At 44.9% G+C, this 72,089-nt stretch overlaps 1 protein-coding gene across 1 annotated transcript; it reads right to left on the reverse strand.

The window, feature by feature from the left end:
- Positions 1 to 19,253: 19,253 nt before the first annotated feature.
- On the reverse strand, positions 19,254 to 50,001 carry LOC143941267 (vomeronasal type-2 receptor 26-like). Its single transcript, XM_077463303.1, has 4 exons — positions 49,729 to 50,001; positions 45,335 to 46,102; positions 34,603 to 34,726; positions 19,254 to 20,303 (listed from the first exon to the last, which is right to left on the reverse strand). Exons 1-4 carry the CDS (start codon positions 49,999 to 50,001, stop codon positions 19,396 to 19,398), a joined length of 2,073 nt encoding a protein of 690 aa, XP_077319429.1. The 3' UTR covers positions 19,254 to 19,395.
- Between the last annotated feature and the right edge of the window lie 22,088 nt (positions 50,002 to 72,089).

The following is a 72,089-nucleotide window of genomic DNA, read 5'->3' on the forward strand; positions in this document are numbered from 1 at the left end:
AAAAAAAACGGAGTCGTGAATAAATACCAGCAAAATAAAGCTCTATTTGTGCGAACAAAATGATAAAAATTTTATTTGGGTACAGTGTAGCATCACCGCACAATTGTCATTGAAAGTGCGAGAGCGATGAAAGCTGAAAATTGGGCTGGGAAGGAAGGGGGCGAAAGTAGTAGTAGTGGTTAAATAAGAAAATACATTTTTTTTTTTTTTTTGTGGAATAAAAATGGTAGCTTAAAAGATTAAAGAAAAGCATTGAAAGTTTAAAATGGTAAAGGTAGAAGGTTAAAAGTTTTTAAATGTTAATCTTGAAATGTAAAAATAAAAACATTGAAAGGTTAAAAGTTTTTAAATGTTAAAAAAAAAGCATTGAAAGTTTTAAAGGGTAAAGGTAGAAGGTTTAAATGTTATTCTTAAGTTAAAAAAAAAAAAAAAAAAAAGCATTGAAAGGTTAAAAGTTTAAATGTTCTTAAAGTTAAAAAATAAATAAAATAAAAAGCGTTGAAAGACTTTGAAAGGTTAAAAGGTAAGAGTGTAAAGTTAAAAGTTTAAATGTGATTCTTGAAATGTAAAAATAAAAACATTGAAAGGTTCAAGGTTTAAATGTTCTTAAATAAAAAAAATAAAAAAAAAGAAAAGCATTGAAAGGTTCAAAGTTTAAAGGTTCTTAAAAAAAAAATAAAAAAAAATAAAAAAATAAAAAGCGTTGAAAGTTTAAAACATGAGAGTGGAAGGTTAGACGTTTAAGTGTTTAATCTTGAAATGATAAAAAAAAACATTGATAGGTTAAAAGGTAAGAGTGGAAGGTTTATAATGTAAAAAAAAAAAGCATTGAAAGGTTAAAAGTTTAAATGTTCTTAAATTAAAAAAAAGAAAAAAAAAAAAAGAAAAGCATTGAAAGGTTAAAAGTTTTTAAATGTTCTTAAATAAAAAAAAAAAAAAGAAAAGCGTTGAAAGTTTAAAACGTGAGAGTGGAAGGTTATATGTTTAAGTGTTAATCTTGAAATGGTAAAAAAAAAAAACATTGATAGGTTAAAAGTTTAAATGTTATTCTTAAATGTAAAAAATAAATAAAAAGCGTTGAAAGGTTAAAAGGTAAGAGTGTAAAGTTAAAAGTTTAAATGTGATTCTTGAAATGTAAAAATAAAAACATTGAAAGGTTCAAGGTTTAAATGTTCTTAAATAAAAAAAATAAAAAAAAAGAAAAGCATTGAAAGGTTCAAAGTTTAAAGGTTCTTAAAAAAAAAATAAAAAAAAATAAAAAGCGTTGAAAGTTTAAAACATGAGAGTGGAAGGTTAGACGTTTAAGTGTTTAATCTTGAAATGATAAAAAAAAACATTGATAGGTTAAAAGGTAAGAGTGGAAGGTTTATAATGTAAAAAAAAAAAGCATTGAAAGGTTAAAAGTTTAAATGTTATTCTTAAATGTAAAAAAAAAAAGCGTTGAAAGGTTAAAAGGTAAGAGTGTAAGGTTAAAAGTTTAAATGTGATTCTTGAAATGTAAAAATAAAAACATTGAAAGGTTGAAAGTTTAAATGTTAAAAAAAAAAAAAAGCATTGAAAGTTTAGAAGGCAACAAAATGGCAAGTTAAGATTAAATGAAAGTCTGAAAGATATAAAAAAAACAACAACCAGAAAGCAAAGTGGTGATGTAATGGATTGAAGGATAAATATGTCGTATATTTCAGTTCTGTCTGTATGGCTCTTTCTCTGCCTGTATACACCAGAGACCGCCGACACCTCCGACAAACAGTCTATTCCGGAGTTCCAGCACTGAGACCTCAGGGACCCCAAGGCCATATCTGCGAAAACAAGATAATTGCATATTGCAGCTACTTCTCAGAACCATTAATTTACTGCCTGATTTAAAATACAATATATTGGAAAAAAAAAAAGCTAAGAAAAAAAAACACGTGAGACTAACAAGTCAAAAATGAAAACCGTTAATCAGAAAGCTGTTTTAATCACGGAAGGTGTGTTGTGTTACCTACAGCTCACCCGATGGGAATGACTACAAGTTTAGCTTCAGTGTATTACAAGAGAATCTGTATTCTTTTCATATACAGGCAAAAGGTCAGCTTAGTGCAAAGAGTTCTATCAATGCGTGTTAATGTGTAAAAAAAAAAGAAGATGTTTTGCAACTTTGTAATGTTATGTGGGCTCGGTGGGAGCCATCATGGCATATGGAGACTACGTCTTCTTGCTTAGTAATACTATACAGTTAGTGAATTACTATTCCTTTCATTTTAATGTGCTTAAGGGGAAAAATTATACTTGGGGGTGCAAGTTATTTTTTTTAATTTATTTTTTTTATAAGTAGAAGTTACTTTTTTCTTATTTTTTTTTTTTACATTGTTGTATAGTAATTTTTATGACTTTTATCTACAGGAAAGCCTATAATAAGGCTTACCTGTAGGCAGGGCCGTCTTTAGCGCAGGGCAAACGGGGCACTTGCCCTGGGCCCAATGTTTGTAGGGGGGCCCGCACTGCTACCCGTGAATTGGGGCCCCAATGAAGGTTTTGCAGAGTACGCAGAGGACACGGGACGGGAGGCTGTATTCCTGTGCTAGCCAGCTGAGAGGGGGCGGGGCCGGGAGCTCCACTGAAGCTCTGACCCCGCCCCCGTACAGCCTGTATGCTCAGAACAGAGCGGCTGTAGTGAGAGCCAGTGATCGGAGTGGGAGCGTTAGTGGAGCTCCCGGCCCCGCCCCCGGACCTCTGTATTCCCCAGCCAGTATAGAGGGGGCGGGGCCGAGAGCTCCACTGACGCTCCCAATCCGATCACTGGCTCTCACTACAGCCGCTCTGTTCTGAGCATACAGGCTGCACGGGGGCGGGGTCAGAGCGTCAGTGGAGCTCCAGGCCCCGCCCCCTCTCTGCTGGCTAGCGCGGGAATACATCCTCCCGTGTCCTCTGTGCACTCTGCAAAACCTTCATTTGGGGCCCCAATTCACGGGTAACGGGGGGCCCCCCTACAAAGCATCAGTGGAGCATCAGTGTTGTAGTGAGATCAGAGAATGGAAGCCCTGCCCACATACCTCTAAATGTATGTAGTGAGTTTGGCTGCTCAGGTATGTCCTTGCACCCATAAAATGCCTGACTGCTTAAACCCTGAGCTGTGTTATTCAACTGTCAAGCTGTGCGTTGCTAAAAGTTCTCTGACCGTCACCTGTAGCATGTACGCAGTCTCTGATTGTCTCCTGCAGTATGTCCGCAGTCTCTGATTGTCTCCTGCAGTATGTCCGCAGTCTTTGATTGTCTCCTGCAGTATGTCCGCAGTCTTTGATTGTCTCCTGCAGTATGTCCGCAGTCTCTGATTGTCTCCTGCAGTATGTCCGCAGTCTTTGATTGTATCCTGCAGTATGTCCGCAGTCTCTTATTGTCTCCTGCAGTATGTCCGCAGTCTCTTATTGTCTCCTGCAGTATGTCTGCAGTCTCTGATTGTCTCCTGCAGTATGTCCGCAGTCTCTGATTGTCTCCTGCAGTATGTCCGCAGTCTCTGATTGTCTCCTGCAGTATGTCCGCAGTCTCTGATTGTCTCCTGCAGTATGTCCGCAGTCTCTGATTGTCTCCTGCAGTATGTCCGAAGTCTCTGATTGTCTCCTGCAGTATGTCCGCAGTCTCTGATTGTCTCCTGCAGTATGTTCGCAGTCTCCGATTGTCTCCTGCAGTATGTTCGCAGTCTCCGATTGTCTCCTGCAGTATGTCCGCAGTCTCTGATTGTCTTCTGCAGTATGTCCGCAGTCTCTGACACTCTCCTGTATTATGTGTATTAATGTGCCCCTTTACTTGCTCAATTATTTAGGATTGCTCCACTGCTCAGTGAGAGGTAATGATGTGTATTAGCCTGTAGCAACCAATCAGCGAACAGTAGTGATCTGCTTTAATCTTTAGCAGCCAATCAGTAAGTGGTAATGATGTGCATTAACCTTTAGCCACCAATCGGCAAGCAGAAATTATGTGTTGAAACCTCTAGCAACCACCCAGCGAGCAGTAAGGATAGGCTGTAACCTCTGGCAAACAATTGCTGCAGTAAACTGATTTTGAGTCTACCTGCTATTTTTGTATGTCTCAGAATGGAGGGGGGGGGGCCCAAGAAAATGTTTGCCCAGGGCCCAATCAAAATTAAAGACGGCCCTGCCTGTAGGCAAAAAAAAATTATTCCCAACATATTCCCCTCGCAATGCGGCGCATGCGCACAGAGGTTTCTTGGCTGACGCCGGACCCTGCCAGAAAGAAATCTCCCGTGCCGTTGTGCGGGAGTGACGATATAGCGGCTCTGGCCACTCGCCGCGATGCCCAGAAGAAACGCAGAGGGAACATGTCGGCTCCCTCGGTGTGGATCGGGCGAGATGTCGGGGCCTCGTTCTAAGGTAAGTATTTTCATAATGAGCTAGTATGCGGTGCATACTAGCTCATTATGCCTTTTCCTTTGCAGGTCAGGAAAAAAAAAAAAAAAACTTCAGCGGGTTTACTACCGCTTTAAATGATTTTCATTTAAATATTTAAAATGTAACAAGAATTCCCAGAGCGCTTTGGCCATCTAAAAAGACAGCAAAGCAAAAGTTGTTTTCTTCAGAAGCTGTGCGGTTAATTTACTGGAGAGTGCAAAATCTGGTGCAGCTCTGTACAGAAACCAATCAGCTTCCAGGTTTTTTTTTTCTGCCAAAAGTTAAGACCCCTTTCACATGGGAGCCGTGGCCACGTTAGTGCTAAAGAGCCGCTCGTTTTAGCGTGGTTTAAGCGGCGCTTTTTGGCTGCTGGCGGGGGCGCTTTTAGCCCCAAAGAAGGGGTTAAAAGCGCCCGTGTTGCGGCGCTTCCGAAATGCTTTTTAGGCGCTTTGGAAGCGCTGCCCACTCATTTTAATGGGCAGGGCATTTTGGGAGCTCTAAATACAGTGCTCCCAATCCGCCCCAAAGATGCTGCTTGCAAGGACTTTTCCTAACGTTCTGCAAGGGGTCTAATTAAACAATCTGAAGTCAAAAGCTGATTGGCTACCATGCACAGCTACATCAGAGTTTTAGTAAATCAACTCCTCCAAGTCCTGGTCAATCTAGCCATAAAGAAAAAAAAAAAACTTTAATTCTAATGCGACAGCTTTTTTTTTTTTTTCTTAACCACTTCAGCCCCAGAAGATTTTACCCCCTTCCTGACCGGAGCACTTTTTGCAATTTGGCACTGCGTCGCTTTAACTGACACGTGGCTGCGACGTGGCTCCCAAACAGAATTGATGTCCTTTTTTTCCCCCACAAATGCCGCGTACACACGATCGGAATTCTCGTCGGAAAAAGCTCTGATGGTTTTCCCGACGGAATTCGGCTTAAGCTGCCTTGCCTACACACGGTCACATCAAATTCCGATCGTTTATAACGCGGTGACGTACAACACGTACGACAGGACTATAAAAAGGAAGTTCAATAGCCAGCAGCCAATAGCTTATGTCTCGTAGTTGAATCCGAGCAATGCGTGATTTTTGGCATGTCGGAATTGCATACACACACGATCGGAATTACCGATAGAAAGTTTTTCCGTCGGGAAAATTGAGAACATGCTATCAATTTTTGGCTGGCGGAAATTCAGACAGCTAAATTCCGATGGAGCATACACACGGTCGCATTTTCCGATGAAAAAGCTCTCATCGGTCTTTTTCTGGCCGGAATTCTGATCGTGTGTACGCGGCATTATAGATCTTTCTTTTGGTGGTATTTGATCACCCCTGCAGTTTTTATTTTTTTGCACTATAAACAAAAAAAGAGACAATCTGGAAAAAAAAACACATTATTTTTTCTTTATGCTATAATAAATATCCCCCAAAAATATATAAAATCATTTTTTTCCCCTCAGTTTAGGTCGATATGTATTCTTCTACATATTTTTGGTAAAAAAACAAAAAAAAAACGCAATAAGCAATTATTGGTTTGCGCAAAAGTTATAGCGTTTACAAAATAGTTTTATGCCATTTTTATTAATATATATATATATTTTTTTTTTTAAATGGTGGCGATCTGCGATTTTTTTTATCATGGCTGTGACATTATGGCGGACACATCAGGCACTTTTGACACATTTTTGGGACCATTGTCATTTATACAACAACAAATGCACTGATTCCTGTGTAAATGACACTGGCAGTGAAGGGGCAGTGTAAGGGTTAAGTATGTCCTAGGGGCGTGTTGCTAACTGGGGGGGGGTCGCGTGGCTGTGTTATACAGATTACTGATCTCGGCTCCAATCACAGGGTGTCACTGTTGCTAGGCAGAACAGGGAGATGTTTACTTTAGCATCTCCCCGTTCTTCCTCTCCGTGAGGCGACCGCGACCGGACTCACGGAGCTTCCCGGGGGCGCACCCCGCTGCCTCTTAAAGGGCAAGGTACAGGTAAGTGATTCTGCATGTACATGCCCTTCTGCCGGCGTACATCGGCGAACCCATTTCCACCCAGGCCAATTCTGACATTTCTCTCCTACATGTAAAAATCATAATTTTTTTTTGCTAGCAAATAACATTATATATATATATATATATATATATATATATATATATATATATATATATATATATATATATATATATATATATATATATATATATATATATTTATTTTTTAGCAGAGACCATAGGGAATAAAATGGCAATTGTTGCAAATGTCACACGATAATTGCGCAGCAATTTTAAGGCGATTCTCCCTCCTCTAATTTTTCCTGTTTACCGTTCTCATTGAAAGGAAAAGAAAATTCCATAGTTTTGGCTGTCCCCAGCGAAGTAATAGAGGGGACAATTTTCCAATAAGGACACTAGATCTGGTGACCTGCCCCCCCCCCCCCCCACGGGGGATTCCCTTAATTTGCAGGGATTTCCTCTCACTTCCTGTTTTGGCTATTGGACAAGAAGTGGAGGTAAATCTCCCCAATGGGGCACAGATGGAAGGAAAAAAAAATAACCCTCCCTTAAAGGCCCGTACACACGATACGAAAATCGGATGGAAAAATTTGTACGACGAGCTGTCTGACGATTTTCGGATCGTTAGTACGGCGCTTTCGACAGCCGAAGTTGCTTTTTCATCAGACAAAAGCTGGATGTGCAGACTATATAAAATTTTTGTCGTATGTGAACTCAGCTTCTGACTTTCGTTTCATTAGTTTGGTTTTCGTACCAAAATAAAAAAAAATCGGAAGCGTGAGACTACGCATGCTCACAAATGAAAGAATACATACAAAACTATTCAACACATTACATCACTTCTGAAGTTGTATTCTGTCATACGAAAATGTTCAAATTGTGAGTAACCTCTTCACTTTTCGACATGAGAAAAAACAGACGTCCGGACGTCCGAAAATCTAAGCGGGTGTATGAGGCTTTATGAAAAAAAAAAAAAGTTTTGCCTTATAGTTCTGCTTTCCACATTTACCTTGTAAAAAAATAATAAAAAAAAAATATATATATATATATATATACATACACATACACAGGACTTTTTTTTCTCAGAGAATAGGTGGTGGAACTCATCCCTATCCCCTGGTCACGCCCCCTACCCACCCCCTAGGACCGACCCTTTAGAGAACAGGAATGCAAGTAAAATTCAGGGGGCTATATAAGTAATATGCAGCAGGGAAACATTCCCAGTGCATTAGAGACAGCTACAGTCCAGCAAAGAGACCAACCAAACTCAGCAAAGAGACCGCCCAGTCCAGCAAAGAGACCACCCAGCTTAGTCCAGCAAAGAGACTTCCAGCAAAAAGACCACCTAGCTTAGTCCAGCGAAGAGACTGCCCAGTCCAGCAAAGAGACCGCCAGCAAAAAGACTGCCCAGCTTGGTCCATGGGCACTGATGAGGCTGCATTGATGGGCACTGATGAGGCTGCATTGATGGGCACTGATGATGCTTCATTGATGGGCACTGATGATGCTTCATTGATGGGCACTGATGAGGCTGCATTGATGGGCACTGATGATGCTTCATTGATGGGCACTGATAAGGCTGCATTGATGGGCACGGGTGAGGCTGCATTGATGAGCACCGAGCAGGCTGCAGTTATGGGCACTGATGTTGTTGTTTAATATTTATTTTTATTATGTAATTCTACATAAAACATTTAACAGGGTAATTTAATAATTTGTTTATGAGGGTGTGTTTAGGGGTGAGATTAGGGGCAGAGCAGGGGTTGGGTGGGGCAACTGGTGGCAAGTAACCCTCAAGGCCTGGCTAGTAGCTCAGGACTTGAAATGATGACCCCTGCATACATATATACAGTATTTGGCTTAGCAACAGCTAGGGAGCTAGTGTGTATGATGAGGCCACAATGTAGTGCACTGGGATTAGAGATTCTTGTTACCAGCACTCTCTGTGGGGACAGGATGAGTTCTGAGACCTTCCCCTTATAACGGTGGTCAAGGAGGGTTGCCAACCAGTAATCATCCTTCTCCTTTGTGACACATATTCTTGGGTCCTTTCACAGGCTTTGAAGCATGAGGTTGCCCATGTTCCTCAAAGTTGCAGAGGCTTGAGAAGCAGACTCCTCGGGGTCACTCAGGATGACAGCATCTGGAGCTTACTCCTCCCAGCTCCGTACTACTCCCAAGGATCCTGAGGTTGGAAAGCCATCGCTTACAGATTGACGCATGTGTTCCTCTTCTTCGAAGCCTATTAAAGTGCCATAATCCTCCTCCTCATCCTCCTTCCCTCTCTCCTGTGTGTTCTGCAACATAGGAATGATGGAGTCTGGATAAAGTGGGCCTTAAGAGGAAAGGAACACCTATTCTTCCTGATGCTCTGCCTCCAGTGCCCTGTCCATAATGCCACGCAGAGTCTGCTTCAGCAGGAACACAACAGGGATTGTGTCACTGATACATGCACTGTCACTGCTTACCATCCTTGTGGACTCCTCAAATGGTGCATCCCTAATGATCAGCCATTGGCATGGGGAAAAGAGCAGAGGTCACTCGTTGACAGCCCTCTGCTGCATGTATAGCCACTGCAGCATTCCCAAAGTTGAGTTCCACCTGGTGGGCATGTCACAAATCAGGTGGTTTATGGGCAGATGGAATTCCCGCTGAATTTCAGCCAACCGAGCACTGGCTGTGTATGACCGCCTGAAATTGCTACAGACTCTTCTTGCCTGTTTTAGTACATCTTGCAACAATGGGTACGTACTTAGGAAACGCTGCACCACCAAATTGAGGACATGTGCCAAGCATGGCACATGTGTCAACTTTCCCTGTCTAAGGGTGGACAGGAGGTTTGAGCCATTATCGGACACCACCATTCCTGGCTCCAGCTGACGTGGTGTGAACCGCCTCTGGGCTTGTCCCTGCAGAGCTGCAAGAATCTCTGCTCTGGTGTGGTTCCTGTCCCCTAAACACACCAGCTGAAGCACCACGTATCAGCAGTAAGGTGAATTTTACGGCTGCCTGCCTTGCCCAACGATGCCAGAAAATTCCCTTCCACGTGATGGTACAGAGATGGAACGGCCTTACGTGAAAAGTAGTAGCAACCTGGAACCTGCCATTGTGGTGCAGCATATTGTGCAAATTCACGGAAGGGGGCAGAATCCACCAGGCTGAAAGGCAGAAGTTGGAGAGCCAACAGCTTTGACAAGCTTGCATTCAGCCGCTGGGCATGTGGGTGGCAAGGACTGTATTTTTTTCCCGCTGCAGTCTGCAGCTGGTGGTGTGCTGCTGGCAGATGTGCTGCTAGGACCTTGGACACCCTGTGCTATACCATCAACCCTATCATTGGAGACTGCTGAGAGGTAATGACTTGGGATCACAGGGGCAGACTGAAGTGGGTAAGGAGGAGGAGGAGGGATGGATTTGTGCCCCTTTTGTGTGGCTTTTAGGTGCTCATGCCAATGGGCTGAGTGGTTGGACGTTAAATGCCTGGTTAGGCGTGTGGTACCCAAATGGTTGGTGTTTTTGGCATGTTTGATGTGCCTGAAACACAGTTTACAAATAGCAAAATCTGTGATCTGCTGCAGATGTGCTAAAAAAGGCCCAGACAGCTGAGCTTTGGGGAGTGGGCCAGGAGATAACAGCTGCAGAATGTGATGGAATAGGATGGCTGCTCTCTACTCTTTCTTGATGACGGCCTCCTTGGGGTTGTGCTTCCTCACCTTCAGTTTCCTCCTCTGCTCTATCTGGCACCCATCTCCTCCATCTTCATCATTACCACTGGAGACAACTTGGCAATATGCTGCGGCTTGGGGAACATGAAAGCCTCTCTCTAGGCTCATGTTACTGTCCTCCTCAACTTCAGAACCAACATCTGAATCCAGTAATGGCTGGGCATCATCGAGGCGCAAGTGGCTGACCCTGTGGTCAAATAACTCAGCTGACTCCTCAATGGCTGATGTTGGGGCTATGACAGGAAAAGATGTGGACAAGGAGGCGGGTTTATCCACTCTGGCAGCTGCAGGGCACTGCACATTTGTCTCTGCTTGCGTGACAGAGGATGAGGAAGGTTTAGTAAGCCAGTCCATCACCTCCTCTGCTGTGGCTGGATAGCATGGGCAAACTCTCTAAACAGAGAAAATTATGCCCTGCCTGGGAACTGACCACCACGTCCACCTTTGCCTGTGGAAACATTTGTTGCTGGCCCCCTTACAGTGCCAAGGGAACATCTGCCTCTCCTTGTTGTCCTCCTAGACATTATCGGGAGGGAGGGGGCGGTGCTTATAAGCAAATGTAAAGAAGTTGAAATCTGTACATAGATGCACTTTAATCAATGTGATGTAATGTGTTTGGTGCACTTTAAATTGAGTACTCACACTACACAGACACACTCCACAGATGCACTATAATATATTGCAATATAATGCACCAAACGTACAGTGACATACAGAACTATATGGCGTTAAACTGACAGTAATGCACACACAACTATATGGCGTTAAACTGGCAGTAACGCACACAAAACGATATGGCGTTAAACTGGCAGTAACGCACAGAGAAGTAAATGGCGGTAAACTGGCACTATCGCACACAGAACTATATGGCGTTAAACTGCCAGTAATGCACACAGAACTAGATGAAGTTAAACTGGCAGTAACGCACACAGAACTATATGGTGTTAAACTGGCAGTAAGGCACACAGAACTATATGGTGTTAAACTGGCAGTAATGCAAGCAAAACTATATGGCGTTAAACTGGCAGTAACACATACAAAAGTAAATGGTGTTAAACTTGCAGTAATGCAATCAAATAGATGATGTTCAACCGTCACTACACTGATGCTATCTAAACTGTCCCTACTATAGCTATACACTAATGTAAAGATTACTGACATGGTCTCATTACACTACACTGAAACTATATGAGCTGTCCCTACTCTAGCTGCACACTATGCAAAGCTGAATAATGGTCCTCCTCACTACACTCACACGATCCCTACACTGACACTAAACTAATATTCTACACTGACAACTGAAGCAAAATAGCACAGTATAGCACACTAACTAATATAACTGAACAGAGCCCTGTTCTATCTCTCTCCATGCCAAAATCACACTTAAAATGTCTGCCATTTAAAGAATACTTTTATACTGTGGGGATGGAATGAGCCATGATTGGATAAAGTCATGATGACAGTGTCCAATCATGACTCTGACAGTGCTCTGTGCCCTGATTGTCTGAAGCTTTCACTGCTTCAGCCAATTAGGGCTTGCAATGCACTGTTCCGCGCTGCAATGCATTGTGGTCAGTTCAGGGTCGTTCAGCTGTTTGCCGAACAACGAAAGTTCGACCCGAACTTATGCTTGGGCTGAACCGTTCGACCATCCCTATTAGAGACCGCTGAACAGGCTCAAGCTGCCAGAATCGAAAAGGTCCCCGAGTTAGTTCCTGCTAAGGACCTGTCCCGGACTCGGAAGAAGGTGCCGATCAGTCTTTGGAATATTACAGATCTTCCATCTAGTTTAGGGGCACGTATGCTGGTGGGCAAGTGAGTGCAGCTACCCTTTAGCTACCAGAATAGGCTGCTGGGAAAGAAGATGCAGAAGGAAACCAGCATTGTACTGAAGCTTTACCCCCTGCATGGCAGTGAATAATGAAGTCACAACTAGCTAGATGGGAGAAGATTTTCTCGAAGGATGACTTCGATGTGGGATGTGCCAAGAGCGCTCAGCATCATATCCGGTAGCAAGAAGACAAGCCCTTTTGAGAGCAAGCCCGGAGAATATCTCTCAGCGATTTGGAAGACTTTCGGGAGCAGCTGGCAGAGTTGAAGAGGCCTGGGGTCATTCAAGAGTCCAGAAGCCCATACGCCTCTCCTAGGCAGTGCAGAAGAAGAATGGATCACTGCATATGTGCATTGAGTACCAGACTTTGAATCTCCGTACTGTTCCTGATCAGTACAGGACCCCTCGCATTGAAGATGCCCTCCAGTGTCTTACTGGAGCTAAACGGTTCAGTGTACTCAACTTGAAGAGTGGGTATTAGCAAATCCCCATGCACCCGAAAGACAGAGAAAAGAACACATTAATTTTCCCCTTGGAGTTCTATGAGTTCAGTCAGATGCCTCAAGGATTGTTGGGGCCCCAGCGACCTTCCAGCGGTTGATGGAAAGAACAGTAGTGAAGGAATATTGAACATTGTTCGCATCCATTTTGTATATATCTGTCATCCATTTTATGAATAGTTATGCACACGTATTACCTTCTTCTAGTTGGTTTTGATTTCCTGTAAATCATGTGGTTTCTTGTAAATGATGTAGCACCCGATATTTGCCAAATTTCGTTTTAGTCGCATGACCTGTTATCATTCCCTTGTATTCTGGGAAGTGCCTATATAAATATTCACACAGAAAGATTAAATGTCAGATCACTCTGAGAAACTGTACCTTGTGTGCGTGTCTAAGTTTCTTAAGGGTGGTCTCCAAGAATCCTGCCGGGTTTGAAGGGCACTTTATGCAGAGGTATCGAGGGGCTACCTACCCCTGGACCACCAAATCCTTACAAGTAGGAGACATGAATCTAATTGAAGTACTTGTGTACCTAGACTACATAATTGTGTTCAGGAAGACTTTGGAAGAGAGTGAAGTCCAGTTGAATAAGGTTTTTGCATCGGAAAAGTACCAGTTCTACAGAACTTCTGTTACATACTTGGGTCATTTTGTCTCTGCTGGAGAGGTAGCCATGGACCTGAAGAAGTTGGAGGCTGTCACCACATGGCCAAGGACTGTAACTGAATTGAGATTCTTCCTGGGATTCTGCTCTTACTATTGGAGGTATTGCTCAGCCTCTTAATGAGCTGTTGCAAGTGGCCACGGGAGAAGGAGAGAATGAGTCTAAAGTGAAGAAGTCTGGCTGTCGCAAGAAGGGAGAATCGGTAAAAGATCAAGGGACTTTCCAGTGTGAAGAGGCGATTTGGCATCTGAAGAAGAGTCTCACTGAAGTTCCAGTATTGGCTTATGCTGACCCTGCCAAGCCCTACAAACTTCATGTAGATGCCAGTAGAGATGGACTGGGAGGAATTCTCTACCGAGAACAAGATGGTGGCCTCAGACCAGTGGCTTATGTGAGTCGCACTCTCACTCCATCAGAAAAAATTATCCCATTCACAAGCTGGAGTTTCTTGCTCTAAAATGGGCCTTAGTAGACAAATTGAAGGATTACCTGTATGAGGCTGTGTTTGTGGTGAAAACAGATAATAATACTTTGATCTGTCTTCTGACATCTGCTAAATTGGATGCAACAGGACACAGGTGGTTGTCTGCCCTTGCTGGATTCCAATTCAGTTTAAAGTACTGATCTGGGGCAGGGAATCGAGATCCAGATGCCTTATCTCATAGACCTTATCAACAGGAGGAGGAGCCAGGAGATTGGGCCTATGTTACTGTAGAAGGTGTATGGCCTTATGTCATGACATGGCCAGGAGATTGAAGGGAAGTGTTTGAGCCAAATCCATCCGAGTTCATCCCTCAGGGATACCCAAAGGCTATTGCGGGCTGACGCAAATATGAGGTGAGGGCCTTCCTCCGTTGTCTAAAGAAGATTTGAGAAAGGATCAGGATCTGCAATGCCATCTGGCTATCCAAGCCCTGAGCAAGCAGGAGCCAAGCTTGTTAATGAAGAGCTCTGTGATTGGAGCGAAGATTCTACATCAGGAATGGAATAGATTGCAGCTGAGGGATGGCGTACTGTATGTCCTTCTTAGGACATGGAGGAAAAATGGCAGCTATTCCTTCCTTAGAAACAGTGTGCAACAATCCTGAAAGCTTTCTATGATGACCATGGACATTTAGGAATGGAGATACATTTATGTTTAGTCAGCGATAGGTTCTATTGGCCCAACATGAGAGGAGAGGTAGAGAGTTATTGTCATTGTTATTGTCATGTTATTGTGTTCATTGCCAGTTCGGGTTGCTCCCATGGGACATTTGCAGAGCCAGGAGCCTCTGGAATTGGTTTGCATTGACTTCCTGTGCCTGGAACCCGATACAGGTGAAAGAAGTAATGTCCTGGTGACTGACCATTTCACTCGCTATACGTAGGCCTATCCCACTAAAGATCAACAGGCGACCACAGTGGTCAAAGTCCTTGTTGAAAAGTTTTTCATGCATTACAGGCTGCCTGTCCGAATCCACTCTGACCAAAGATGAGACTTTGAGAGCCGGTTAAGCCATCTGCTGTGCAGTTGGCTAGGCATAAAGAAGACTCGGACGACGCCTTACCACCCGCAAAGGGATCCTCAACCTGAGAAGTTTAACAGAACTTTTCTGAATATGCTGGGGACTCTACCTACAGAGAAGAAGCACACTGGGGAAATCATATTGCAGCTGTTGTCCATGCATACAACAGTACTGTAAGTGATGCTACTGGCCATTCTCCATACCAACTTATGTTTGGAAGAGAACCTCGCCTTCCTATTGATTTAGCTTTTGGAACATCAGTTGACAATACTTCTTTGACTTCTCTCCGGGGGTTATGTTGAAAGGTTACGAAAGAATCTGCAGCAAGCTTACGAGAAAGCCATGGAACATGCCTCGACCAGAAAACTACGGGACAAAAATAATTTTTACTTAAAAGTGAGTGCAGGATTTGCAGCCTGGAGATCGCGTGTTGCTGAAGAACTTGGGGGTACCAGGAAAACATAAACCGTCTGACCAATGGCGATCACAACCTTATGTCATATGTAAACAGCTTCCTGGGCTACCAAATCATACATGAGGGAAAAACAAGGGCCTTTGAAGATGTGGCATTGAAATAATTTTCTTCCATTGTCTGATGCAGTCAGAGTGCCTCAAGTACCCCCTACACCTCCTCAGAAACCAACCCCACCCAGGACTCGCTCAATCAATGAGCTTCTGCTCCCACTGTGTCGAAGAGGAAGAGGAAGAGGAAGAGGAAAAGTTAGTGAGGATGAGGAAATAGTGCCTTATTGGATGTGGCTTACAGAAATGGACACTGATGCAAATACTATGGGAGTGAGCAGAGGAGGAGAGCTGACTAAAACGATATAAAGACTACCTAGTCCAGAAGTTGAAATCCTACCATCATTTATGGAAGCGAACTGGATCAAGGTTGAGAGTACCAGTCCCACCTCTGAGAGAGAAACAGGAAAATTGATCAGTTTTACTGATAAGCCCTTGACATTGCCTGAACCAGATTGCTCTTTAGAGGCTGAAGCTCCCTTTGTGGGTGGGGAAAATGGAGAACATCAAATGCCTATCCCTGAACTCACTGAGGGAGTCAATCTTTCCCCTCCATGACCGAACTCTGAGCCTGTAGCTACGGTTTCTCTTTGGAGCAATGCAGTCCTGTTACGCCGGAAGTCCAGCAGAGAACTCTGTTCAACCTCCAAAGAGATTTACTTATGAAACTTTAGGAGAGAGCTCTGATGAACTGATTCCTACCATTAAAAGGCAAGTTCCCACGCCTAATCTCCTTACTGTTAATTGGGTAGGGGGCGACTCTGCTCTGACACCGATGGGTGGGACACAGCAATTGCCCTGGCCTGTTCAAAAACTGATTTCGAACTGACCAAAGGTGTATATAAATGGTTTCAGCAAAATCCAGATGTGTCTCAATATTTGGTTAATGTCATTGTAGATCTCCTAATAACCTTTTCCTTCCATAATGTTTGAATATTTTAATGTCTCTGCCTCTTTGAGGACCAAAGAATTCAAGTGGGGGGAGAATTTAGCCGGGAGCTGGATATTATGCCTGTAATTCAGAGACAGTGTGCTGTGTTCTTAAAGAGGAGCTGTCTCCCTCTAGTGTTGGCTTGGACTCCATGTGTAATTTCCTTTCAGACAAAACTTAGAGCAGAGCAAAGCATTGTGGGATGTGTAGCTCAGAATGCTAAGGTTTCAATACCAGCAGGACTGGCCTGAACTGCCACTACCAGAATGCTGAGAAAACAGAACAGACTGCTGGGAGAGGATATAAAAGGGCTGGCTGAGGCCTACATCGCTCTCTTGGGACGCCGACTTGGATCTGCCAGTAGGAGTTCTGTGTCAGTGTGAGCTGCTGCTAATTTGTGGCCTGCACAGCAGGAAGTTGTACAGCTGCATCCAGAGGGACCTCTGCAGACAGCATGGATTCTCACATACAGTGAACCGGAGACTGTTACAGATCCTCAAGTGACACCCGCACTTCAGATCTGGGTAGGCCGCGGTGTGGTGTGACGGGGTCAGACACCATTCCCAGAGCCAGGATTCAGAGGGAGTTCCTGAAAGAGTCTTCATCACCAACATTGCTGCCAGCAACTTCTGTAACCAGTATGGTGAGCGGGCATTTGCCCATGTAGATTCTATAAGACACTTCATATAGACATCCTTTATTCACCCCAGCTTTCTGGTAATTGTGGTGCCATTGAAAGTAGTTCACATACTCTAATGAAAACTGTATGCAGACATCTATATCCTGTTCACATATTTATCACCAGCAATGTCATTGGATACAGTAATACTTAAGCAATCTAGGAAGAATGTAAAGTAAGATACACCGCAGACCAGCCGAAATTTACTAAACTCTATCATTAAGGATTACCCTATTCCTAATACTTCAAGGCTAACTGAAGATTTGCCAGATTCCAAGGAGTAACAATTCAACCCCTTTTTATCCTCTCTTTATTTGCTCAAGTGACTAAAGTTGTTTTACACAAAGAGTCTGCTTTCACTTATCTGGAACTCTAGTTAAAGGAGCCAGTGACATTAAACACAATAGTTGAATAGTGTTTGTCATGTTGTATTGATGCTAATGGCCTGTGGGTTGAGTAAAAAGAAGGGAATGACTCTGACATAGGAAGTAGAGTGTCAGTTCTCTACCCGTCTGCTGACCTGTTCACATAGGTCACTGTGATAGAAACAAGATCTAACTGAATTTGGGTCATACTGTATACTTTGCATTTCTCTTTGGTACAGAGAAGTTCAAAACTACCAAGTAGTATTTCACAAGCAGTGCTATATTGTTCAGATAAACTGCCTCTCTGATTTACTGTGTTATGTTATACACTTGCATGTGTCCCTCTTTACTACAGTAAACAAAACTTGAACTGTTTCACTTATATTGTGTAAGTTTCTTATTGGTGACAGTGGGTAAAAATGACTCAACCCAGGCTGTCAGAGGTGATGGAGGACTTGCTGAGTCAGGGAACCAGTGGGGTACAGTTTCTATAAGTGGCCCTTACGAGGGTAGCGCTACATACGACTCCCATATTTAGATTATAAGTCATGGACGCAGAGAGGCTTTTCAACGACACCAGAACCCATGTTAGTTTTGACTGTTTTTTGTCTGGATGAATATTAGACTGTATGAATACATCATATTTGTCCTTTCACTTCACCAAAAGTAGTTCATTATTCTGCCAGCAGGCTTTCACCCACTTTCTTAGCTGGGTGTTAATGAGCCGTTGGAAGAAGCCCCAGCGATTAGGTCAAATGGTACCACAGCAACCAATTTCTTTAATGAACAGTTGTCTAAAAATTGGCATGCTTGCATAAAAGTAATTTTACGTACAAGTGGTACCCCTTACAGAACAAGGGTGACAACAAGTCCCACAAGTCCCACACTATCTTGCCACTGCTCAACATGAAGTCTGGGCATTCGGGAGGCTCCACTTAACTGTTTTTTCCCTCATAAATTCTAGAGCGGTGTATATATAGCCTGTGGCCCTTTCACAGACCTTATATATTTTGACCCCATACTGTATCTGGAATGCTTGCTGGGGGATTATTGCTTTATTGCAAGCCTGCCAGTAAAATGTACAAGGGACTGGTTTATGCAGATGTTTTTTTTTTGGGGGGGGGGGGGGGGGTCAAACACAATTTTGTGGAGCCAATTATAGTCAGGGTCACCCTGGGGAAGACAGAGGGTATTGTCATTAAAATGCATAAAATGTATTATTCTCTCATATCTTCTCATGGCCATTGCAGCAGAGAATACAGGCATAAGATGAATGTGGTCTGTGGACCAACATGACCAAAATTTATTCTTTTTTGTAATGCCCATATTAAGGGGTAGTCCCCAAAAAAGTTTTAAATTCAGAAACCACGATAGGTTTTCACTCAAATTGGCCTGGCAAGGTGTGAATTTGAGTTGGCGGTGATGTACTTTTGGACATGAACATTACTTTTGTCCATCAAATTATAGAGGCCTTTAGTGAAAAACAGCTAAAAAAAAGCCAAGGTGTGTTATTTTTACCATCTGCATGCCATTGGGGAAATTTTAATTTTCTGTCCCATAGCTAAAACTGGAAGTGAGAGGAAATCCTTCTGAAGTGAGAAAATCCCAGATTGTCACCAGGGTCACCAGAGTTAATGTCCCAATTGGAAGATTTTCTCTCTAATCCTGTTGACAAACCAAAATTTGGGATTGTATATTCATTTTCACGCTTGGAGATAATTCACCAGGATAAATAGAGTGAATCTTCATAACTGGAACACAAGCAGCAAACAGCGATTAAGACTTGACAGAAGCATGTATTTAAGCACTAATAGAATTGTCTGTTTTTTCTTAGAAAGCAGATCTGTTTGTGTGTTCAAGCCTGGCCTAAATAGAATAATAAAACATTTTGGGAAAAATATACAGCTTAGAAGTCCAGCACTTGAGGCAAGTATGGCAAATATCTCCACGGCCACCATTGCATTTTCCTTTTGGTGCAGTATAGAAATAAATAAGAACTGGGACAAATATACACATTAGTAAAGAACCCCCATGGGTAGGTGAGGGTGTGTGCTCAAAGGACTAGAATTATGTAAGGGGTATAAGATCTCCAGTGATTACCTTGGAAATTAAGCCTTCTATGTTTCTAGTGATGTAGAAGTTCCTGTGTAACTATTGAAGATCAGTACAAATAGCCCTACAATACTATATCATTATACAGCCCATGCAACAGCATATATTGTTTCACTAAAATACAAATGGATTTTTCTATTTACTGAAAGAACCAATAGAATAATCTTCAAAGTCTATTTTTCTTAGAAAGCAGGCCCATTTGTGTGTTCAAGTCTGGCCTGAACAGAATAATGAAACATTTTGGAAAAAATATACAGCTTAGAAGTCCAGTACTTGAGGCCAATATGGCGAAGACCTCCACAGCCACCATGTATTTTCCTTTAGCGCTTAGATAGGCCGGGATCATGGCAATCCAGACACTGCAGAACACCAGCATGCTGAAGGTGATGTATTTGGCCTCATTAAAACTGTCCGGTAATGTCCTCACCATGAAAGCCAGAACAAAACTCACAGCTGCTAGAAACCCCATATAACCCAACACAGAGTAGAACCCGATAATTGACCCTTCATTACACTGAATAATGATCTTGTCCTGATAAGAATGAGTGTCCATTTCCATAAAAGGTGGTGAAGTAGACAGCCAAATGAGACATATTGTACCCTGAACACATGTAAGCAGTAACGCTACAAAATTTGGAAGTGTGGCTCCAATCCATTTCCTCCAGTAGCTGCCAGGTTTAGTGGCTGTAAAAGCAATATAAACCATGACTGTTTTAGCCAGAAGAGAGGAGACGGCTAAGGAGAAGATGGTACCAAAAGTGGTGACATGCAGTATACAGGTTATATCCTGTGGACGACCAAGGAACAGGAACACACAGAGAAAGCTCAGCAAGATACAGACAAGCAGGACAAAGCTCAAACTCCGATTATTTGCTTTGATAACAGCGGTATCCATATAGGATATAAAAATTCCAATTATGAAGAGTGTCACAAGACAGAGCAAAACAGAAATGGATGCAAATACTGTAGAAATATCATCAGAGTAAGAGAGGAATTCCTCTAGTTTTGGAATACACCGATCCTTCTTCTCATTTGGCCATTCATCTTCTAGACATTGAATACAATTTTTACTGTCTGCCAGAAATGAAAATATTTCCAATTAGAAAAAAACAAACTCAATGGTGCAAAAAAGAATAATAATAAAGTCCCAGGGTAAATAAGTCCAGTTGGGAAGAATCACTTGTATGATGGCTGTAGCTCTTCCAGCAGAGTATTGGATGAGCTCTGTGCACTACAATAAACAAAAAAGCAGAAGGCGCCACCATTTAAGTGTATCAGTTTATTAAAAACTGTTTAAAAATTGTAAAATACACTCATGCCTTGTACACACGACTGGACTTTCCGACAGAAAAGATCAGACGGAATCATTCCGTCAGATATTCCGATCATGTGTGGGCTTCATCTGACTTTTTTCTTCAAAAATTCAGACGGACCTAGAAATAGAACATGTTTCAAATCTTTCAGGCGGAATCAATTTCCGGAATTAGGAAAACCGTTAGTCTGTATGCTGGTCTAACGGACCAAATACGATGCAAGGGCAGCTATTGGCTACTGGCTATTAACCACCTCAATACAGTTTCAGTGCACTTACACCCCCTTCCTGACCAGACCAATTTTCAGCTTTCAGCGCTCTCACAGTTTGAATGACAATTACTCAGTCATGCAACACTGTACCCATATGAAACTTGCGTCCTTTTTTCCACACAAATAGAGCTTTCTTTTAGTGGTATTTAATCATAGTGTTTTTTTTATTTTTTGTGCTATAAATAAAATAAAACAAAAAAATTTTGTGATAAAAATGCCTTTTTCTTTGTTTCTGTCATACATTTTTGCTAATTAGTAATTTTTCTTCATACATTTTGGCCAAAATTTATACTGCTACATATCTTTGGTAAAAATAACCCACATTAGTGTATATTATTTGGTCTTTGTGAAAGTTATAGAGTCTACAAACTATGGTGCCAATCGCTGAAAATTGATCACTTCTGATCAGGCCTTCAGTACATCATGTGTATCTCATTTCTTGAGACACTAACAAGTCAGGAAAGTACAAATACCCCCCAAATGACCCCTTTTTACAAAGTAGACATTCCAAGGTATTAAGTAAGTAGCATGGGGATTTTTTTAAGTTGTAATTTTTTCCCACAATTCTTTGCAAAATGAAGATTTTTTTTATTATTATAATTTTTTTTACAAAATTGTCATATTATCAGGTTATTTCTCACACACAGCATATGCATACAACAAATTACACCCCAAAATACATTCTGCTACTCTTCCCGAGTACGGCGATACCACATGTGTGAGACTTTTACACAGCCTGGCCACATACAGAGCACCAACATTGATGTAGTACCTTCAGACGTTCTACGAGCAAAAATGACGCATCTCATTTCTCAACCACCTATTACACTTTTGAAGGCCCTGGAGTACCAGGACAATGGAATTTCCCATAAAATGACTCCATTTTGGAAAGCAAACACCCCAACGTATAATCTGTGAGGCATAATGAGTCTTTTGAACGGTTTATTTTTTTCCAGAAGTTTTTGGAATATGTGGAAAAAAATGAAAACACATTTTTTTTTTCCCCAAAGTCAATTTATAAGACATTTCTAACACATAGCATGTATATAGCAAAAATTACACCCCAGTACACATTCTGCTACTCCTCCTGAGTATGGCGATACCACATGTGTAGGACTTTTACACAGCCTGGTCACATAGAGAGGCCGAACATTGAAGTAGTACGTTCAGGCGTTCTAGGAGCATAAATGACACTCATGAATCTCATTTCATTCCTACCTATCACACTTTTGAAGGTCCTGGAGCACCAGACAGTAAAATTACCCACAAAATGACCCCATTTTGGAAAGAAAACACTCCAACGTATATTCTATGAGACATGGGCTGCAAATAGGTACTCGGGTACTCTGATGGGCTGGAGATAGGTACTCTGGTACTCTGATGGCCTGGTGACAGGTACTCGGGTACACTGATGGCCTGGTGACAGGTACTCGGGTACTCTGATGGCCTGGTGACAGGTACTCGGGTACTCTGATGGCTTGGTGACTGGTATTTGGGTACTCTGAAGGGCGGTGACAGGTACTCATATGGACTGTGACAGGTACTCGGGTACTAAGATGAACTGTGACAGGTACTCGGGTACTAAGATGAACTGTGACAGGTACTCAAGTACTCAGATGAACTGTGACGGGTACTCAGATGGACTGGGACAGGTACTCAGGTACTCAGATGAACTGTGACAGGTACTTGGGGTACTCAGATGGACTGGGACAGGTGCTTGGGTACTCAGATGGGCTGGTGACAGGTACTCGGGTACTCTGATGGTCTGGTGACAGGTACTCGGGTACTTTGATGGCCTGCTGACAGGTACTCTGATGGCCTGGTGACAGGTACTCGGGTACTCTGATGGCCTGGTGACAGGTACTCTGATGGCTTGGTGACTGGTATTTGGGTACTCTGAAGGGAGGTGACAGGTACTCAGGTACTCAGGTACTCTTATGGACTGTGACAGGTATTCGGGTACTAAGATGAACTATGACAGGTACTCAGGTGAACTGTGACGGGTACTCAGATGGACTGGAACAGGTACTCAGGTACTCAGATGAACTGTGACAGGTGCTCAGGTACTCAGATGGGCTGGTGACAGGTACTCGGGTACTCTGATGGGCTGTGACAGGTACCCGGGTACTCGGATGAACCGTGACAGGTACTCGGGTACTTTGATGGGCTGTGACAGGTACTCGGGTACCTTGATGGGCTGTGACAGGTACTCGGTACTCTGATGGACCGTGACAGGTACTCGGGTACTCCGATGGACCGTGACAGGTACTCGGGTACTCCGATGGACCGTGACAGGTACTCGGGTACTCTGATGGACCGCGACAGGTACTCGGGTACCCTGATGGATCGTGACAGGTACTCAGGTACTCAGATGAACTGTGACAGGTACTCAGGTACTCAGATAATCTGTGATGGGTACTCAGATGGACTGGGACAGGTACTCAGGTACTCAGATGAACTGTGACAGGTACTCGGGTACTCAGATGGACTGGGACAGGTGCTCGGGTACTCAGATGGGCTGGTGACAGGTACTCGGGTACTCTGATGGTCTGGTGACAGGTACTCGGGTACTTTGATGGCCTGGTGACAGGTACTCTGATGGCCTGGTGACAGGTACTCGGGTACTCTGATGGCCTGGTGACAGGTACTCTGATGGCTTGGTGACTGGTATTTGGGTACTCTGAAGGGAGGTGACAGGTACTCAGGTACTCTTATGGACTGTGACAGGTACTCAGGTGAACTGTGACGGGTACTCAGATGGACTGGGACAGGTACTCCGGTACTCAGATGAACTGTGACAGGTGCTTGGGTACTCAGATGGGCTGGTGACAGGTACTCGGGTACTCTGATGGGCTGTGACAGGTACCCGGGTACTCGGATGAACCGTGACAGGTACTCGGGTACTTTGATGGGCTGTGACAGCTACTCGGGTACTCGGATGAACCGTGACAGGTACTCGGGTACCTTGATGGGCTGTGACAGATACTCGGGTACCCTGATGGACCGTGACAGGTACTCGGGTACTCTGATGGACCGTGACAGGTACTCGGGTACTCTGATGGACCGTGACAGGTACTCGGGTACTCTGATGGACCGTGACAGGTACTCGGGTACTCTGATGGACCGCGACAGGTACTCGGGTACCCTGATGGACCGTGACAGGTACTCAGGTACTCTGATGGACCGTGACAGGTACTCAGGTACTCTGATGGGCTGTGACAGGTACTCGGGTACTCTGATGGCCGTGACGGGTACTCTGATGTGCTGTGACAGGTACTCGGGTACTCTGATGGGCTATGACAGGTACTCAGGTCTTCTGATGGACTGTGACAGGTAATCGGGTACTCTGATGGGCTGTGACAGGTACTCTGATGGACTGTGACAGGTACTCAAATACTCTGATGGACTTTGACAGGTACTCTGATGGACTGTGATTAACAGGTACTATGAGGGGTGGTGACAGGTCCTCTTTATTGGGGGGGGGGGCAATCAGTGTGATTGGTGTACACTGTAGGGGGTAACGAGATGTTACCTCAATCTCCTCCTCACACACGATTGGTGGACCGTGAAAGTTTGGCCATGTGTATACAGCATCACAAGAGTAGAAGAAAGACAGACTCATCATCAGTCTTTAGTCACTAGCAGGGCCAAAATGCTGGCAGAAGGAACCAGGAGGCGAAGGTGTTGTGCAAGAGACATCTGGCTTAGGAGGGTTGCAAGGCTTGTATTTCTTAATATTTTACAATGAGCACATTTTTCTTTCCAAATAGTGTCTTTCATCACCATCATCCATTCTTCTACTGTTGGAGGGACCTTTGCCTGCCACTTTTGTGCAATCAACTTCCTTACTTGAAACAGACATCTGATAATTGCAATCCATGTATCTCCTAACCAGCCATTGGCTTCCAAGACCAGAGATATCCCAAATCCAGAATTTATTTTTGCCACTATTTTACTCTAATATCTATGTAACTTGGGACATCTCCAGACCATATGCACCAAGTCACCTGTCTCATCCCCACACCTTGGGCACTTCGCATCTGGCCTTTTTCCAAATTTAAACATTTTCAAAGGGGTAAAATATGCTATATGTAACAGAAATAGATGGGATACAGTCTGTGAGGGGGACAGTGAAACCTCCGGCCCTGATGACAATTTTCTGCTCCATTGTTCCTCAGTTATTCGCCTAATATCCTTCTCCCATTTGGGTCTGATTGGGAATCCCCCATCACCCTCCAATTCAGCCTTATACACCTATACATGTCGGAAACTAACCCCTTACACATCCCTGCATTGACCACCTTTTGGAGAGAGGTTATTTCTCTCCACTCCACTGCCCTCTCCCCAAATTGCGAGTCCAGGGCATGTCTTACCTGCAGGTACCTATAAAAAGACCTATTTGAAACAGCATATTTCTCTGTTATCTCCTGAAATGTTTTCAACCTACCAGCATTATACATTTGTGGATGCCACTTTGTGTCCATTCCTCAATCTTCCCCATTACCATCAGCTCCTTTAAGTTCTTATTATCCCACATGGGGGAGAATTCAGAGAAGCCACCATAGCCCAACATGGTCCGGACGGTTTCCCAGCTTTTTACCATCAATTGAGCTGTAGGGCATGTAGAGCCAAAAGAATCCACCTCAACTAATTCTACTACTGTATCATGGCTAGTATCTGTCAACATCAATTTCCTTCCCACTTCCCTCTCTGCTGGCAGATTGCCCCCTCTCATACGCTGCATCTGGGTGGCTAAAAAATTGTTTCTTGGGTTTGGCAAGGCTAGCCCCCCCTCCTCCCTCGGTAGCTGCAACACACACAAATGGATTATGGCCACTCCGTTCTTCCAGATCAGTTCTCAAAAAACACTGTCCAATTTCTTAAACCAGTGCTTTAGAATCCAAACTGGAGAGTTATGTAACACATACAAAATCTGTGGCATCCAAACCATTTTAATTAAATTGCAACGGTCAGCTACCGAGAGTGGAAGTTGGGACCACACCTGGCATTTCTGTTTTACTTTTGTCATAAGCAGGACTCTGAAAGTGATGGGATCCTCAACCCCTTGAAGAAATCCCACATCTCCCCTTCTACATTTATATGTGATGTGCTATACACACTGTTATAATAATTTTTTTAATTCATTCACAATTTCTGGGACTGCCCTAGTAATTCTCCCTCCCTCGATCCTAATGGCCGGTACAGTGGAAGATGGTGCGCTTGCCCTGACTATCAAAACCAGGATTCTCCCTACTCACTCCCCAGCCCCAAAAAACTCTGTTTTTGGAATAGCCTCCTGTTCTCTGCTTTAGTCAAGACCTGCTTCCTATATTCTTCCTGTCTCTCCAACCACTCCTATCTAGCTGGCGTTGAATCAGCCACGTATTGCCTTTCCACATTTCTAGAATTTTCCCCTGCAATAGTCTCTTTTAATTTTGTTTGTTTCTTAACCTGAGAGATTTGCTGGATTAGTACCCCCCGAAGAAACGCCTTCAGGGTGTCCCAGGTCACTCCCACTGAGGCTGACCATGCGTTTAGTTCTATAAACTCCTCCAGGCTGGCTGTTATTTTCCCTGAATCCTGAATCAATTCCAGCCAAAAGGGGTTTATCCTCCAGTCACTCCTTCTATAGCTATTCCCTATCTTTACTGAACAATCCACGGGTGAGTGATCTGAGAGACTCTTCGACTCGTACCTTACTTCTTCCATCATATTCAAGGCCTCTTCATTACAGAGCACAAGATCTTACATCTGGATACCACCTCCTCCAGACATCCACCAGCCCTATCTCCCCGCAAAACTGACAGAATGGGCTGCTGGATGTACCACCAGAGGGGGCCCGGATGGAAACCTATCCATGTTTTTATCCATAGTCATGTTAAGGTCTCCTGCCACTATCACTGGTATTTCTGGCTTATCTATAATAAACTCCATTAGATCATTCAAAATTTCAATACCTAAGGGTAGGGAAATATAAACATTGGCCAAAACGCACAACCTATCCTCTATTAAGCAAAAAAGAAAAACATATCTGCCCTTCTCATCTATTTCACTCTGCCTACAGGAAAAAAAACACCCCCCCCCCCCCGAGTCCACCAGAATGCTCACTTGCCTTGAATAGGATGTGTAAGTAGAATGGTATTGCACCTGATAATTCCTATGCCTCAAAGTGCTTGTCGTCACCCTCTCCATGTGTGTTTCCTGCAGACAGAGTATTTTAACACCACCTGCCTTGGGCATCAAAAAAAGTGCCCGCTTCTTAGATGAGTTCCTCATCCCCCGCACATTCCAGGAACATATCTTTAAACCCCCCTGGAGTGCACTGGGGATTTGCCTCCTCTTTCCTTAATGACTGTCATTTACCTCTCCCCTCTTCACTGAACTAAACTAAACTCAGCAAAAATACTTATTCAAAAAACTTTGTTGTTCGTGTGTATTCTTTCACACTTGTAACTATGTGTTTCTCTCCCTTCCTGTGTGAATTCTAATAGTGCATAAACTCCTCTCATCTCCCCCCTCATCATACCCTCACTCATACATACAATCCATTCATTCCCCTTCCCACCCAACCCCCCCTCCTCCCTTGCCCTTCTTTGGGCCCATCCCATGGGCTTCTAAAGTAACCATACCCAATGGTTAAGGTGATATGTGCCATTTCTTGTGTGATCCATTTCTCTTGTAAAAAAGATAAATAAGTGTAAAAATAATGAAAAAAAAATTCCCCCCAAAAATACACTTGCAAATCCCTACTCTATTGCAGCCCACGCTCCCTAATATAACATTCTATATAGCACTCAAAATAAAATAAAATAAAATGAAATAAAAAAAGAGAGACAAAAAGAAAAAGAGAAAAACAAGCAAAAGGGAAACCAAATGAAAAATTCCCCCTCTAATCACAGAGCCTTAGGCCGCGTACACACGGGCGGATTGTCTGCCCAACTAAGTTCGTCAGACAATTCCGACAGACAGTCCGTCCAACATTTGAATGAACGGACTTGACCACACACGATGAACAGACAGTCCGCTGAAAGCTTGCGCGATGACGTGTACAGCACGTACGACGGGACTAGAAAAACGACTTCCAATACACTGCAATGCAACCTTCGGCCGTGTAAATCCTTTCTGAGCATGCGCCATACTTAGTCCGTCCAACTTGCCTACACACGAGCGGACTGTCCGCTGAAACCAAGTTTGGACGGACAAAACCAAGTTTGGATGGACAAAATTATGGAAATTCCGAAAGACTTAGGCCGCGTACACACGGGCGGATTGTCTGGCCAACTAAGTTCGTCAGACAATCCGACAGACAGTCCGTTCAAAATTTGCATGAACGGACTTGACCACACACGATGAGCAGACAGTCCGCTGAAAACTTGCGCGATGACGTGTACAGCACGTACGACGGGACTAGAAAAACGACGTCCTATACACTGCAATGCAACCTTCGGCCGTGTAAATCCTTTCTGAGCATGCGCCATACTTAGTCCGTCCAACTTGCCTACACACGAGCGGACTGTCCGCTGAAACCAAGTTTGGACAGACAAAACCAAGTTTGAACGGACAAAATTTCGGAAATTCCGTAAGACTTTGTTCGTCAGACAGTCCGCTGAAAAAGTCCGCTGAAGCCCACACACGAGCGGATTGTCCGCTGAAACACGGTTCAGCGGACTAAGTTGGACAGACAATCCGCCCGTGTGTACGCGGCCTAAGTCCGCCAGACTGTCCGCTGAAAAAGTCCGCTGAAGCCCACACACGAGCGGATTGTCCGCTGAAACATGGTTCAGCGGACTAAGTTGGGCAGACAATCCGCCCGTGTGCACGCGGCCTTAGTTCACTCTCCATTCTTATAATATTTCCTTTTTCTACTGAAATTTCCCTTTGTTAGTATCCAGCCACAGTGTAACTTCTGCAGGTGTGTTAAACAACTTGGTTTCCCCCAGAGCTGTTATCCTCAGCCATGCCCTTGTATAACATTGCATATTTTATATCAAACTTAACTGTCTGCGTTTGGTTTTTGTAAACCTGGACCTTTGTTTCTGCAGCTCCTCTGAGAAGTCTGGGTATATGGAAATCCTTACACCGTTAAACAATATATTTTTCATCTACCTTGCTTTTTGGAGAATTGTAACTTTATCCTTGTAGCATAAAAGTTTAGTAAGAAGGGGCCTCGGCTGGCCTCCTGGAGGCGGTGCCCTAAAAGGGTGTGAGCTTGCTCGATTGAAAAAAAAATTGACAGAAATTCTATACCAAAAATTCCTTTAAACCTGTCCTCTAATTATTCTATGGGGTTAATCCCCTTGCTTTGCTTCGGGAGACCCAAGACCCTTAGATTTTTCCCGCGCAACCTATTTTCCATTTCGTCCATTTTGTGTATACACATATTCAATTGTTCCCTCATTGATTTTATCTCTTGTTTCATTGGGTTCACATCATCTTCCAAGAGGCTAATGCCTCGTACACACGATCAAACAATCCGGTGGAAAAGTCTGGCAGACTCAAGTCCGCTGGACAATCCCGCCGTGTGTAAGCTCCGGCGGAGTTTTTTTACCCAAAAGTCCGGCGGACTAAGAAAGTATTTTTGCACTCCAGTCTGTCCGCCGGACTCGCATTTCGGCGGACAATCCGGCCGTGTGTGTGCCAGTCCGCCGTACTTTTGAAATGAACGGACTTTTCCCACCCGGAGAAAAGTCCGCTCATTTTGAGCGCGTCTCCAGGTCACCTGGTATGGACTTAAAGGGGAATCCCTACACTGAAAAATCAGCGTGGGGGTCTCCCCCCTAGGTCCACATCAGACCCTTATCTGAGCACGCTACCCGGCCGGCCAGGAAAGGGGGTGGGGACGAGCGAGCACCCCCCCTCCTGAGCCGTACCAGGCCGCGTGCTCTCAACATGGGGGGGTGCCTTTCTTCTTCGCTGCCGCGCTCTTCTTCCGACTTCGGGGGTCTTGTCCCCCTCTTCGGTTCTTCTTGCCGGGCCACCGTGCCTTCTTCTAGCTCTTTTACAAGCGGTGGCCCGGTCTATCACCGCTGTCGCCGTCTTCTGTTCTTCTCTTCTTCTCATCAGATGTTGCCTCGTCGCTGCCTCCGCTCACAATGGCAGGGACGCGGCGCGCGGGGACTTATATAGGGACATCACCGGATGATGTCCCCGCCCATTATGATGTCACAGTCCCAGATGCTTGTAAAAGAGCTTGTAAAAGAAATAGAAGAAGGCGCGTGGCCTGGCAAGAAGAACCGAAGTGGGGGACAAGACCCCCGGAGAGGGGGACAAGACCCCCGAAGAGGGGGACAAGACCCCCGAAGTCGGAAGAAGAGGACAGCGGCGAAGAAGAAAGCCAGGGTCCTCCGCTAGCAAAAGAGCTAGCAGAAGATAGCGGAGGAGTCCGGCGAGAAGACCCCCGAAGACGGACAGAAGACCCCCGGAGCTGTGCAATAAACTATTTTAACCCTTGTGTGTTGTGTTTTTTTTTTTTTACTTTTTTTTTACAGGTGAATGGGTAGGGGTACATTGTATCCCATACTCATTCACATAGTGTGGGATGGCCGGTATCCGGGGGCCCCTTATTAACCACTTAACAACCACCCATAGCCGATTAACGGCTTCAGGGCGGTTGTTTAACTCTGAGAGGCCGTTAATTAACGGCCTCCCAGAATTCTGCTCTCGCGCGCCCCCTGGGGCGCGCACACGAGAGCATCCGTGACCGCCGGGTCCAGTGGACCCGGCACATCACGGTAAACGCCCACTCATCGTGGCCGTTTACCACGTGATCGCTCTGTCAAATGACGTAGTGATCACTTGTAAAAAACCGGCGTTATGACGCCGGTTCCTCCCTCCCCCTCTCTGTACCGATCGGTACAGCGGAGGGGAAAGAGATCGGTGTCAGCAGCTCTGTGGGCTGCATCTGCAGTGCCCACATCGCTGCTCACCGAATTTAACCCCTCCATACCCTTGCAATACTCTGTAATACCCACCAATACTCTGCAATACCCCCCAATAATCTGCAATACCCCCCAATACTCTGCAATACTCCCCAATACTCTGCAATACCCCGCCTATACTCTGCAATACCCCCAATACTCTGCAATACCCCCCAATACTCTGCAATACCCACCAATACTCTCCAATACCCGCCAATACTCTCCAATACCCGCCAATACTCTGCAATACTAGCCAATACTCTGCAATACCCCCCAATACTCTGCAAAACCCGCCAATACTCTCCAATACCCGCCAATACTCTTCAATATCCGCCAATACTCTGCAATACCCCCCAATACTCTGCAATACCCGCCAATACTCTCCAATACCTGCCAATACTCTCCAATACCCGCCAATACTCTGCAATACCAGCCAATACTCTGCAATACCCACCAATACTCTGCAATACCCGCCAATACTCTGCAATACCTGCCATAAATTGCCATACCCAGCCATACTTGGAGATACCCTGCAATACCCAGCCATACACGGAGATACCCAGCCATACTCGGTGATACCCTGCAATACCCAGCCATAGACACCCCCCCTCACCGCCCTCCGGTGCGTCTACCGACTCGCCAATACGATCAAAGCCAGAATCTTTTTATTTATTTTTTAATTTTTATTTCAGGCTTCCCAGCCTAGAGGTGAGATGTGGGGTCTTATTGACCCCCAGATTTCACTGTAAAGAGGACCTGTCATCCCATATTCCTATTACAAGGGATGTTTACATTCCTTGTAATAGGAATAAAAGTGATCAAAAATGGATTTTTGGGGAAAAAAATGTCAAACTAAAATAAATAAAGTAAAATGAACAATAAAAAAAAAAAAAAGTAAAGCGCCCCTGTCCCTATGTGCTCGCATGCAGAAGTGAACGCATACGTAAGCCCCCGCCCACATATGAAAACGGTGTTCAAACCACACATGTGATGTATCGCCGTGAACGTTAGAGCGAGAGCAATAATTCTAGCCCTAGACCTCCTCTGTAACTCAAAACATGTAACCAGTAAAAAAAATTTAAAGCGTCGCCTATGGAGATTTTCAAGTAGCGATGTTTGGCGCCATTCCACGAGCGTGTGCAATTTTGAAGAGTGACATGTTCGATATCTATTTACTCAGCATAACTTCATCTTTCACAAAAATTGGGCTAACTTTACTGTTTTTTTTTTTAAGCACAAAACTGTTTTTTCCCCAAAAAAAAGTGTTAGAAAAATTGCTGCGCAAATACCGTGTGAGATAAAAATTTGCAACGACCACCATTGTATTCTCTAGGGTCTTTGCTAAAAAAAAAATATATCATGTTTTGGGGTTCTATGTAATTTTCTAGCAAATAAATGATGATTTTTACATGTAGGAGAGAAATGTCAGAATTGTCCTGGGTGCTCCAGAACGCCTGATGGCGCTCCCTGAATTTTGGGCCTCTTACTAAATACCTTGGAATGTCTTCATTCCAAAAAGGGGTCATTTGGGGGGTATTTGTAATTTTATGGCATGTTAGGGTCTCAAGAATTGAAATAGGCCGTAAGTACTTCGGGTGTGATCAATTTTCAGATATTGGCACCATAGCTTGTGGACTCTATAACTTTCACAAAGACCAAATAATATCCACCAATTTGTACTTATTTTTACCAAAGATATGTAGTGGTATAAATTTTGGCCAAAATTTATGAAGAAAAATTACTAATCTGCTAAATTTTATAACAGAAACAAAGAAAAATTCATTGTTTTACAGAATTTTCGTTCTTTTTTCTTTTATAGCACAAAAAAAAAAAAAAACGAGAGGTGATTAAATACCACCAAAAGAAAGCTCTATTTGTGTGAAAAAAAGGACAAAAATTTCATATGGGTACAGTGTTGCATGACTGAGTAATTGTCATTCAAAATGTGAGAACACCAAAAGCTGAAAATTGGTCTGGTTATTAAGGGTGTTTAAGTGCCCAGTGGTCAAGTGGTTAAAGGGGGCTTCCGGATTCTGAGCCCCCCATCTGCAGACCCCGACAACCAACGGCCAGGGTTGTCGGGAAGAGGCCCTTGTCCTCATCAACATGGGGACAACGTGCTTTGGGTTGGGGGGGCCATGCGGCCCCCCCTTCCCCAAGGCACCCCCCCATGTTGAGGGCACGTGGCCTGGTACAGCTCAGGAGGGGGGGGGCGCTCGCTCGTCCCCACCCCTTTTCCTGGCCGGCCGGGTAGCGTGCTCAGATAAGGGTCTGATATGGAGCTAGGGGGGACCCCCACGCCGATTTTTCGGCATAGGGGTTCCCCTTTAAGTCCATACCAGGTGACGGGGCCAGCGACGCCTCCCTCGCTGGCCCCGGCTACCTGGAGAGGTGCTTAAAATGAGCGGACTTTCCTCCACGTGTGTGGGCGAGACCGTTCATTTCAAAAGTACGGCGGATAGTCCGGCGGACTTAGTACGCCGTATTAGTCTGCTGAAAAAGTGCCATGTGTGGGCAAGTAGCTCGTTCGGAAAGTCCGCCAGACTAAGTCCGCCGGATAGTCTGCTACGTGTGTACGCGGCATAAGTCCCCCTTCTAAAAACAGATGTACCTTCACATACCTCCTGCACGTCATGTCTTAACAATAAGAGCTTCTCTTTTATACTTTTAACTTGGTTAGACATTTTAAACAAGAAGGATTTACAGTTGTTGATTGCATAAAGAACATCTTTCAGGGATGGCTGTCCTCCCCTCCTGGGGATTTCTCAAGAGTTTCACCCTCTGTCATTTCGCTTAAAGCTGGCACGCACTCCTGGGCTGTCACTGCTGCTGATGGTACTGGGCCCTGGCTCTTTCTTCCCATGGAAGAGCCAGTCTGGGAACAAGGTTTTTGTGCCCCCCTGGCCTGTCCACCTTTCAAAACGTTCCAGCTTTGCGGCCTAGTCATAACAGGGGGTACTCTGGCGTCCTCCAACGCCCTCCATGGGAGCGGGTATGAGGTACAGGCTGCAATGACCTCTCTGATGGCTACAGCGCAGACCTACTTTGCCGGGAGGCCGTCATATGATGTCATATGAGGCTGTCCTCCCATGCTCGAGCGGCCTGTGCACCCGTCACGCTCTGAGATCAGCGAGCCAAGGAGACCCCTTACCACTTGATCAGCTGTCAGCCAATGACAGTTAAACATGTGATGTAAACAGAGCCGGTAATCTGCTATTTTATCTCCTCGTGCTGATAGCATGAGGAGAAAAAAAAACAATCAACGGCAGCTGTCAGAAGGACATCAGTCCCGATCATGGAAATCAGCTGCCACCTCAGCTGGGCCACCTGCCAGTGCCCACCAGTGCCACCTACCAGTGCAATACAGTGCTACCTACCAGTGCTCACAGTGCCACCTATCAATGCCACCTATCAATGCCTGATCACCAGTGCTGCCTATCAGTGTTACCTACCAGTGCCCATCAGTGCTACCTATCAGTGACAACCATCAGTGCCACCCATCAATGCCACCTATAAGTGCCACCTCATCAGTGCCGCCTTATCTGTGCCTATCAGTGCCACCTTTGCTGTGCCTATCAATGCAGCCCATCAGTGCCGTCTCATCAGCGTATATCAATGAAGGAGAAAAATTACATGTTTGCGAAATTTTATAACAAACTATGTCAGAACTAATATTTTTTTCAAAATTTTCCATCTTTTTTTGTTTATTTAGCGAAAAATAAAAACCCCCAGCAGTGATTAAATATCACCATGAAGTCTTAGCTGAATCGGCAAAAAGAATCTTTAATGGGCAAAGATTCTCTTTAATTCTCTAGAATCTACCAAAAACTGAAATTTTTGTTTATTCAGATCCTTAAAAATATACCATATACCTGTAGTATTGGATATCTCCCCTTCTGAACATGGGATACAGTCATGGCAGCAGGAATGAATCCTAGATTTAGATTTTTTTCTTGCTCCTGGTTGACAGATTTCCGAGCATCGAGACAAGGGTATCTGAAAATTAAAACATTTTACATAAAATCACTAATTACTCTTTCCTTCGTTGACACCAGCACAATTCCACTTTGGGTGTGAGAACTCCCTGGCTGAAGTTCAAAGTTAAAACGCCTCCAGGAGCGTCAATCTCCTTGGTCCCCCACAGTGATGAGTTGTTCCTCCCTCTGACCTCCAAATCCTTACAGGACTAAGAAATTATGTGGAAGTCAGAGAGAGGAACAACTCAACACAGCAGGGGACTGCTTTTGTGATTACCTACAAGTATGTGGGCAGGTACAGTCTATTTTCTTCACTGCAGGTGGTGCTCATCAGCAGCGGTATTGCAGAAAGAGAGAAAGTCAAGAGGAACATAGTTCCTCTATGGTTTTCAGGGTCACTGAGGAAGCTATCCAATTGGACACTATCACCCCGTGTGTCTCTAGCAGCCATATTGGGTCAGGCAGAGCCTATTTAAGGCCCTGGCTCCCAGGCTTAGCCTGCATTTCACGTGTGGGTAGTGTGGGCGCAGGTCAGCCATCTGACAGGGACAGTGATTAGTAGCAGGGAGAGGTTCCAGTTGAGTAGGGAAAGGATAGGGACATGCCATCCTTCTAGAGACCTCCCTATTTAGGCTTGGACTGCATTCCTCCCCTCAAGACAGAGTCTGTTGGCACATGTGAGACCTACTCTGCTTCACATTGCTGATATTGCTGTGTGTTTCATGTCGGGTGCCTTCCCAGTGGGTTTGTTGTTAGTTACTGGGTTACGCATTTTTACAAGTTCTGTTCTCTGAAATCGTACTCTGTGTGTTTACTGCACCATGCTGCACCTCCTTATAAGTTGAGCTGAGTTCTGGTTGATGAACAGCAGGGAAGCCAAATCTGCACTTTAAAGGGTCCCTTTAAAGATCACAAAGTTTTTATTTTAATTAATACACTGGTTGGATCATAAATTTGAAGATGGCTTCCCGTTGAAAAGAACTATCTTACATATAGGCTTAAGGAGGGGAATTGGGGCACTAGCCAATGGGTAAACATCAAATAAAAGACCACGAGGCACCAGTGTCAGAAACCATGAAATCAGGCCGAGACAGAAGCACAGTTAAATCACACTTGTTTAACCACTTGAGACCCGCGCTATAGCCGAATAACCTCCTTTGCCGGGACTACGTCTATTGACGTCGTCCCGTGCACGAGCGGCCTGCGTGCCCCCTGAGGGGCGCGCGCGGCCCGCGCTGTGATCAGCGAGTCTATGAGACTCGCCTGATCACCGATCCGAGCAAGGGGTAGATCCCGACCCCTTATCACCTGATCAGCTGTCAGCCAATGACAGCTGATCATGTGATACAACGGAGCCGGTAATCGGCTATTATTCCTCCTCGCGCTGACAGCACGAGGAGAAAAAAAAAGAGCCGATCACCGGCGGCCGTGATCGAGACATCAGTCCTGATCACGGCCAGCCCTGCCAGTGCCCACCTGCCTCCTGCCAGTGCCCACCTGCCCCCTGCCAGTGCCACCTCAATAAAAAATAAGTGCCCCCCGTCAGTGCCACCCAGCAGTGCCCATAGTGCCACCCAGCAGTGCCCACAGTGCCACCCAGCAGTGCCACCCAGCAGTGCCCACAGTGCCACCCAGCAGTGCCCACAGTGCCACCCAGCAGTGCCACCCAGCAGTGCCCACAGTTCCACCCAGCAGTGCCCACAATCTGCCTCAACAAAGGTGCTGAATCCCAGTGCCACATATCCGTGCCCATCAGTGTCATCTACCAGTGCCCATCAGTGCCCATCAGTGCCGCCCATCAGTGCCCAGCAGTGCCACCTATCAGAGCCACCTATCAGTGCCACCTATCAGTGCCCATCAGTCCCATCTATCAGTGGTACCTATCAGTGCCCCTTAGTGCCACCCATCTGTGCCACCCATCCGTGCCATCTTATCTGTGCCCATCTTTGCCCATCAGTGCCGCCTTATCTGTGCCCATCGGTGCCGCCTTATCTGTGCCTATTAGTGCCGCCTTAACTATGCCTATCAGTGCCCACCAGTGCAGCCTATCAGTGCCCACCAGTGCAGCCTATCAGTGCCGCCTCATCAGCGCACTTCAATGAAGGAGAAAAATGACCTGTTTGCAAAATTTTATAACAAACTATTAAACATGTTTTTTTTTTTTGCATCTTTTTTTGTTTGTTTAGCAAAAAATAAAACTCCCAGCTGTAATTAAATACCACCAAAAGAAAGCTCTATTTGTGGGAAAAAAATGATAAAAATTTCATTTGGGTACAGTGTTGTATGCCCGCGCAATTGTCATTCAAAGTGCATCAGCGCTGAAAGCTGAAAATTGGTCTGGGCATGAGGGGGGTTTAAGTGCCCAGTAGGCAAGTGGTTAATAATAAAAGTTAAAAGAACAAACTTAGTCAAAACATAGCCAAAGTTCGGTAACCAGAAAAAATAATCAGCCAAGCCAGAAGTCAGGGATCAATCTAGTGGAACAGCAAGCAGGATCTGGAGCCAGAAGGGATATCAGCAGAGCAGGTCTTGAACAGGATCACAGGAGATAGTTTCTGTGATGTTGACTAAGGCAAAAGCAGAGCTCTTCTGGACTGGATGGTTTAAGTAGGCAGGACTAACGAGCAGGATATTATCAACAGCTGAGTAACTGTGGAGAGATAGCAACTGACAATTAGCCGACAGCTGAGTGGCCAGCTCAGAGAAGGAAGGGCTGAGCCCAGCCCTGACAGTACCCCCTCCTCAATGACCCCTCCCCCTCGGAGGACCACCAGGCTTGAGGGGAAAACGTTTATGAAAATCACAGAGGAGGACAGGGGCATGTAAGTCCAAGGATGAGACCCAAGAGAGTTCCTCCGAACCGAACCCTTTCCAATGCACCTGGTACTGTATGCACCCACAGAACCTACAGGAGTCAACAATGGACTGTACTTCTTACTCCTAATGGTTCTCAATCTGTACAGGGTTAGGATGTGGCACCGAGGTGGTAAAGCAGTTGCAGACCAAAGGCTTTTAATATGGAGACATGAAATACATTCAAAATACGCATATTAGAAGGAAGGTCTAATGCGTAAGCCACTGGGTTAATTCTGCGAATAATATGGAAAGGCTCAATAAACCAAGGTGCGAACTTCAGTGAGGGAACACAAAGTCAGAGGTTGTGAGATGACAGCCAGACACTGTCCCCAACCTGATAGGAAGGCGTAGGCAGGTGTCTGCGGTCAGCATGGAGTCTGTACCGATCATTAGCATTGCGCAAAGCCTCCTGGATTTGTGCTCAAGTGGAACTAAGACCACGGAGATGCTCCTCTAACATAGGAATATTCTGCAGAACAAACGAGTAATAGGTCAGTACTAGGTCTGACCAGTTGTTATGATGGTCAGAAATATAGCAACGTAGGAATTGCTCCAAGGACTGATTGGCTTGTTCTTCGGCCCCATTAGACTGTGGGTGATACGCAGAAGAGAACGCAAGCTGAATTCCCAACTGTGCACAAAAGGATCGCCAGGACCGGGACACAAACTGACTACCCCTGTCTGAGAAATTACCATGGGTAACCCATGTAAGCGAAAGATCTCACAAGCAAAAATGGAAGCCATTTCCTTAGAAGTGGGCAACTTCTTAAGTGGAATACAATGACACATCTTTGAGAACAGGTCAACCACCATAAGGATAACTGTGTTGCCCTGGGAGTTGGGTAACTCCACAATTAAATCCATAGACAGGTGGGTCCAGGGCCTCTCTCCATTGGGTATGGGTTGTAGGAAGCCCACTGGAAGGTGTCGTGGAGTCTTACTCTGAGCACACACGGAACAGGCAGCTACGAAAGCAGTTACATCAGCATGTAGACTAGGCCACCAGAATTGTTGGTAAATGTCTCAAAAGAGTTGATGCTTCTCAGGGTGGCCAGCTGTCTGGGAGAATGGTAAGTCTGGGGCATGGTAGTACAGAGACTCTCTGGGACAAAGGAGCGGTCACAAGGTTTCTCAGGAGGAGCATGGAACTGAGTGGCAATAATTTTGTCATCCAAAAGAGAGGTGAGACTGGTGCGTCAGCCCTTACATTCTTAAGAATGAAACAATGTAATTGAAACTTGACAAGAAAAGAGCCCATCGCGCTCTTCTGGGAGAGAGGCGTTTAGCCTCAGACAAGAATGTGGGATTCTTATGGTCAGTAAGAATGAGAACCGGCACAGTGGTACCTTCGAGGAGTCGATGTCTCCTCTCTTTCAGGGCTAAAATGATCGCCAACAGCTCTCTGTCACCAATCTCGTAATTGCACTCTGCAGGTGACAATTTCTTGGAAAAGTAGCCACAAGGATGCCTAGTACTCTCAGAGGTAGGACGTTGAGACAAAAGGGTGCCAACACCAGTCTCAGAAGCATCAACCTCAAGGATAAAAGGTAACGTAGGATCAGGATGTGCCAACACAGGAGCAGAAACAAAGGCAGCCTTGAGACTCTCAAAGGCCTTAATGGACTCCGGAGACCAACTCTGTGGTTTACCATCCTTTCTGATTATATCAGTCAGGGGCTAGACCAGAGACGAGAAGTTACAAATAAATAAACCTCCGATAATAGTTGGCAAAGCCCAGGAAACGCTGCAGAGGATGCAAACCAATGGGTCTGAGCCACTGTAGAACTGCCAAAACTCTCTCTAGGTCCATCAAAAAACCAGCAGTGGAAATGACATAACCCAGTAATTTAACTTGTTCACGATGGAACTCGCACTTCTCCAGTTTACAATAGAGATTGTTCTCTCTTAGTTTCTGAAGCACAGGACAGAAACATCTGTGTGGTGGCTCTCCAGGGACTTGGAAAATATGAGGATATCATCTAGATAAACCACCACACATAACTGCAACAAATCTCAGAGGACATTGTTAATGAATTCCTGGAAAACTGCTGGGGCGTTACAAAGGGCAAAGGGCATTATGAGGTACTCATAATGGGCTGTTCTGGTATTAAACACAGTTTTCCACTCGTCGCCCTCCTTAATCCTCACAAGATTGTATGTCCCTCTCAAATCAAGCTTCATGAAAACCGTTGCTCCCTTGAGGCGGTCAAATAATTCCATAATCAACTGAATCAGATAGGCATTCTTAATCGCGAAATGATTGAGGTCCCTATAATCAATACAAGGTCTCAGTTCACCACTCATCTTCTTCACAAAGAAGAAACCAGCACCAACAGGAGACAAGGATTTGCGGATGAAAACTCAAGAAAGTGCACCTGCAACATACTCCTTGATGGCCTTATCCTCCAAGACCGACAAAGGTTAAACCTAGCCATGAGGGGGTATGGCACCAGGTTGAAGGTCAATTGCGCAATCATATGGCTGGTGTGGAGGCAAACTACCGGCTTGACCTTTGTCAAAGACATCGCTAAAATCGCAGTTCTCCCCTGCCCGGGTGGAGAGTGAAGAGGTGCACAGGACCTTGGCTACCTTCTGGAAGCATGTCTCACTGCATTGTGGTGACCAGGAGAGAACCTCAGCATGGAGCCAATCAAAAGAGGGGTTGTGCCTCTGTAACCAAGGATAACTAATAACCAGTGGAAACTTAGGTGAGGAAATAACTTGGAATTGGATTATCTCATGGTGGAGAGCCCCTATGGCCATGGACAATGGAACCATCTCATGAGTCATATGGGCAGGCTGTAGATATCTCCCATCAAGAGCCTCAATGGCAAGTGGCGTGTCATGCAGCTGTGGCGGAATCGAGTGCTTCAATACAAAGGCAGCATCAATGAACAGGCCTGCAACATAGGTTGTACCGGGGTGGCCACAGTGGGAGATTCCAGGTGATACTCAGGAGTGTTTGTAACGATATGGCAAACTGATCCATGCGGTGATCCAGTTATCTGGAAAAAATATTACCAACAAGTGGTTTGACTGCATCTTCTGAATTTATGGCCTTCGCCTACTGTCAGAAACCATGAAATCAGGCTAAGAAAGAAGTACAGTTAAATCACACTTGTTTAATAATAAAAGTAAAAAGAACAAATGTAGTCAAAACATAGCCAAAGTTTGGTAACTGGAATGGAAAGTCAGCCAAGCCAGAAGTCAGGGATCAATGTAGTGGAACAGCAAGCAGGATCTGGAGCCAGAAGGGATGTCAGCAAAGCAAGTCTTAAATAGGATTGCAGGAGATAGTTTCTGTGAAGTTGACTAAGGTGAAGGCAGAGCTCCTCTGGACTGGATGGCTTAAGTAGGCAGGACTGACAAGCAGGATATCATCAACAGCTGAGTAACTGTGGAGAGATAGGAGCTGGCGATTAGCCAACAGCTGAGTGGCAGCTTAGAGAAGGAAGGGCTGAACCCAGCCCTGACAACCAGGAGGTAAAGATCTAGGAACACTGGAGCTGTGAGTTTACCATATCTGACATGTGGCCTGCATGGTTGAAGGATGGCGACAGCAGCCAAGAGAGAAAGAGAGAGAGAAACTGTGTGGGACTACAGTGATCACATTGACACTGCACTTGTCACGCAGAGTGGAGAACCATCCCATCCTCTCTCCCTCTCATCTTTGATCACTGGAGCCATGAAGGGGCCCCTTCTTCCAAGGAACATTGCATCTCTGTCACAAGGATTGGTGAAAGGGCAGATCACCCACCTTTATCAAACTGTTGAGCCAATACTAAATTGCTGAGAGCAGGACATTAGGACACATAGAACCCATACTTCAGCAATACTGCAACCATGCCATGTTACTATCAAAACACCATTTCCATATTGTGCCTAGATCAGATATGGACGGCACCTACACCATATACTGGACCATGTAGACTGTTTTTAAATGCACCAACATTATTAAAGGACCCCAACTATAGCTGTCAGAAGAACTTCATGAAAGCACTCCCAATCCCATATTAAGCCCTTTCACTAGTCTATACCCTTTATCCGTTTAATGGACAATTCCATACCATCAGCCTAGACCTAGTCTTGTCACCCTTGGCCCCCTTTACACCACACCGCCCTTTGCGTCGGCGGTAAAACTCCGCTATTTTTAGCGGCGTTTTACCACCGGATTTGCGGCGCATTTCGGCGCCCCGCTAGCGGCAGCAAAAGGGTTAAAACCACCGGCAATACGCCGCAATAGCGGCGTTTTGCCGGCTGCATTACAGCGCTGCCCCATTGATTTCAATGGGGAGCAGCGGTGGAGGAGCGGTAAACACACTGCTCCTTCACCGCTCCAAAGAAGCTGCTGGCAGGACTTTTTTCTGACGTCCTGCCAGCGCACCGCTGTAGTGTGAAAGGCCTCGGGGCTTTCACACTACAGACAATGGTGCAGCTTCTTTAGGGCAGATTGCAGGCACTATTTCTAACGCTATAGCGCCTGCAAAACGCCCTGGTGTGAAAGGGGTGTTAATGATACTCTGGCAGTATAGCCCCCTGAGTGCAGTTAAGTCTATCTGCTTGGAGCTCAAGAGATTTTAAGACAAATGTGCACATTTCCAAATTCTTCCAAAGCCCCATTCTTCCTTTCAGAAATTATTTTGTTGTCCAGCTTTGGTTGTAAATAAAAATCTACCCACCTTATTGTCTTTTTTGTTCCATGTTATGGCTTGTGCATCAATGTAAAATTGTTGACCGGCAGCTGATAAGGAATAGTTGCCAACATCAATGGGTACAAAGTAGAAATTATCCTTTACCCAATTTATTATTTTGTAGTGGTATATAAATTCTCCTATGTCATTAAAAAAGGGCACTGAATCTGAGGTATCGAGCGTGTATGCTATTCTTGATATATAATGATATAACTGAAAAGTAATTAAAAAGAAAAGTCCACCATATATTAAAATTAAAAGTTACAGTAGATGTGAACCAAGTTAGTAAATTGCCATATACATTATAACATGTTAATGCCGTTTCAAAGTTTGTTTTTAATCTATGCCAGATTAGGCTGGTACCAGGTGGGCTGGTAGTCACTACAAGTGTCAGAACTATGGAAGGTTGTAATGAGGAGACACTATACTCCTGCATACAGCTTGGAACATTGTGCTTTTTCACTAAAGGGGACTGAGAACTCCCATTCGTAAAGAACTTTACCACTGATCCATAGAGACTGAAATTATTCTGTAGGAAGTACAGTTCAGGATATTAATTTTTGTACATAAAGAAGGAAGCTTGTCCTCCTCTATTGTTCTTAAGTCAAGTTGAGCATCCCATAATCCCTACCCTATGTTTTTTTTGTGTCTAGATGCAAGTTGGAAATGCGTGTTGCCTGGTTGTGAAGGAATAGGGAAAACCAGTAACCAGTGGCTCCTGCAGGAGTACCGTTACATCTACTTTTCTAAAAACTTCTTCTTCTCCTTTGATTTGCACATAGCACACATTAATCACTGTTCCCTGAGGAAGCTTAGAGAAGTGTGAGTGAAAAAGGTTGGCGGATGTTTTTATGCATTATTGGAAATGACCAAGGCAGCTTAGATGTGACCTGTTATCATTTGCAGACTGCTTCACCACCATCTAACACTACCTATCTTTTCTGGCCTGAAGACCAAGCTTGTATGGGAATAAAATGACAGTACTGGCCTTTTATTATAATTAGATCTTATAAAAAACGAATGTGAAATGGTCTTTTAAGAAACAAAGAGAACAGAACACAATACTCCTATCTGGGGTACCGCATACATATGATGGGCCTCCAGCCACATCCCACTGCCTTGTTGAAAATATCAAACTAATTCTAATTAGTTACTACTCTGTTACTACCAGCCGACCATGCCGGATCAAGGACTCCATCCCAAAGAGGCCAGACCATTTTACTTGTACATCATAACCAAATTAATTAATCCAAAGTAGGTGTGCTGCCTCTTTAAGAACCCATACACATTCCATAGCATCAAAAAAATATAGCATTTGGCTCCCACACACCTTTGATCTCAACATCATTGAGTCTGTCTGGGGTTACATGAAGAGACAGAAGGATCGGAGGCAGCCTACATCCATAGAAAATTTGTGGTTGTGGTTATGCCGCGTACACACGATAGAATTGTCCGGCGGAATTGGTCCAGCAAACAATCCGGCAAACAATCCGGACTTCATAACAAATGGACTTGGCCACACACGGACGCTCCGAAAGTCCGTCGATTTCTAACGCAATGACGTACAGCACGTACGACGGGACTAGAAAAAGGAAGTTCAATAGCCGGTAGCCAATAGCTTCCTTCTCGTACTTGCTTCAGAGCATGCGTCATTCTTAGTCCGCCGGACTAGCACACTGATGAACGGATTGTCCGCTGAAAGCCAAGTCCGACGGACAAATTTTGAGTCAAAACTACTTTCTAAGTCCACTGAACTTACGATGAAAAAGTCAGCTGGAGCCCACACACGATCGAATTGTCCGGTGTACTGTGGTCCTGTGGTCGTGTGTACGCGCCATTAGTTCTCCAAGATGCTTGGAACAACCTACATGCTGAGTTCCTTCAAAAACTGTGTGAAAAGGTACCTAGAAGAATTGATGCTGGTTTGAAGGCAAAGGGTTGTCAGACCAAATATTTATTTGATTTGGACTTCTCTTCTGTTCATTCACTTTCCACGGTCGGACTTTCCGGCAGAAAAAATCAGATGGAATCTTTTTATTGGATATTCCGATCGTGTGTGGGCCTCATCTGACTTTTTATTTTTTTTTAATTCTGATGGGCCTAGAAATAGAACATGTTTTAAATATTTCTGTCGGGAAAACTGTTCATCTGTATGCTGTTCCGACAGACCAAAAATGACGCATGCTCTGAAGCAACTATGAGACGGCAGTTATTGGCTATTGAACTTTCTTTTTCTAGTCCCGTTGTACATGTTGTACATTTTGTACGTCACCACATTCTAGACGGTTGGACTTTGGTGTGATCGTGTGTAGGTAAGACAGTTTCAGTGGAACTCTGTCAGAACTCCAACGGAAAAACTGTCAGAGTTTATTCTGACAGGAAAACCAGTTGTGTGCACGCTGCATTAGTTTCAGTTAAGGTAACTCTTAAGGCGTCAGCATAATAAGATGTTTTGGACAATTTCATGCTCCCAACATTGGGGATGGCCCCTTCCTGTTCCAACATGACTGCGCTCCAGTGTACAAAGCAAGGTTAAAGCAAGACATGGATGAGCAAGTTTAGGGGGGAGTGTGCTGCCATCTGACCTGGCAGTACAGTCCTGACCCCAACCCAATTCAACACCATTGGGATGAATTAGAGCAGAGACTACGAGCCAGGCTTTCTCGTCTACATCAGTGCCTGACCTCACAACTGCGCTTCTAGAATAATGGTCAAACATTCCCATAGACGCACTCCTAAACATTGTAGACAGCCTTCCCAGAAGAATTGAAGTTGGTATAGCTGCAATGGGTGGGCCAACTCAATATTGAATCCTATGGACTAAGACTGGGATGCCATTAAAGTTCATGTGCTTGTAAAGGCAGGCATTCCAATATTTTTGGTAATATAGTGTATATATGTACAGTATGCCCTCAAATACAGATTTTGTGTTATGTATATGAATGCTGCACATTTGCGCACCTGTGTGAATGCCTCCATTGAAAACAATGCAGTTGTGTTCAGATCTGTAAATAACAAAATGATTGTAAATGCATTTTTATGGTCATGTGAATGTAGCCTAAGTCACTAAAGTTGATTACCTGGTTGATTTTTCTTTTAGTGATATCTTTTTGTTGTACATTCATATCATGCAGAGCCTTAGCCATTGCTTCTACTGCATAATACACTCTGGAAGAGACCCCTGCAGATAAATATTGCTTCATGGTCATAATGAGACCACCAATTGTGTCATTGTAACTGAAACTCAGACGATTATCATACAAGTTTTGTAATGAAGCAATCTCGTTTTGTACTATGTGCAATACATACTGAATCAGCAGACTTTCGTTATGTTCTGCCACTTGTATAGAGTCCAAAAAAAGTTCAATTCCTGGAATTGGCAAAGGGAAAAAACTGACTGCCAAACATGCCGAAGTTTGCATTCCATTTGTCAAGTCATCAACGGAGGCGTAATGTGGGGGTAAAATAATTATTCCCTCATTATTCATTGTCTCAAAATGGGCAAGAAATAAAAGGAAATCAACTGTAAAGGATCCGCACAAGACTCCAACTGTAGAACGCGCCTTTTTCAAAGTAAAAAACATCCTGGACCAGGACTCCTCCATTGTGTTCACTTTCAAAATAAATTCTGAACAAATTTCCTGAACAGCGAAATATCTCTTTAGTATCTGTAGTTCATCTTCTCCGGTGTCATTGTCTGATACAAAAATCCCAACCCAGGTCCAGCCAAAGAGGTTTAATATTTCTGCCACAATAGAATAATAAATGTGATTGTTTTGAACGGTGCGAAAAACATGTGGATATTCCTGTCTATTGGTAAATATGTAATCTGTGGAGCCGTAACTGATCTGAGAGACAGAGAAAAAACATTATTTGAAGAGACATATCCCAGGGGAAGAATTTTATCATTACACATGGTAAACCTAGGCCAACGGTTGCAGAGAAAAAGGTGCTGCTTCCAATGTGTAGTTGACTTATACTATTTTTCTCATCATTTGTAGAAATACACTATTACCAAAAGTATTGGGACACCTGCCTTTACACACACATGAACTTTAATGGCATCCCAGTCTTAGTCCGTAGAGTTCAATATTGAGTTGGCCCACACTTTGGAACTATAACAGCTTCAACTTTTATGGGAAGGCTGTCTACAAGGTTTAGGAGTGTGTCTATGGGAATGTTTGACCATTCTTCTAGAAACGCATTTGTGAGGTCAGGAAATAATGTGGATGAGAAGGCCTGGCTCCCAGTATCCGCTCGTATTCATCCCAAAGGTGTTCTATGGGGTTGAGGTCAGAACTCATCCATGTCTTTATGGACCTTGCTTTGTGCACTGGTGCCCAGCCATGCTGGAATAGGAAGGGACCACCCCCAAACTGTTCCCAGAAAGTTGGGAGCATGAAATTGTCCAAAATGTCTTGGTGTTCTGACGTCTTAAGAGTTCCCTTCACTGGAACTGAGGAGCAAAGCCCAACCCATGAAAAACAATCCCACACCATAATCCCCCCTCCACCAAATGATTTGGACCAAAGCAAGGTACATAAAGACATGAATGAGGGTGTTTGTGGTGGAGGAACTTGACTTCCCATAAAGGTTGAAGCTGTTATAGTTGCAAATGGTGGGCCAACTGAATATTGAACCCTACGGACTAAGACTGGGATGACATTAAAGTTCACGTGCGTTTAAAGGCAGGTGTCCCAATACTTTTGGTAATATAGTGTGAGTCTATTGTTAGGTTTTTTAAACATTGACATTAATGTATTAGAAAATGCTATGTCTTTTTGGTCACAATGACATCCTGGAATACTCTAATCCTATTCATAAACCTGCCATTATTATATGGATATAGATATGTCTGCTAACAACTCGAAAGGCCATCCTAAAATCCTAGATAGTCTCTACTCCTCCTTCACTCTCAAAGGTGAAAAAATATTTGAAAGCGCTATTGTACATTGAGAAATTGGACATTATGAACCAATCACCCAATTCAACAAACCATTTTGTTAAAATATGGCAAACATTCAAGGAAAGATCTTTGTCTAATTCTGAGATATTGCAGATCATGACACCATTTCGATATATCCGGAGTGGTACAATAACTCATTGAGCAAATTATAACTGTGATAAAACATAATCAAGCAACTTTAAATTCTCAGTAAACTTTCAGAGAAAAAATTTCAACAGTTCACATAGTTTCAGAGATATTATTTTCTCAATATATGCAACAGTTTTTGTTTTTACTTTATCCGTGTTATTGTTTTATTTTTTACTTTCGTTTTTTTTTTTAAATTTAATTAAATTTAATTTTATTCTTTTATTTTATTTTCTCTTTCTGCTCCAGTTAAATGGACCTGGGCAAAATATTTATCCATGCTTACTAAATTTGTTTTTAAAAGTATGGATTACTATCTTATAGGCCATGTATTCTGTTACTGCCTTTGTACTTAGTATATTTTTTACATACTGTACATAGGAGGTGATCCTATTTTGTGCCAAATGCAAATGTATATTTGTCAATTTAAAGACACTTCAATGCTGAATTCAATGCAGAAAAAGAGAATTCAAGTATATTCAGCAAAAAAATAAGTTATGCTTTATTTACTCTAAAAAAGAAACACAAGTGTGAAGACTGGGCCTTTTCTGACACTTTTTTGTTTACAAGTAAAAATCAGCTTAGACATGTATAGAAACTTCTGCATAGCACTTTTAATGTGATTTGCTATGACCGGCGCACCAAGATATAAAACTTGTGCAACAGCATTTTTGATTTGGCACATGGAAAATGGTCATTAGACATGTGCGGGTTTTCGGAGATTTAGATATATCTGAATTACAATATAAACAAATTTTACTGAATGCTCCAAATAACAACAAAATTAGTTGGCATTTCGGAAACTCAGACTGAAATTTGAATCGAATTTTACATTGAACTCCGGTCGAATTCTAAGTACACATATTGCTGGAATCAAAGACTGTGTGTGTTATTAGGGTAAAATTTTGAAATAATGCTGTTTTTATTAAGCCAAAGACGATTTAACCACTTACAGACCGGACCATTTTGCTGGTCAAAGACCAGACCACTTTTTGCGATTCGGCACTGTGTCGCTTTAACTGACAATTGCGTTGTCGTGCGACGTGGCTCCCAAACAAAGTTCTTTTTTTCCCACAAATAGAGCTTTCTTTTGGTGGTATTTGATCACCCCTGCGGTTTTTATTTTTTGCGCTATAAAAAAAATAGAGCGACAATTTTGAAAAAAACGCATTATTTTTTACTTTTTGTTATAATAAATATCCCCCAAAAATATATAAAAAAAATTTTTTTCCCTCAGTTTAGGCCGATACGTATTCTTCTACATATTTTTGGTAAAAAAATTGCAATAAGCGATTATTGATTGGTTTGCGCAAAAGTTATAGCGTTTACAAAATAGGGATAGTTTTATAGCATTTTTATTAATAATTTTTTATTATTTTTTTTTACTAGTAATGGCGGCGATCAGCGATTTTTATTGTGATTGCAACATTGTGGGGGACCCATCGGACATTTTTGACACATTTTTGGGACCATTGTCATTTATACAGTAATCAGTGCTATATAAATGCAGTGATTCCTGTGTAAATGACACTGGCAGTGAAGGGGTTAACCAGTGGGTGGCAGTGTAGGGGTTAAGTGTTCCTAGGGGTGTGTTACTAACTGTGGGGGGGTTGGGCTTTCATTTAGTGAACATTGATCTCTGCTCCAATCACATGGAGCAGAGATCAGCGTCACTAGTTGCTAGGCAGAATGGAGAAATGCTGTTTACACGAAATTTCCTCCATTCAGCCGTCCCGTGAGACGATCGCGGGGATGCCCGTGGCGATCGAGTCCGCGGGTCCCGCGACCGGACTCACGGGGCTCCCGACCAGCGCGGGAGCGAGCCGCCAGCGGCGCGCTCCTGATGGCAGGGCGGCATTGAAGTTGGACGTACCTGTACGCCAATATGCCTGCCTGTGCCATTCTGTCGACGTACATCGTCGTGCGCTGGTCGGGAACCGGTTAAAGAGTCATTGTAATCATTTTATGAAGATTTTTCTTTTGTTTGTTCACTTTTCTGGATTCAAATCGACAAGAATATAACATTTTTGTTTCAACCGTTACGAAAAATTGATCAATTTAAATGTTTCGAAACGAAAAAAAAAAGTTAAATTAGAAGAAACTTTGAAGATTCCGACTACAAATTCCAAATACGAATTGAAAGAATGAACCAAATCGAACTAAATAACTAGATTAACGAATCAAATCAAAACAAAACAATTTTTTTCAGCATGCACATGTCTAATGGTCATACGTTTACCCGAATTTTTTTTTTACATAATACGGTTTGATAATCACCCTGTATAAAAAAATACACAACATCAACAATTTTCATTGGGGCATCCTTTCTATTTTACATGAGTGTAGATTTGTTTATTCTGAAGAAAGGCCTATTGAACCTACCTGCGTATATTTGTAAAGTCCAAGTATTTGGGCTATTGGAATTGTTGTGGTGGAAAAGTGATCTCCAATCACCCCAGTCAGCTTGCCATGTCTTGTACAGGTATAATTTGGAACTGTCTTCCCTGGTCCAGATAAGATTTTAAAAATACTGCTTACAGCTCTTCTGGTATCCAAACATGAGTCAATTAGATGATATCCAAGTGTGATGTTGGGCAAAATATATGGATTCTGATTTATTTTATCAAGAGCATAAAGGAAATTATAAATATTCATGTGAAACTGTTGGTATGGACTGCAAACATATTAAAAAAAAAAAAGCAGGTCATGTGTGTAGGTACGCTTTAATGACTGGGATAGTACCACTGGATTGGCGTAACACCAATGTGGTGCCTATATTAACCATTTCAATACAGGGCATTTTCACCCCCTTCCTGCCCAGACCAATTTTCAGCTTTCAGCGCTGATATGGCCCATACACATGGTCGGATATTCCGACTACAAAATCCGTTGGATTTCTTCCAAATGATTTTGGCCCAAACTTGTCTTGCATACACATGGTCGCACAAAGTTGTCGGAAAATCCGATCGTTCAGAACGTGATGATGTAGAACGTGTACGACGAGACTATAAAGAGGGCAGTAGCCAATAGCTTTCATTTCGTAATTTATTCTGAGCATGCGTGGCACTTTGTCCGTCGGAATTGTCTACACACGATCGGAATTTAAACGATCGTACTTTGTTGTTGGAAAATTTTAGATCCTGCTCCCAAAACTTTGTGTGTCGGAAATTCTGACAGAAAAAGACTGATGGAGCTCACACAAGATCGGATTTTCCGACAACAAGATCCGATTGCACATTTTCCGTCGGAAAATCCGACCGTGTGTACAGGGCATTACACTTTGAATGACAATTACGTGGTCATGCAACACTGTACCCATATGAAATTTTAATAATTCCCTCCCCACAAATAGAGCTTTCTTTTGGTGGTATTTGATCACCTCTGCGGTTTTTATTTTTTGCGCTATAAACAAAAAAAAGCGTCAATTTTGGGAAAAAAAACCCCACATTTTTTCCTCTGTTTAGGCCAATATGTATTCTTCTACATATTTTTGGTAAAGAAAAATGCAATAAGCGTATATTGATTGGTTTGCGCAAAAGTTATAGCGTCTACAAAATAGGGGATACATTTTTGGCATTTTTTTTACTAGTAATGGTACGGATCTGTGATTTTTATTGTGACTGTGATATTGCGGCGGACACTTCAGACACTTTTGACACTATTTTGGGATCATTCACATTCATACAGCGATCAGAGCTATAAAAAAAGCACTGATTACTGTGTAAATGTGACTGGCAGGGAAGGGGTTAACACTGGGGGGCGAGGAAGGGGTTACATGTGTATTCTAGGGAGTGATTCTGACTGTAGGGGGAAGGGACTCACAAGGGGAGGGCACTGATCGGTGTTCCTATGTACTGGGAACACACCATCGGTCTCCTCTCCTCTGAGAGAATGTGTATCTGTGTGTTTGCACACACAGATTCACGGTCCTGCTGTGTTCACGGGCAATTGCGAGTGCCCGGCAGACATCGCAGCTGCCGGGCATGTGCATCGGTTGCCTAATGAATCGGCGCGCGCGAGCCCCCTAAAGGTTCCCGGGAATGTAAAAGACATCATATGACGGCAGCCCGGAGGGACAAAGGGTTCCTGCCGCCGTCATATCACCATAACAGCTTCCATTGCTGATCAACTTCTGCAAAAAACATTTTTAGCAAAACCATGGTCCCCCTTCCCAATGTATTCCAAAGCTAGTTAGAATGGCAGTATCATTAGCAAGCTTTACTACACACAGAGCTGCACATATAAGTTCTGAGGACATTCAGTCAGGGCCGGATTAACATAGGGGCTATTGGAGCTGCAGCTCCAGGCCCCTTGCCTTAAGATAGGCCTATTTGCCCCAAAAAAACAAAAAACGATCGACTTTGAGGGTCGTGGCTCAGCGACCAGGTGTAGCTGAAGACCTTCCCCACTACTGGTCAAAATTTGGGACTCATATCATCTATGGTTCTGTAGATAAGGGGCTCCTTGTGCAGCCTGTCAGAAGCTACATACAGAGTGGCCAGTTTAAATACAAGCTGGCACACTCTGTTTGCAACAGACTGAGAAGATGAGCTCACAGTGCCTCTCCTCACTTCTTGTCAGAAGCACTGAGTTCAATGGACAGCTTGGAGCCTGCAGAGTTTGGCAGGCAGCACCACCTATAAAAATCGCCTATCAATTTCAATGGAGGTCACTCTGCAACTGCAAGCCAACCTCGCTTGCAGTAGCAGCTTAGTCCAACAATGTAAAAGTACCATTCAGAAATGTAAAAAAAAAAGTGTCTGTAGCACCTCATGAATGGCTGTCAACTCCTGCTATACCACTCCTTGAAAAGCAATCCACCACAGATCACTTTTCAGAGGGCAGTAAGCATTACCGCAAGTGTGAAACTTACGAGTGTCAAACTTGAAACGCATCATCCAATTCACACTCCCCAGCCACTTCCCATGTTGGCCACCTCCCAGTTACTTCCCCCACTCATTAATTGATATCCCTCAATGACCACCCCACACCCCCTTGCTGACAGACCTCTCTCCCCGGTCTGTCTCCACACACCCTCTCACCTGCTGACCTGTGAATGGGGGAATCACTCCTGCAGTGTATATTGTGTTCAGCCAGTGGGGAGCCTTCCCAAGCCACAGAATACAATCATCAGCGTTGCTAACTATAACTGGCAGCACTGATTATTTTGGGGAAAATCCTGACAGGCTGGTTGTACTCAAGTCGATTAATAGATTGACTTGTGTACACCCAGCTAGCCCATACGTGGCTGGTCTCTGCGAAATTGGGCTAATTATAATCCATGTATGGCCCGCTTAACGACTACGCAGTCCCTAAACATTCTTCCACAACCCAGATTCCTTCATCCTCCTCATCTGTACATAGTGCCTGCTGTCATAGCCGCCACACTCCTCTCCTAAACCTAGTGCCCCTTGTCATACCCCCGCACAATCCTCTCTTGTACATACTGCCCACTGTCATACACTTCTCTCCTGTACATAGTGCCTGCTGTCTTACCCTCTACACTCCTCTCCTGTACATATTGCTCACTGTCATAACCTCCACACTCTTATCCTGTACATACTGCCCCCATCATACCCTCCACACTTCTCCTGTACATACTGCCAACTGGCATACCCTCCACACTCCTCTCCTGCACATATTGCCCACTTTAATACCCCCCATACTCCTCTCCTGTACATATTGTCCACTGTAATACCCCCCACACTCCTCTCCTGTACATAGTGCCCACTGGCATACCTTCAACACCCCTCTGTTGTGCATTCTGCCCACTGTCATACCCTCCACACTCCTCTCCTGTACATACTTCCCACTTTTATACCATCCATATTCCTCCCCTATGCCTCTTACCCACAAAAACTGTTGTTTAAAATTATATTGAATATCCTCAATGTTACCAGCTCTAGAATGGGCACACTTTTGTTAGTTCAACTAAGTATTGAACTAATAAAACTATAACTATTAGTACTCATTTAATTTTGTGATTACTACTGTGATGTATGAAGGAACATAGGGGATGTCAGCTACTCTAAATATACCACTGGTAAAGTGTCCCTGAAAATATTTTTGAAATGTTGGCAACTATGCACCTGGTCACTGGTCACCTGGTCACTGCCCAAGGGCCACCGAGTCACCGAGAGGCTCCTGTGGTCTTATGATATTAAGCCAGGCTGCGTTGCTGTCACTCCCACGCATGCTCATGTGCATCCTCTCTCTCATCCCCCCTCCTTTACCCGTCATCCCTCTCTCATTCCCCCCCTCTCTCTGTCATCCTCCATCTCTCTATTTAATTTAATATAACAAAATTGTATGCATATTTTATTTATTATAAAACGCCCTACCAAAATCCTCAGCACCAGGCGCATGATGTTCTTAATCTGGACCTGCATTCAGTACTAACTTTGCTACATACAGATATCAGAACATCATCAGCAGCTCTCAGAACCTATCATGTCAAGTGACGAGAGGGCTTCCCCTTGTGGCTCTGGTTCGAGTACTCCTGAGAGTGGAGACAGGGGTACAAGGCACAAAGTAGCATGGGTGCCAGTAATCAAGTAGCAGGTAGTAGTAGTCTCCAGACTGTAGTCAAAATTGATGGAGGCACGGTGAAGACATGTCTGATCTGGGGGATGTGCCTTGGTGGATGAGGTCCATGCATTCATGTTGAGGCACTGCCTCATCTTCCTCACCTTTCAAGCCTAGCAAGGCATTCAGGATTGGAGCTCGGTACAAAGATTGCAAAGGCACTCAGTCAAAGACAGGTAAAGGTGAACGTCAAGATCAAGGACATAGTCAGATTGCAAGCCAGAGTCATCATGGATGGACAAAAAGGACATAGAAGCCAAACTGGGGTCATACACAATGAGCAAGATTAAGCATAGTCAAGAAGCAGGCCAAGGTCGATACCAGGCAAACGGCAGAGCATAGTCAGAGGTTAGCTAATGTTAGAGTCCAGAATCCACAAAGTAAGTTCAGGAGCAGGATGGGTCAGCAGTATGGATGAGCTTTAAGTTTGAGTAGAAAGTAAGTTTGACTCGAACATCGGCCGTTCGACTGTTCGTTGAATTACGAACATTATGGGCAGTTCGCACCAAATTCGCAGTGCATTGCTGGCTGATGATTGGCCAAACATGCACTATGACCCGCATACTTTGGCCAATCACAGCGCGGTAAGATAGGAGAGCCATAACTGGCCAAAGGCAGGGTGGCTTTGGCCAATTATGCCTCAGGGTATTTAGTACATGCCCCACATTATATAAGGCTGCCTGGAAGTTGGCCTTGTGTAGTGTGTTATGGCGTGCTGAGAGATAGAGAGAGAGAGAGACAGTGTAATTTCATTTGAGTTAGAGCAGGCAGGCGAGTCAGTTAGCTGCAGTCAGTGTATTTAGTATATATATGCATCCCAGGTGTTGTGTGTGTGTGTATGTATATATATATATATATATATATATATATATATATATATATATATATATACACTGTATTCAGTTAGCTAGATCTGTTCCTGTTTTTCTCTTCCTAATACATATACAGGCAGGCAGTTGCAGTATTTTCAGTCAGTGTTCTGTATCCTGTGCACAGTGTGCATCTAAAGCTAACTGCAGACAATTGCTGATGTTCCCTTCCTAATAATACCTCAGGCAGGCAGCTGCAGTTTTTTCAGTCAGTACTGTATCCTGTGAACAGTGTGCAACTAAAGCTAACTGCAGACAATTGCTGATGTTCCCTTCCTAATAATACCTCAGGCAGGCAGCTGCAGTGTTTTCAGTCAGTGTACTGTATCCTGTGCACAGTGTGCAACTAACGCTAACTACAGACAATTGCTGGTGTTCTCTTCCTAATAATACCACAGACAGGCAGCTGCAGTATTTTCAGTCAGTGTACTGTATACTGTGCACAGTGTGCAACTTAAGCTAACTGCTGACAATCGCTGGCATTCTCTTCCTAATAATACTACAGGCAGGCAGGCGATTCAGCTAGCTGCAGTATAATCAATATATATATATACATCCCAGCTTTGTGCATCTACATATCACTGCAGGGCATTCCTTGTGTACCTATTCCAATACATCAAAGACAGTATGTCTGGAAGGCCAACAAGGAGAGGCAGACAGTCACATGCCAATAAAAGGGGGCAAGCAGGCTCTGTGTCTAGAGGCAACAGTGCTGGTCATGGACACGGTGCATCCTCATCAGCACGTGGCCATGGGGCATGCTTGTCCTTTTTCTTGGCAGCTGGCCGTGTTGAGCCACAACATGCCAAAGAGTTGGTAGAGTGGAAGCTGTCCTCATCCTCTGTCACCCAGGCTACCTTGGCTGCAATGCAGGTGCCAAAGCAGCCTATTCTTTGGACTCAAGGTCATCATCAGTTACTCCTTTCCTAGCCCCACTGGAGGAGTCCCCCAAACTGTTCAACCACAGTGTCGGGTACATACTGCAAGCGTTTTGAAGGCTCCAATGATGGTACCCAGCTTGAGGAAGGCAGTAATGTGAGCCCAGAGAGAGGGGTTGCCCAAGAAGGACAACAAACTGGCAGTCATGTTCCCCCAGCTGCAGCATACTGCCAGGTTTGCTCCAGTAACGAGTAGGGAGGGAATGATGAGCTCACTGACTCTACGTGGGTGCATGATAGGAGGGAGAAGGAGGAGGCGGAGGAGGAGGAGGCAAATCTCCAACGAGGCAGGATGCCCTCCAGGGGCCAGCTTAAGGACAACCAACCGACTGCATCACACTGCAGAGCTCCGTAAGGTCAGGGCACTGGTTCCAAACGTTCTTCGGTGTGGGCCTTTTTTGAGACATGTGCAGCAGATTGCACCATTGCCATTTGCAACATATGTCTGAAGCGTATCAAGCATGGACTAGACAGCAAATGCTTGGGCACCACATGCTTAATCAGACATATGTTGAGCTCCCATGCAGCCCATTGGCAACACTACCTAAAAGACCCACACCAAAGAACAAGGTGGACCTCTCCTTGCTCCTCCTCATCAGCTGGGATCTCCAACCCCACTACACCTTCAGTCCTCTCAGAAACTTGCACTGAGAGGAATGAAGATATAGAATTAGGTGTGCCACTGCCAAGTACTTGCGGGCAATCTGCTATCGGTACACCAACATCCGATTCTAGCAGGCAGATTTCCCTACCACAGTTGCTCCACCAGCGAAAGAAGTTCACTCCCAGCCATCCACATGCCCAGCGGTTGAATGCAAGCTTGGCTAAATTGCTGGCACTTCAACTGCTGCCTTTTCAGTTAGTAGACTCTGTCCCCTTCCTTGAGGTTGTGGAATTTTTTTCACAGTAGGTGATTCCGGCTCTCTACCGGCATGTGGAAGGCAATGTTCATGCCTCGCTGGAAAGGGCACGCATATTACCGCTGACTTATGGTCTAGCTGGCATGGACAGTGACGTTACCTATCTTTCACCACGCACTGGGTGACTCTGCTGGCAGCTGGGAAGGATGCAGAACAGGGAGCAGTAATGTTGGAGGTTGTTCCACCACCACGCCTCCAAAATTCTACTAGTGGTGATTCTGTCACACCTCTCTCATCTACCCCCTCCTTTTCTTCTTCCTCCGTGGCCTTTTCCTGTGCTTTGTCCTTGGAACCAGCGGTGCTCCGTAGGAGTTCAAGGGGCTACACAAGCATGCAGGCCAAAAAATGTCATGCAGTGCTTGAACTGGTGTGCTTGGGGGAGAGGAGCCACACTGGGATAGAGATTCTGTCAGCTCTGCAGGGGCAGGCTCAGAAATGGTCGTTGCCACGCCAGCTTAAGCCAGGAACGGTGGTTTGCGACAATGGCACCAACCTCATCTCCGCCCTCCGACAGGGACAAATGACCCATGTGCCCTGTTTGGCTCATGTCCTTAACTTGGTGGTGCAGTTCTTGGGCAGGTACCCAGGCTTACAGGATGTCCTGAGGCAGGCCAAGAAAGTCTGTACATTTCCGCCGGTTATATAATGCCAGTGCTCAGCTGGCTCCAAAAGGAATTTAACCCGCCCAAGAACCGCCTAATCTGTGACATGCCCATCAGGTAGAACTCAACATTGGCCATGCTGCAGTGGCTACACATGCAGCAGAGGGCCATCAATGAGTACCTGTGCGACTATGGCACAAGGACAGGGTCAGGGGAGCTTGTTTTTTTTCCCCACGCCAGTAGGCCATGATCAGGGATGCATGCACTGTCCTTTCACCATTTGAGGAGGCCACGAGGTGAGCAGTGACAGTGCATGCATCAGTGACACTGTCTCTCTTGTCCACCTGTTGGAGCACACGCTGCGTAGCTGTGTGGAATAATGGACTGGGCACTTGAGGCACAACAGAGGCAGGAAGAGGAGGACTTCTTTACCTCTCAAGGCTCCCTTTATCCAGACAGTGTTCCTGCGTGCCTGCCGATCACACAGGATGAGGACGAGGAGGAGGAGGATTGTGTCAGCATGGAGGTGGAGCCTAGCACTCAGCATCAGCATCAGTCTTCAAGGGATCATTAACAGTCTGAAGAAACCCATGGACTTGTACATGGCTGGGAGGAGGTGGCTGTGGATCATGTCATCCTTAGTGACCCAGAGGACTTCGGACCGAATGCCTCAGCAAACCTACGCTGCATGGCTTCCCTGATCCTGCAAATCCTGCAGAAGGATCCTCGTGTTCGTGGTATCAAGGAGAGGGATCATTACTTGCTGGCAACCCTCCTTGATCCACGTTACAAGGGTAAGGTTGCGGATCTTATCTTGCCATCGCAGAGGGAGCAGAGGATGAAACATCTTCGGGAGACCTTGCAGAAAGGTTTGTGCAACGCGTGTCCAGAGCCTGGGAGGTTACAATTTCCTGGTCCTCCTGGACAACGTGTTGCTGAGGCTTCGGTCAGTCACAGAAGGAGCGGTGGAGAAGGTGGCCGTCTGACCGATGCGTTCAGACAATTTTTTTGTCTGCAGCCCCAAGGTATGATCGGTTCCAGCAACCATTGCCAGCGTCTGATTCCCATGGTGCAGGAATACCTAGGGGCAAGATCAGACTTGGACACCTTTCCCACCGAAAATATTCTGGGTTACTGGGTCTTGAGAATGGATCACTGGCCAGAGCTTACACAGTATGCAATTGAGCTACTGGCCTGTCCTAGATCCAGTGTTCTTTCGGAACGCAAATTCAGTGCTGCTGGAGGCTTTGTAACTGATCACAGTGTGCGCCTGTCCACCAAATCGGACGATCAGCTGGCCTTAATAAAAATGAATCAGTCATGGATCACCAGCTACCAAGCACCTGATGCTGATGTAACCGAATATTTTTTTTTTAAATGTGAGATGCCTTCAAGACTGCCTATGCTGATGCTGAGTGACTATCCTGTTATGCTGAGTGACTATCCTCTTCCTCCTCATGCTGATAGCTTGTAAGAAAACTTTTGGTTCTGGGTGACGCCACCAGTGGCAAAGGCCCAATTTTTTAGCCCCTGTTTAACAGAGGCATGTATTTACGATTTTTGATGCAAAACTTTGCAGCAGGGCTCATTCCTGCGCTCCAACTCGAGTATCTGTGAAGGGTTGCAGTGTTGTGGCACCAGCGCCAGTGCCTAAGGCCCAATTTTTCAGCCCCTGTTTAACAGGGGCATGTAATTACAATTCTTGATCTTATATTTCACATTGATTTCATATTTCTACTCTTGGTGGGCCAGTCCTGTGCCCACCAAGAGTAACTGTGAGGCCTTACAGTGTTGTGGCAACACCACCACACTGTCCACCACCAAAGGCCCACATTTTCTGACCCTGTTCAACAGGGGCATGTAATTACTATTCTTGATCTAGTATTTCACAGTAGAGCCCGTTCCTGCACCCACCAAGAGTAACCATGAGGGCTTATAGTGTTGTGGCAACACCAATACCTAAGGCCCAATTTTCTGCAGGACAGGCCCCTACTTTCAAACATCCAACTTACAAACGACTCCTACTTGCAAACGGAAGGAGTCAACATGAAGTGAGAGGAAATCTACCCCTAGGAAGGGAAATTCTCTCCTGTAAGAGTTCCTTGTTTCACTAAAAACCCAAAATTTTCAAAATCCAATTGTCATTGGGACAGAAAGGGAGGTGAAATCATCTGAACAGGTGCACAGACAGCAAAACAAATGTTACAGGGTGATAATCCCTCCCTATGTTTTCCAAAAAGCTTAAATTAGATTTTTTGGCTGGAGCTACACGTAAAAAATTTACTAGTTCAAAATTACAAACAGATTCTACTTAAGAACAACCCTACAGTCCCTGTCTTGTTTGCACAGCCTGTATACTGCTGTTCAGAGTATATAGGGCCTGGGGGCCCCACGCCTTTTTTTTTGGGTGTGGGGTTCCCCTTAATATCCATACAAGACCCAAAGGGGTTGGTAATGGGCTGGGGGGGTTTCTCGATGATTTTCATCAATATAGCCGGGACCATACATGACATTAAATCTGCAAGCAGTTTTAAATTACTTTTTTTCCTTTAGAAATGTCATTTTGAGCAGGGACTGTTCTAAACATGGGAAAATGTACCACTTTACAGGCATACTATAGACAACCCCCAGGCATGATATTTAAAGGAATATTTCACTTTAAACATCATTAAAATCACTGCTACCAAAAAAAGTCAGTTTTTACATTTTTTGGCATTGATACATGTACCCTGGAGCAGGACCCGGTTCCCCAAAACCCTATTAAGGACAATAACTTGCATATCAGCCTTTAAAATTCGCAATTTTGATTTCTCACATTCAAGTTTCTGTCCGTTCGAATGTTCTGATGCGAATAGAACCGGTGCATGTTCAGCTCATCCCTAGTCAGCAGCAGGAGGTCATGTGACAATAACAGGAACACGGGTCATGGGGAGCAGAAGAACATCCAGGGATTATCACACATCAGGGTCTCCTTTAAATAGGCAGCTTGGTGCCACTACCAGGATTGGGCATGTGGGCGTCTGCCAATGTGGGCTACTGCACACAGATGCGCAGATGTGTCAGTGCAGGCCGGTTACTGCGCAGAGTCCATCTGTGGTTTGGCAGATAAACATTAGCTGAACAAGTATGTGCACGAATATTAGCTATATGAGTATTGGTTTCCTGACACTTTTTCTGCTACTAGAGCTTTAACCACATGTACATTTCCTGCAGCAGAGAGGCAGCTGCAAGCTCAACAATGTACTGGTATGTTGCTGAGCACATGTGCACAGGCACGTGACTGCTGTGTCTACCACTTACAGTGGATTATGGTGCTCTGTACTCGGCCGCTCATATCACGTGATCGATGTGATTGGTCAAAGCTATCACATGATTACAATGTCAACAAAACAGTCATGAATGGCTTCCTCTCATAACTGTATTGTGATGCTGTGATTGGCCTACAGCTATCACATCATACCTGAGCCAATCACAGCACTGGCCACTGGTCCAAATCATTTGGTAACGGTGGATTATGCTGTGGGGTTGTTTTTCAGGGGTTGGGCTTGGCCCCTTAGTTCCAGTGAAGGGAACTCTTAAGGCATCAGCATATTAAAACATTTTGGACATTTTGGATTTCATGCGCCCAACTTTGTGGGAACAGTTTGGGGATGGCCCCTTCATGTTCTAAAATGACTGGCCACCAGTGTACAAAGCAAGGTCCATAAAGACAAGGATTAGCGAGTTTGGGGTGGAGGAACTGGACTGTTGACTGAAGTCCTGACCCCAACCTGGTAGAACCTTTGGGATGAATTAGAGCAGAGACTGCGAGCCAGGCCTTCTTGTCCAACATCATTGCCTGATAGGGGTGCAATGGATCAAAAACCTCACGGATTGGATCGTTCCTTGGATCAGAGTCATGGATCGGATAATTTTTCGGATCAGCAAATAATTGAATTTGCAAAAACCTGTGAAAATTCCACCATCATATTGTCCCCACTGTAATATCCACAATCTCCCCACTGTAATATACATCTCCCCCACTGTAATATTGGCTGAGCATGGCTGGGTATCACCGAGTATGGCTGGGTATTACCGAGTATTGCAGGGTATGGCTGGGTATGGCAGAGTATTGGCAGGTTATGGCAGAATATTGGCAGAGTATTGGCAGGGTATTGGCAGAGTATTGGCAGGGTATGGCAGAATATTGGCAGAGTATTGGCAGGGTATTGGCAGAGTATTGGCAGGGTATGGCAGAGTATGGCAGAGTATTTGCTGGGTATTGGCAGAGTATTGGCAGGGTATAGCAGAGTATTGACAGGGTATGGCAGAGTATTCTCAGGGTATTGAAGAGTATTGGCAGGGTATTGCAGAGTATTGGCAGGGTATGGCACAGTATTGTAAACTATTGGCAGGGTATAGCAGAGTATTGGCAGGGTATGGCAGAGTATTGGCAGGGTATTGCAGAGTATTGGCAGGGTATGGCAGAGTAGTGCAGAATATTGGCAGGGTATTGCATAGTATTGGCAGGGTATTGGCAGAGTATGGAGGGATGGCTGAGCATGGATGGATCTGACTGCAATTGTCACAGAGCAGCACTGTGGGCACTACAGATGCAGCCCACAGTGCTGCTGCCATCCGATCTCTCCGCTCCACTGTACAGCTCTGTACACAGAGGGGAGAGAGGAACCGGCATCATCATGATGTTGGTTTGTTTACAAGTGAAGCTGTTATAGCTGCAAAGGGTGGGCTAACTCCATATTGAACCCTACGGACTAAGACTGGGATGCCATTAAAGTTCATGTGCGTGTAAAGGCAGGTGTCCAAATACATTTGGTAATATAGTGTATATAAGGGGTATTCAAAAAGTTCCCTCATTTTTATATATCCAGTATAACTTAGTTTAAAAAAAGTACAGAGACTCTTTGAAAACCTGGGGCACATGGGCACCTGGGGCCATACAACCTAAAATCCAGGAGCATATTTCCTGCCTGGGAGCCGCAGGTGCTGCATACAGCTGCCCATAAAAATCAATGGCTGTACATGAGTATACGCAAGTACCTGCAGAAACCAACAAATGCATGAGCATATGACCCTGAACACAGACTATTTGTATACAGTGAATGAGTGTTGTGACCATAAGGGCCGGTTCACACTGCGACGCGAGGCGAGGCGACACGGCTCGCCTCGCCTCGCTCCCGCAAGTCGCCCCCATTCAGTGCTATGGAACCGTTCTGAGAGGAGCGACTCGAGTCGCTCCGACTCAGAAAAAAGGTTCCTGTACTACTTCGGGGCGACTTCGGGGGCGACTTGCATTGACTTCTATGCAGAAGTCCTCTGCAAGTCGCCGCTGAGGTCCGTGCAGGTCCGACTTGCCTCGCCGCGCATCGCTGTGTGAACCGGCCCTAAGACAGGACACTTCACCATGACTTCACAGGGTGAAAATAAAGGTTAAAAAGAAAAGCCAGAAAAAGGAAAACAAATGCACCACCACTCCTAAGGATTGATAAGCTGCAATACATTCACTTTTTGTTCTTGGGTTTAGCTTATCGGCTCACTTGCAAATTTGTTTCTTGGACAGCATCCCTGGGTCACTGAAGGACATTATATGACTTACACTGTGCATGTGGATTGACTCATATACATGTGGGCTTTCTGTGGATAATATGCTGCTTTTGTATTCAAGGTAAACACTGCACCAATTACCAGGTCCCCATCATGGAAGTATTCTTGTTCATCCTTAGATTCACTTATATTAAAGTTGCAGACTGTTGCCGTTTTCAAAGTATTTGATCTGCCATGGTGCACCCACAGAACGATTATCAGGTGCAGGGCGTAAAATAAGTGAGATGAAAAGGAAGTCCCAAACATGATTGTATAATGATGTAGGAGTCACTCCATTAGAACGAAGGTGATTTCATGGTGTTTGTAGTAGGCAACAGAAGAGTCGTCCATGTGTGACACAGACTTGTGCACGACATGGATCCTACTAACAATGCAATGAGATGAATCCTCTCCACTCTCTTTATACAGTTCAGTGTGATAGATATACCACCGTTCCCAATATATTGACATCACTGTGCTACTTTCAGGTTTTTCCAAAGTTCATTTGTAGATTAAATATGGTATGAACAATTTAATATACTTTTTTTTTTGAGAATCATTTTTCTTAACATTTATTAGCATTTTATTAAAATACAGAGCAGATTATAGTAGTCATAATAACTTTAGGCCTTATGCACACGGGTGTTTGGAGACTAGGGATGAGCCGAACACCCCCGATTCGGTTCGCAGCAGAACTTTCGAACGGACTGAAAATTCATACGAACCCCATTAAAGTCTATGGGACTCGAACGTTCTAAATCAAAAGTGCTAATTTTAATGGCTAATATGCAAGATATTGTCCTAAAAAGGGTTTGGGGACCCGGCTCCTGCCCCAGGGGACATCGATCAATGGGAATTTTTTTTTTAAAACGCCCGTTTTTTCGGAAGCACTGATTTTAATGATGAGTAAAGTGAAAAAAAGGTCAAATATTCCTTTAAATATCGTGCCTGGTGGGGGGGGGGGGGGGGGTGTCTATAGTATGCATGTGAAGTAGCACGTGTTTCCCGTGTTTAGAACAGTCCCTGCACAAAATGACATTTAACGGAAAAAAGTAATTTAAAACTGCTTGCAGTTTTAATGTCATGTCTGGTTCTGGCAATACGGATGAAAAATTGCACGGGTAGCCCCCCTGCCCATTACCAGCCCCTTTGGGTCTTGTACGGATATTAAGGGGAACCCTGTACCCAAATTTAAAAAAGGAAAGGCGTGGGGCCCCCCAGGCCCTATATACTCAGAACAGCAGTATACAGGCGGTGCAAACAAGACAGGGACTGTGTAGGTTTGTTGTGTTAAGTAGTATCTGTTTGCAATTTTGAACTGGTAAATTTTTAAAGTGTAGCTCCAGTCAAAAAATCTATTTTTAAGCGTTTTGGAAAACATAGGGAAGGGTTATCACCCCTGTTTTTTCATCTCCCTTCCTGTTGTCTCCTTCCGTTTGCAAGTAGGAGACATTTGTAAGTTGGATGTTTGAAAGTAGGGGCCTGCCCCATATGCTCTGCAGATATGTGGGCCTAAGGTGTTGGTGTTGCCACAACACTGTAAGCCCTCAAAGTGACTCTTGGTGGGCGCTGGAGCACCCTGCTGTGAACGATTTTATCAAGAATTGTAATTACATGCCATTGTTGAACAGTGGTAGAAAAATTGGGCCTTTGGTGGTTGTGGTAGTGGTGCTGGTGCCACAACACTGTAAGTCTTCACAGTTACTCTCAGTGGGCGCAGGAATGGGCCTTGCTATGAAATATTATATCAAGAATTGTAATTACATACCCCTGTTAAATAGGGGCTGAAAAATTGGGCCGTAGGCACTGGTGCTGGTGCCACAACACTGCAACCTCTCCCAGATACTCTAGTTGGAGTGCAGGAATGAGCCCTGCTGCAAAGCATTGCATCAAAAATTGTAATTACATGCCCCTGTTAAACAGGGGCTGAAAAATTGGGCCTTAGCAACTGGTGGCATCACCCAGAATAAAAAATGTTCTTCCAAGTTATCAGCAGGATCATTGAGGAGGAAAAGGATAGTCAGTCAACATAACAGGACAGTCACTCAGCATCAGCATAGGCAGTCTTGAAGGGATGTGACATTTAAAAAAAAATATTCGGTTACATCAGCTTCAGGTGCTTGGTAACTAGTGGTGATCCAAGACTGATTCATCTTTATGAAGGTCAGTCGATCAACCGAGTCGGTGGACAGGAGCACACTGTGATCGGTCACAAAGCCTTCAGCAGCACCGAAGGTGCGTTCCAAAAGAACGCTGGATGCAGGACAGGCCAGGAGCTCAATTGCATACTGTGCAAGCTCTGGCCAGTGATCCATCCTCAAGACTCAGTAAGCCAGAGGATTTTTGGTGGGAAAGGTGTCCAAGTCTGAACGCATCGGTCAGACGGCCACCTTCTCTACCACTCCTTCTGTGACTGACCGAAGCCTCAGCAACACGTTGTCCAGGACCAGGAGTTTGTAACCTCCCAGCCTCTGGAAATGCGTTGCACAGAGCTTTCTGCAAGGCCTCTCGGAGATGTCTCATCCTCTGCTCCCTCTGCGACGGCAAGATAAGGTCCGCAACCTTACCTTGTACCGTAGATCAAGGAGAGTGACCAGCCAGTAATGGTCCCTCTCCTTGATCCGAAGAATACGAGGATCCTTCTGAAGGATTTGCAGGATCAGGGAGGCCATGCAACGTAGGTTAGCTGAGGCATTCGGTCTGGAGTCCTCTGGGTCACTAAGGACAACATGATCCGCAGCCACCTCCTCTTAGCCACGTACAAGTCCACGGGTTTCTTGGGACTGTAAATCATCCCTAAAAGACTGCTACTGCTGATGCTGAGTGCCAAGCTCCACCTCCAGGCTGACACAATCCTCCTCCTCCTCCTCGTTCTCTTCCTGTGTGATGGGTGGGACAGCAAGAACACTGTCTGGATAAAGGGGGCCTTGAGAGGCAAGGAAGTCCTTCTCTTTCTGCCTCTGTTCTCCCTCAAGTGCCCTGTCCATTATTCCACGCAGTGTATGCTCCAACAGGTGGACAAGAGGTACAGTGTCACTGATGCATGCACTGTCACTGCTCACCATCCTCGTGGCCTCCTCAAACGGTGACAGGACAGTGCATGCATCCCTGATCATGGCCCACTGGCTTGGTGAAAAAAACCAAGCTCCTCATACCCTGTCTTGGTGCCTTAGTCGCACAGGTACTCATTGATGGCCCTCTGCTGCATGTTCAGCCGCTGTAGCATGGCCAACGTTGAGTTCCACCTGGTGGGCATGTCACATATAAGGTGGTTCTTGGGCAGGTTCAACTCCTTTTGGAGCTCAGCCAGCTGAGCACTGGCATTATATGATTGGCGTCAACCACCTCTCGGCCTGCCCCTGCAGAGCTGACAAAATACCTGCCCCAGTGTGGCTCCTGTCCCCCAAACAAACCAGCGCAAGCACGGCATGGTATCTTTTTGCCTGTGTACTTGCGTAGCCCCTTGAACGCCTATGGAGCACCGCTGGTTCTGAGGACAAAGCACTGGAAGAGACCATGGAGGAAGAAGAAGAGGAAGGGGTGGAGGAGAGAGGTGTGTCACAACCAGTAGTGCCATTTTGGAGGTGTGGTGGCGGAACAACCTCCAACACTACTGCACCTTGTCCTGCATCCTTCCCAGCTGCCAGAAGAGTGACCCAATGGGCCGTGAAAGATAAGTAATGTCCCTGTCCATGCCTGCTGGACCATGAGTCAGCGGTAATATGCAGCAAGGCATGAACATTGCCTTACACATGCCAGTAGAGAGCCGGAATCGCCTTCCGTGAGAAAAAGTGGCGTTTGGGAACCTGCCATTGAGGAACCACACAGTGCACAAACTCACGGAAGGGGGCCGAGTCTACCAACTGAAAAGGCAGCAGTTGAAGCGCTAGCAATTTAGCCAAGCTAGCATTCAACTGCTGGGCATGTGGATGGCTGGGAGTGAACTTCTTTCGACGGTCCAGCAGCTGGGGCAGGGAAATTTGCCTGCTACAATCAGACGTGTGTGTACTGCTAGCAGAGTGCCCGCAAGTACTTGGCTGTGACACACCTAATTCTACACCTTCATTCCTCTCAAAGCAGGTTTCAGAGAGGACTGAAGGTCTAGTGGGGTTGGAGATCCCAGCTGATAAGGAGCAAGGAGAGGTCCACTTTGTTCTTTGGTGCGGGTCTTGAAGGTACGCTTGCCAACGAGCTGCATGGCAGGTCAACATATGTCTGGTCAAGCATGTGGTACCCAAGCGGCTGATGTTTTGGCCACACGAGATACGCTTGAGAAATATGTTGCAAATAGCAGCAGTGCGATCTGATGCACTAGTCTCAAAAAAGACCCACACCAAAGAACTTTTGGAATAATGACCAGAGGCAGCGCCCTGCACAGGCCGAGCTCTGCGGTGTGATTCAGTCGGTGTGCTGCCCCTAAGCTGGCCCCCGGAGGGCATCCTGCCTCATTGGAAATGTGCCTCCTCCTTCTCCTCTCTCCTATCAGGCACCCACTTAGAGTCAGTGACCTCATCATCCCCTCCCTCTTCATCACTGGAGCAAACCTGGCAGTATGCTGTAGCTGATGGAACATGACTACCAGATTGCTCTCCTTCTTGAGCATCCCCTCTCTCTGTGCTCACGCCACTACCTTCCTCTAGCTGGGTATCATCATCAGAGCCTTCAAAACGCTGGGCATCCTCCTGGAGCATGTACCCAACACTGTGCTCAAAAAGTTCGGTGGAATCCTCAGGAGGACATGGTGGGTCTAGGGAAGGAGTGACTGATGACATTGAGACGAGGGAAGAGGACGCGTTGGCAGCTGCTTTGCTAGTACCCTGAGCCTGGGTGAGAGAGGATGAGGAGGGCTTGGTCATCCACTCTACCAAGTCTTCGGCATGATGAGGCTCAAGACGTCCAGCTGCCGAAAATAAGGACAAGCGCGTCACATGGCCACATGCTGATGACAATGCACCGCGTCCACGACCAGCACTGTTGTCTCTAGACAAAGAGCCTGCTTGCCCTCTTTTATTGGCCCGTGACTGTCTGCCTCTCCTTGTTGGCCTTGCAGACATAGTAATGGCCTGCAGGGAGATGGGAAAACCAGCAATTGGGTAGCTTTAGGTGCACATTGAGCAGATGACACAGTAAACTGACTGTAATTACTGCAACAGCCTGCCTGTGTTACAGAACAACACCAGCAATAAGGGGTAGCATCAGGTGTATACTGTGCAGGAGGCACACAACACCCACTCTAACTTCTGCAGATGCCTGTATTACAGAAACAGAACACCAGTAATAAAGGGTAGCTTCAGGTGTATACTGTGCAGGAGGTACACAACACCCACTTTAACTGCTGCAGATGCCTGTATTACAGAAATACAACACCAGCAATAAGGGGTATCTTCGGGTGTTTACTGTGCAGGAGGCACACAGCACTCACTCTAACTGCTGCAGATGCCTGTATTACAGAAACAGAACACCAGCAATAAGGGGTATTCTCAGGTGTATACTGTGCAGGGGGCACACAACACCCACTCTAACTGATGCAGATGCCTGTATTACAGAAACAGAACACCAGCAATAAAGGGTATCTTCAGGTGTATACTGTGCAGGAAGCACACAGCACCTACTCTAACTTCTGCAGATGCCTGTAGTACAGAAACAGAACACCAGTAATAACGGGTAGCTTCAGGTGTATACTGTGCAGGAGGCACACAAAACCAACTTTAACTGCTGCAGATGCCTGTATTACAGAAACGGAACACCAGCAATAAAGGGTATCTTCAGGTGTATACTATGCAGGAAGCACACAGCACCTACTCTAACTTCTGCAGATGCCTGTATTACAGAAACAGAACACCAATAATAACGAGTAGCTTCAGGTGTATACTGCGCAGGAGGCACACAACACCAACTTTAAATGGTGCAGATGCCTGTATTACAGAAACAGAACACCAGTAATAAAGGGTAGCTTCAGGTGTATACTGTGCAGGAGGCATACAACACCCACTTTAACTGCTGCAGATGCCTGTATTACAGAAACAGAACACCAGCAATAAGGGGTATCCTCAGGTGTATACTGTGCAGGAGACACACAACACCCACTCTAACTGATGCGGATGCCTGTTTTACAGAAACAGAACACCAGTAATAAAGGGTAGCTTTAGTTGTATACTGTGCAGGAGGCACACACCACCCACTTTAACTGCTGCAGATGCCTGTATTACAGAAACAGAACACCAGCAATAAGGGGTATCTTCAGGGGTATGCTTTGCAGGAGGCACACAGCACCCACTCTAACTGATGCAGATGCCTGTATTACAGAAACAGAACACCAGTAATAAAGGGTAGCTTCAGGTGTATACTGTGCAGGAGGCACACAACACCCACTTTAACTGCTGCAGATGCCTGTATTACAGAAACAGAACACCAGCAATAAAGGGTAGCTTCAGGTGTATACTGTGCAGGAGGCACACAACACCCACTTTAACTGCAGCAGATGCCTGTATTACAGAAACAGAACACCACCAATAAGGGGTATCATCAAGTGTATACTGTGCAGGCGGCACACAACACCCACTCAAACTGATGCAGATGCCTGTATTACAGAAACAGAACACCAGTAATAAAGGGTAGCTTCAGGTGTATGTGGTGCAGGAGGGGTATCTTCGGGTGTATAATGTGCAGGAGGCACCTAACACCCACTTTAACTGCTACAGATGCCTGTATTACAGAAACAGAACACCAGCAAAAAGGGCTTTCTTCAGGTGTATACTGTGCAGGAGGCACACAACACCAACTCAAACTGATACAGATGCCTGTATTACAGAAACAGAACACCAGCAATAATGGGATATCTTCAAGTTTATACTGTGCAGGAGGCACACAACTCCCACTCTAACTGATGCAGATGCCTGTATTACAGAAGCAGAACACCAGTAAGAAATGGTAGCTTCAGGTGTATACTGTGCAGGAGGCACACAACACCCACTTTAACGGCTGCAGATGCCTGTATTACAGAAACAGAACACCAGCAATAAAGGGTAGCTTCAAGTGTATACTGTGCAGGAGGCACACAACACCCACTTTAACTGCTGCAGATGCCTGTATTACAGAAATAGAACACCAGCAATAAGGGATATCTTCAAGTGTATACTGTGCAGGAGGCACAAAACACCCACTCAAACTGATGCAGATGCCTGTATTACAGAAACAGAACACCAGTGATAAAGGGTAGCTTCAGTTGTATGCGGTGCAGGAGGCACACAAAACCCACTATAACTGCTACAGATGCTTGTATTACAGAAATAGAACACCAGCAATAAGGGGTATCTTCGGGTGTATACTTTGCAGGAGGCACCTAACACCCACTTTAACTGCTACAGATTCCTGTAGTACAGAAACAGAACACCAGCAATAAAGGGTATCTTCAGGTGTATACTGTGCAGGAGGCACACAAAACCCAATTTAACTGCTACAGATGCCTGTATTACAGAAACAGAACACCAGCAATAATGGGGTATCTTCAGGTTTATACTGTGCAGGAGGCACACAACACCCACTCTAACTGATGCAGATGCCTGTATTACAGAAGCAGAACACCAGTAATAAAGGGTAGCTTCAGGTGTATACTGTGCAGGAGGCACACAACACCCACTTTAACTGCTGCAGATGCCTGTATTACAGAAACAGAACACCAGCAATATAAGGGGTATCTTCAGGTGTATACTGTGCAGGGGGCACACAACACTCACTTTAACTGCAGCAGATGCCTGTATTACAGAAACAGAACACCAGCAATATGGGGTATCTTCAGGTGTATACTGTGCAGGAGGCACACGACACCCACTCTAACTGATGCAGATGCCTGTATTACAGAAACAGAACACCAGTAATAAAGGGTAGCTTCAGGTGTATACTGTGCAGGGGGCACACAACACCCACTTTAACTGCTGCAGATGCCTTTATTACAGAAACAGAACACCAGGCAATAAGTGGTATCTTCGGGTGTATACTGTGCAGGAGGCACACAACACCCACTATAACTTCTGCACTGCAGATGCCTATATTGCAGAAATAGAACACCAGTAATAAAGGGTAGCTTCAGTTGTATACTGTGCAGGAGGCACACAACACCCACTGTAACAGCGCTAGGTTCCTAAGCAGTAAAGACACTGACCCGGCCTATTGTCCTCTTTCTCTGATCACCGCAACACACTACACAAGGCCGCCGTGCTGGCGGCCTTATATAGTGTGGGGCGTGTACTAATCCCCCTGAGCTATAATTGGCCACAGGCATCCTGCCTGTGGCCAATTATGGCTCTCTTCGCTGACGGCGCTGTGATTGGCCAAGCATGCGGGGTCACAGTGCATGCTTGGCCAATCATGAGCCAGCAATGCACTGCGATGGCGCAGTGCATTGTGTGCCGTGAGTGCCACACGAATATTGCGAGAATGGCCCACAGAGTTCTGGCTTCGCTCAACGGGGGAACACCCGGTGTTCGAGTCGAACATGCGTTCGACTCAAACACCAAGCTCATCCCTATTGGAGACGCAGGCAGGCTCTGGCTTAAAAATCTCATAGAAGTCCCTTCCCTTTCTCTCCTATGTATGAGTTACTTTAAAGTGATTGTGTAGTCCCCTTGACCTAAGCAGGGGCTACTATTTCAATGTAGTTTTTGGCTGGGCTGTAGTTATCTCAGACTGATTGTGTAGTTTTTCACCTGTTTTTTTCCTAAGCCTAAATTGGCTTGTGATTTTTCACCATCACCAGTAGATGTCACTGGTATGAGATTTCACAAACAAAACTAAGTAATAAATATTTATATTTTCTTCTGCCAATTCAGTAGAAGGTTTCTGTCACTGGTACACGCTGGGGAGAGGATATAAATACTGTATTTGAGACAGACCATGCCTGTGTTCTCTCTCTCTGTTGCCCTGGGCTGAGGCCTAGGGAGGTGCTTCCGGATAGAGCTCTGCTTTTAGGCTCAATAGCCTAGTTTGTGGCCCAACATGTGCTGAAATGGTCCTGAGTAAGGATGAGCTCCGGCGTGTTCGCATACTCCACGTGCAGACCCCGCCAGGAAGTCGGCACAGCGCTACGCTAATCACAGGCAGTGAGACATTGCCCCGATGAGTGGCTGCAGAGATCGGGCAATGTCTCACTGCCTGTGATTAGCGCATCGCCGCGTTGACTTCCTGGCGGGCTCTGCACGTGGAGTATGTGAACACGCCGGAGCTCATCCCTAGTCCTGAGACTGTCCT

The sequence above is a fragment of the Lithobates pipiens genome, unplaced genomic scaffold (assembly GCF_037356315.1).
Source record: "Lithobates pipiens isolate NorthernLeopardFrog02 unplaced genomic scaffold, aLitPip1_a1.2 Scaffold_3, whole genome shotgun sequence".
In the NCBI taxonomy this organism is placed as follows: domain Eukaryota; kingdom Metazoa; phylum Chordata; class Amphibia; order Anura; family Ranidae; genus Lithobates; species Lithobates pipiens.

Coding starts and splice junctions, on each gene's coding strand:
- LOC143941267 (XM_077463303.1), bottom strand. CDS start 50,001: ATGAATATTTATAATTTCCTTTATGCTCTTGATAAAATAAATCAGAAT. Junction 46,103..49,728: donor GACTTTACAAATATACGCAG/GTAGGTTCAATA, acceptor TCTGTCTCTCAG/ATCAGTTACGGCTCCACAGA. Junction 34,727..45,334: donor CTAAAAGAAAAATCAACCAG/GTAATCAACTTT, acceptor TTTAATTTTCAG/ATACCCTTGTCTCGATGCTC.